Here is a 71,047-nt window from a genome sequence, read left to right as displayed (position 1 = left end):
CCATGGTGCCTTTTAAAAAGTGATAAATCTTTAACAATGTTTCCAAGTTTTTCTGTTGTTACTCTTTTCTTCACATTTTCTTCCTCTCTCTGGGTCATATCTGGCAATATACTCTGTTAGAAAATCATTCCTTTTCTTTGTAGGCTTCCACATTTATTGCCATAAAGTAGCACATAATGTTCTTGTGTTCGTTTCCTAGGGCTGTGCTAACAAATTACCACAAACGGGGTGGCTTAAAACAACAGAAATTCATTCTCTCCTAGTTCTGGAGGCCAGAAGTCTGAAATTAAGGTGTTGACGGGATTGCTTCCTCTGGAGGCTCTGAGGGAGAGTCTGTTCCATGCCTTCTCCTAGCTTCTGGAGGCTCTCAGAAACCCACGGCATTCCTAGGCTTGTAGCTGCTTCCCTCCAATCTCTGCCTTCGTCTTAACATGGCCTCCCCTGTGTGTCTCTGATCTTGTCTGCTTTTCCTTATGAGGACACCAGATATTGAATTTAGGGGTCACCCTAAACCCAGGATAATCTCATCACTATAGCTTTCACTTAATTACATCTGCAAAGACCCTAATTTCACATAAAGTCACATTCACGGGTACTGGGGTTTAAGACTTGGGCATATTTTTTTGGGGCCACTATTCAACCCACTACTCTTCTATTTATAGAATCATGAGAACCGGGTTGAGCGTTTCTGAGAAACAAACACATTTGTTTGTAATTAAAATTTAAAAAACTTTATTTTCCGTTGCCTTCCAGCATCAGTAAGAGAGCCTTGTTTACATGATGCCACCAGGACCATTTTCACAGGAAATAAGTCTCTCTCTTCTCTCTCACCATACACGTGGGGGATTTGGACGGCAATGCTGAGTTCTGTGAAATTCCTCTCTTAGAGGTGACCAAGAGGGAAAGGAATGAACTGTTCACACTTTCTGCGAAAAGTTTGTCTATTTGAGTTTGTGAGCTTCCTAAAGAATGGGGGAATGAGAGGTACAGACCCGTTCCTCCGGGTACCACGCTGTTCCGTTCCCAGACCTGGCACTTGCCGAGGGTCGGGGCTCTCATAACATCATGGGGGGAGGGGACGGGTAAGAGAAGGGCCAGCATCTCTTCCCCCTTGGCTCTGTCAACGTCTCAGTGCAACCTCCCGTTGCCTCAGAGCAGAAAAGTAGTGTAGTTGCTAGGAACAAGAGAGATCATGAAATCTGATAATCTGTGAAGTCGGCTGTCTCGTCAGGTTCTATTTGCTAAGCAACTGTCATGAAAACATTACACATTTTCATCAAGATTAAAAACGAAAACCACGATAGCTTTGAGCACCATCGTACAGGAAAGTACCTATCACAACCCTGTCAGGTGGCACACCGCACAAACCGCTAACCACACCACTGACAAAACACTTCAGCCCCTTGGCAATCCTAACATAGACCCACCGGAGCTCTAGAGAGAGGGGTTCCTGCTGCGGTAGAAGAGGGGAGAATGCCGGCCAGCGTGTCTCAAATTGCCCAATGCAGCAGAATCACCTGGAGGGCCTGATAACCACGGGTTGCTGACCCCACCCCAGAGTCTCTGATTCAGTGGGTCTGGAGCGGGGAGAATTTGCATTTCTTACAAGTTCCCGGGTGATGTGTAGTTGTTGAGAACCACTGGCCCAAGTGGGGCTTTGGAATCTGCCTTGTTAATAAGCTCCAGCTGTGACTGAGGCAGAGCCCCCCCCCCCCGCCCCCCACACAACGTTTTGGTAAGCGCTGGCTGCAGAGTGAACAGGCCAGAGGCCAGGGACTTGGGGTCTCCCAAGGTGGTGGGTGTTTAGACCCAGAGGGGTTCATCTAACAGTTCCTAAGAGGGTCCTCCAGCCTAGACCTGTGTGTTCACTTGCTACACGCCAGACCCGGGGTCCCCAGGGTGTACGTGAAGCTGTATCCAAGCAGGCCTTCTAGAGAGCAGGAAGTCCCAGAAGGCAGGGTGAGAGCTGGGGCAGGCCGTAGAGGGGTCTGACTTTTGATATCCTAGGACTCCTACGGGGAGCTGAGCCGGCGGCCTTCCGGTACAAACCCCGTGAGGCTGGAAAGAGACCCATCCTCTCTGCGATGGTGCCACCTGGTGGACAAGAGGGACACTGGCCCGGCTTCCCTGGCGTTCTCGGAGCAGGCCAGGGGAACCTCAAATGCGGACAGCACATACCCACGTAGTAGCAGTGCTGCTACTACTACGAAAACAATGCTGGTAACGCCAAGAACAGCAGCTAGGAAGTATCGAGAACATTCTCTGTATAGGCCAGACACAGCATTCTAAGCTCTTAGAATGCACTGACTCATTTAATCCTCACGACAATAGAGGTAAACACTCATATGAGCCTGTTTTTCAGATGACGGAACCCGGTCCCAGAGAGCTGGCATAACTTGCCGAGGCCACGTCGTTGGTGAGGCAGCGTCCTCTGATCCCAGTTGGGAGTTCACATGGAGGACACACTTGAGGTCCTGGCTTTGCCACTCAGGCCTGTGAGAACTGGAGGGAGTGGTTTAACATCGCTGAAGCTCAGGTTCCTCTCCAGAGGGGAGTTGCGTGTCCTCCTCCCGGGGATGCAGTGAGGCGTGGTGTGGTGAAAGCGCTCAGCTCTGTGCGGCCCGGGGGTACCATTCACACAAATGCCATGGCGGTGGTGCCTCACACCGGGTAGCCCCGGCCCCGCCCGGCACAGAGCAAGCCTTCAACAAGTGGCCTTTCAGCTCTTTGCCCGACAGAAAGTGGCATCTCTGTCAATAAATCCCATCTCCTTCCCCAAACTTTGATGCTACTTATAGCTACCCCACCTCTCCCCTGCGCCCCAGCGAACATGTGTGTCATTTCTGAAGAACTTCCTTGCAGAGGTGAATGACAAGGGAGAGGGATTAACCCTGTGTCAGCTTCAGACAGAGGAAATCTGGCCCTTATTGGACCCAGGAACCAGCAGTGGCCGGAGAGCCTGGCCGGGTGACACCCCCTCCCTCGCCCGGGGGTAGAGCATCCCTCACCCCCTCACTGCCACCCAGTGCAGGACAAAGGGCCTGTCCTTCCCCTGGCTCCTGCCCAGACTTTCTGTCTAGGTTGGGGGCCACTGGTGACCTTGGCCCAGCCGACTGAATGGGCTGTAGGAGGGGTGTGGTCAGAGAAAACACGGATCTCCTTGGTCCCGGAGGCTCTAGTGAAGGGAGCGTTTGTGGAACGACTGAGGCTAGGAGGCCCTGAAGCTGGGCTGGGAAAGGAGATGGCAGTCAGGCTGAGCATGTCTTGGCTCTGTCCCCTATCCTTAGGAAACCTGTTGTGGCAGAGGTCTTGAACTTAGCACAGGGGCAAGTCCTGAGTGACAGCGGGCACAGGGAGCTTCGGGGCAGCCTCACGCCCTCCCAGCTCACTGCCCTGTAAAGGAAATTCCCTCTGGAACTCTGGGGTCGACAAAAAGATTACCTTTCAGACACAGGCTTTTTGCTGGGACAACTGGCTTAACACAAAGCTGAAACCTATTTTACATGTAACCCCAGAATGCATTTCCAGTGAAGTAAAGTTTAAGTTAAGGATAGCTAACGATGACAGAGCACCTACTATGTGCCCGTTATCGATTCGAGAGCTTTGCGTGAATTCGCTCATTTGATCTTCACTACAATGGTATGAGGTACGGGTGATTCCATTTTATTATTTAATGGATAGGAAGTCATCTGGAAAACAGGTGTAAATATAAAGGTATTAGAAGAAAATAATATTTGGATGAGAAAGGACACTGTTAGTCTCACACCAAAGGCAAAAAACCATAAAGGAGAAAATGATAGTTTTAAACATTTCAAATTAAAAATATCTATAGTGTAAAAACAAATCATAAATAAGATTAAAAGATTAATTAGATGCTAGGAAAATTTCTGCAATAAATATGACATAGAAGTGGTCAATAATATATAAAAACTAATAAATAAGAAAAATGAAATTTCCAATAGAAAATCGAAGAGATGGCATAAATAGGCAATTTATAAGGAATAAAACCTGACAAGCTTTAAAACGTCCAGTCTTACTGGTGGTCAAAGAAATGAAAATAAAAGAGAGACCAGATACCGTTTTCTTCACGTTTCCATTAAGCAAAGATTTCAAAAAAGATGATAACATCCAGGGATGGTGAAAATAAAGGAAATGTACATTTCTTATGCTGGTTCACACATTTTCTCTTTAATAGCTGGGTAATACTCCATTATGTGGGTATAGCATTATTTATTTAATCATTCTCAATTATTGTTCACTTAGATCATTTCCAATTTTTTTGGCGTATGAATGCAAAGATCATCTTTGTTCATCATTCATTGCAACTTTGATGATTTCTTTAGGAAAGGATTCCAGGAGTGGAATTTTTAGGGTAGGGTGTTTTAAACCTCTTGATGCTGGATGCCAAATTGCTTCCCATGAAGGTAGACTATGTTTTGCTTGACAAGGGGAGCTGGGTAAGAGCGGAACTCAGAGTAGCCCTGGACCAGGAGAGGAGAAGATAACAGGCAGTGATTGGAGTCTGGAAGCTGCCCTTCAGGTGGTGAAGAGCTTCGGGGCGGGGGAGGGAGGCAGACTGGGGAGAGGTGGGAGGGCAGGAGCTGAGGCCAGAGGATGGGGTGTAGGACAGAGCCTTCTAGGCTGGCCCTCCAAGGGAGGACGGCTGATTCCCAGCCCTGGACCTGCCCCCCGAGTGAGGCAGTGGGGCCCCATGGGACAGGTTGGCCTGGATCCTAGCACCTCACTTCCTGGGGCTGTCACCCAGCCCCTCCGAGTCTTAAGTGAGGTGACCCAGGCAAAGCACAATGACTGCTAGGTGGTCGATAAATGGTGGCTGTAGTTACTAGTAGGCACTCCAAAGGCATTTACTGATTTGATTCTGGGATCTTGGCTAACATTTAAATAAGAGATTCTACGTGCCAGCCATTATTCTGAAAAGTGTATATATCTAATTCAAACCTAAAAATTTGACAAGTGAGGAAATCGAGGCATAGAGCGGTCAGGCACCTTGCCCAAGTCACCGGCCTGTGGCACAGCCGGGCTAGACCCGGGCAGCCGTGCTCTGGGCACCACCTCACGCAGCTCTGCGCACCAATAATGCCAACCACAGAGAAGGAACAAAAGTCTGAACTGTTGGGGGGCTTGTGGGGGCAGGGGAGGAGCTGTTCTGGTGCCCTGCATCAAGGGCTCCTCCAGGCTGCCTTCCAGTAGGACTGAGGAGGGGTCCCAGGGGGCCCCTGGCTGCAGGCTGCTCCCACGGGCTGGAGGCCAGAGGTCCCAGACTACCCCTTGAGGCCGCTGGGGTTTCACCCACGCTGCTAAGTGCTGGCTGGCTGGCTGGCCTTGCTCAGAAAAACTAGGCTGGAAAAAGGCAGCAGATGGGCTAGGCGGTGCCCCTGGGAGGAGGCCCACTGCAGAAGCTCTGAAAAATGACAGTGCTCTAGGTTCAAAATGCCTCTGCTGAGTCACTCGGGGGAAGCTGATCTGCCTTCAGCTCACTTGGAAGAAGGCGGGGATGTGAGAGTTGCAGTGAAAGATTTGCCTCAAACAGGTTAAAATTTAAAAAGGGTGGGGTGGCTGGTGGGACCCGCTCAGCCTCAGCGAGGCCGGGGTGGTTGTAGACGGAGCACAGTCTTGGGAGCCAGACAGATCTGCGTGCAAGGCCAGGCCCTGTCAGCCCTGGCTGTCCCCGGACCTTGGTTTCCCTTTCTGTGAACAAGTGCCCTACCACCTACCTCACGGGGTGAGATAATATGCACAAGTAACTCAGCACCTGGCTTACCGGAAGCTCCACGAAATGTTCGCTGGTAACTAGCGTGTGAGGTCTAAGTACCTGTGCAGACCAAGGAACATGGATTAGCTGATTCAGGGTTCTCAGCATCGCTTCCCGGGGACTTGGGAGAAGCTCAAATGCTCGGGCCCTAGCCCAGACCTGCTGAATCAGAAAATCCTGTGTCTCACCCAGCCTCCCAGGTGACACTGATGGATGCTAACATTTGAGAACGGCCACCTAATTGATAATTATTAGTATTGCTGTTATAGAACAAGGTGAAAATTTTCATTCTTACTAATAGGGGGAACAAACTGTCGCAGTTTGCCCTGGTCTGTCCTGGGTTTAGTACTGCAAGTCTCACATCCCAGGAAACTCCTCTGTCACAGGCAAACGGGAACCTTGGTCCCCCAGTTGGAACCACATTGTACCCTAGGAAGGGGTTATGGGATTGTGACGAAACAAAGCGAACCAGGCGAAGGGGGAGATAACCTGAGGGGTGGTGTTCAGCTGACCGGGGAGGCCGCTGCTGGGGGAAGCGTGGGTGGGAGGGGGTCTGGCGAGGTATGGGTTGAAGGCCTACTGAGAGTGGGCTTCCTTTGTGGAAACTGAGGCAGAGGCTGAACTTCAGAGTGGAGAGTCTGTGGGACGGAGTCAGAGGCAGAAGCCTCCGTGGGACACTGACCCGCAGGAACTGAGTCTGCAGCTGCCCTGGGGCTGCCATAGGCCGGGGACTGGGGGCGAAGGAGGGAAGTAGGAACCTATCTGACTTAGGTTTGAAGACATGGATATCTGCTGATATCTGTAATAACTCTTAATCCATTTAATAAACATTCAGCATTAACATTGTAGCACCAGGCCCTCCCCTGGACCCGGGTACATACATATCATTGGAGATTGGACCAGACCAGTCAACAAGTTAAGCAGGCTCCCAGAGGCTTGTAGTCAAGTGTTCATTTACAAAGGGCTGGGCTCTCCACGCAGTTGTTTCTTTTATTAACCAGTTTTCACTGAGAAGCCGTAGGATTCAAGGGACCATCATACAGTGTAACCCAGCGGGTTGTCTCAGCCCTGGCCATACAGCCGAATCCCCTGGGGAGCTCTGACCCAAGCCAACGGCACCAGATCCTCTGGGGGTGTGGCCTGGGCAGCGAGATTCCTTCCAAAACTCCCGAAGTGATGCTAACACTGATACACAGCCCTTTGCAAACCACTGGTTACAAACTTGAGATGATGGCATCGGACACCAAGTGCCTTCGCTACACGCCTCACATCCCTCCTCTGCAGCTGGCTCCCAGCCCCCACTCCCGCCTGGGTGGCTGGCTAAGTGCTCCCAGGCCAACACTGCATCCTGAATTTCCTCTCGCCTTTGCCAATTCTGGCCCAGGGTGCTGGGGCCTGAGCGGCAGGTGGTGGTAACCCCGGTGGGAAGAGGTGGGAGAATCGTGTGTGGGTCACACACTGAGTCATGTGGGGGACGGGGAGAAGGGCTGAGGCCCCCCCCTCCCTCAGGATGTTGTGGGAGCAATGCAGGGACGTGTGAAGGATGCTGTCAGAGCTGCTTAGAAGATGGACCTTTGCTCATTTCATTTCCTCTCCCCACTCTCAGTGGCCTTGAAACTACCAGAAGGGCCCGCAGACAGAAAAAGAGGTTCAAGGGGCTGGTTCATTTTCTCACTGGGTAACATGGTGGTATGGTGGGAATCTGATAAAAACCATTGTCATCCCAGAAGAATGCATGTGTACATACAATTTTGCATATGATTTTGAGGAGGGGTCGAGAGGGAGTCAGCTACCCCACCTGTCACCTCACGGAGCCAAGGTTAATAACCTCTGTACTAGTGTCCCTGGGCTCCAGACCTTAAGGGACCCTTGTTAATCAGACACAGGAAGGAGAGGGGAAGGATCTGGGCAACTTTGCCCAGATAGCCGGCTGCTGTCTTGCAGACGAGAACAAAACAAGCTGCCGTTTACCTCCACGTGGTAGGAATTTTCATGTTTACCTACAGGTATTAATTCAGTGGTTCTCAAACTTTAGGGAGCACCAGAATCACGGGTGAGCTTGTTAAAGCGCACAGGGCTGAGCCTCACTTCAGAATTTCTGACTCAGTAGGTCTGAGACGGGCCCGGATCATCTGCATTTATAACAAGTTCCCAGGTGGTGCTGAAGCTGCCGGTCTGGGGACCCAACTTTGAGAGCCACCTGCCCGATTATTTTATCACCCCAGGTGCGGGGCCCGTGACTGAGTAGGAAGCTGGTTTGAGTCAGAGTCTGGTTTCCCACATCATCGCCAGGATGTAAGTTCTACTGAAGGCATCCATCAGTTCTTGGCTGGTAGGAACTCAGTTTTCTTTTCTTAGGTTTAAAACTTCACATTAGCATGATAGTGCACTATTTGGCACGGTGGTGGAGCTCCGCAAAGTGCAAGTCTTGGGGGTTGAGAGTATCCCTAGCTGGCACAGAACGCCCACCTTTAGAGAGAGCGCCAGGGACACAGAGCCTTTATGTGTTCTCAGCTCTGTGCAATGAATGTGGTTGTCCACATTTTCGGAAAAATGCTAGAGAGTTTGAGAAGTAAACTGGGATCCAATGTGCCTTTGTGTAAACACTTCCCTTAATTAAGGAAACCACTTGCTGGCTGTGGGGATACTTCTGAGTTCGCTGCCTGGCCAGGCAGAACCTTGCGGCTGTTCCAGGCAGAGGAGCAAACTCTAATTGCTGAGTTGAAAGCAGATGAGGCTGCCCCTGGGTGAACGTGGTTGAACTGCGTCTTGAGGCACAGTGAGTCTGATCTCGGGCGGCCTCGGCCTGCAGTGGCTTGAAGCGGGATTTCAGTTCCCCGGCCAGAGATTCAAGTCAGGTAGCAGCAGTGAGAGCGCTGAATCCTAGCCACTAGACCACCAGAGACAGAAATGAATTTCCACAAAGAGATGGAAAGTAGTGAAACAAATGAAGTGTTTATTAGGAGTAAAAAGAGTACGTGTGAGGGGCTTCCCTGGTGGCGCAGTGGTTGAGAGTCCGCCTGCCGATGCAGGGGACACAGGTTCGTGCCCCGGTCCGGGAAGATCCCACATGCCGCGGAGCGGCTGGGCCCGTGAACCATGCCGCTGAGCCTGCGCGTCCGGAGCCTGTGCTCCGCAACGGGAAAGGCCACAACAGTGAGAGGCCTGCGTACCGCAAAAAATAAAAAAAAAAAAAGAGTACGTGTGAATAGACTCACATGGGTGGGCTCAGAGGGAGAGTCGTGCCCTCGTGGTAGTTTGAATCACTTGTATGGGGCATTTCTTCCGGGTTTCCTCTGGCCAATCATCTTGCTTTCCCTGGCTCTGAGTCCGTATCTGGTATATCTGGTGTAACTCAGCGTCCTCCCCAGTGTGCGTGCACATCTCTTAGCCAAGATGGCTTCTAGTGAAGAGGCCTATGGGTAGGTTGACATCACCTACTACGGGATGATGCCCCTCCCCTTTTGGTCCCCGAGGAGGCTTTCTGCGCATGTGTAGTCAGGAAGTTCTCCTTGGCCTCAGAATGAGGGACAGGTGGTCTCTTTGTCTCTTACCTGGGCAGAGCTCAGCTCCTCTTCCCTCCTGCTATTGTCTTCATCGTGGAGTGTCTGTCCACAGGGGACCAACTCCAGCGGCTCAGCCTGGGGCCCATCCATCTCCTGCCTCAGGTCCAGGCTAGATTTCATGCCAATGCTGGGGTTGATGTCGTAGGGCAGTGATACCCAGATTTTACTGCACATGTGAATTACCTGGGCATCTTGTTAAAATGCAGGTTTTGATTGAGTAGGTCAGGACGGGACTAAAGGAGATCTATCAGAAGACCCTTTGCTCTGCTCACCACCACCCAGCACCCAGCCCACTGCCTGGCACGTGGTGGTGCCCAGGAAGTCTGCATGGGAGGGATGAATGGGCAGGCGGCCACACCATCCCTCCCTGCTCTAGTCTGCAGTCCGGTCTCCTCTGCCCCCAGCGCAGAGGGTGTGAGAAGCACCCCTAGCCTCCAAGTTTACATGCGTCAGCTGTCATCACCCAAAGAAGTACCAGGAGAGGGCTTTGGCCCTCTATTCCCTGGGAAGAAGACCCAAGGAGGCTCAGCTTGGCCAACTACCCAGCAGTTTCAATCAAAAGAGAAATGTAATCACATTATATGAAAGACTGTGATCTTGCAGATGGGGGCAGGGGGCAGTGTTCATGAAAAGCAACATCAGACAATCCAATCGGTGTCCTTTACAAAGAGCGTCATTTCTGGGATCTGTACCGCGAACGCCCGCATTTAGCTTTAGCCCTCGTCTGCTTAGGAAGCGCACACCATTGTCCCATTCACAGGCGGGGCAGCTGAAGATTAAAGCAGGTAACTCGCTCAAAGGCACATAAAAGTCAGAGGCAGAGCCCACATCCAGGGCTGCTGGACATCAGGAGACCGGCAGGACGGGGACAACCCTCAGAGACACCAGCTGTCTTCGCAAGAGGGCAGTGTTCTGGGTCAGACGCTGACAACGTTTAATGTTCTCAGCAAAACGTCAGGAATATTTGAGTAAGAGGAAATCAGACAGACAAGTGTTCCTCTTCTTTTGTTTATTAATGAGTTGGGATACACAAAGACTTAATAAAAGTTACATAAAAGGCTCAAGCATCATCGAGATCTCCAGGCATCACTCTCATTTCACGACAATGGCCACCTGTGTAGACAATGGCTAACACTGTGTAACAGAAGCTGGGCGCTCACGGGCGCTCAGTAATTCAAGTATCTTTCATTCTAAGTAAACCCGACATGGACTTTCTAATCCAATGGGCTGCGAATGGAGGGAAACTGTCTCTGGCTCCGGATTTTCTGTAACACGTCCGAGGGGCCTTTGGGTTAGAGCTGCCACGTGTTAGTGGGTCACTCTTCCTAGGGACACGAGGCAGGCCGCACCAGGCTGACAGGCATTCTCCACAAGAAGATGGGGGGCAAAGTCCTAACAGAAGCCATCCAAATGTCCCCTGTGAGGGAAAGTCAGTGGCCATCGCCCCAGGCTGGGGGTGGAGAGGATGGCTAGCATTACTTGCTGGGGAGAAAAGAGCCCTCTAAGTGGGGGAGGGGCGGAAGAATGTTAGAAGGAAATCTGAGAGCACACAGTGGCAAAGGCATGGGGTGAAAGGATTTCAGGAAGGGTGTGCTCCAGCGGGCATGAAGGGAGCACTAATTCAGATGGAAAACCAGTGGGAACACCAGAATGCCACCAAAGACACAAGTCCCCTTGGGCTCCACAGTCATGAAGTAGCATGGCCAACTGGTTTTCCAGACTGACCCCGCCAGGTGACCGTGTACCGGGGATGCCCTTGGGTATGCTCCACTCAGGCCTGTGCAGAAGCCCCCACTGCCACGAGTGTCCACAGTTCTCTAAAACGCAAAGAACCGCCTTTTAAAAGTGTTATTTACCCATCTCACCTATGGGGAAAATGAGGTCATGGGAGACAAAGGCCGACCATTAGCTCAACAGGGAGGCTGCAGGAGGCCATCCCTCACCCAGTTTCTCCCTCCGGCACTGTGGGTTGAGTGCAGGAGAGATGGAAGATGGGGCCGGGGGTGGGGCAGATGTGCTGCCCTGTTGGGCGGAGGGCCTAGAAGCAGCTGGAATCTCTTCGTCTGGTTACATTCACAGCTAAGGGCTTCGTTCTCAGTCAACTGATCTGTTTCCAACAAGACTCCCCCATCCGGTGCCGTCAGGGAGCTGCAGGCTCCACCGTGGGCCGGGTGGTGGTGGTCCGTGCCTGGGACCTTTCTGAAGCGGACGCTGCCCCGTGAGCCGGGCTTCCTGTCCTGCTCTTCCAACTCGCTCCATCACCGCACCTCCATCCTTCCTTCTTCCCGCTGTCTTGCCTCTTCCTCATCTCCAGTTTGCAGCTGCCACCCAACTGCACCTGGGCTGCTAGGGTGTGGCTCAGAGGAGCGTATTGGTTGGAAAGAGCCTTGTCCTGTTAGTGTTTAGAAGGCCCATTAACATTACAGGATCTTGGGAAGCTCTGAAGTGCCTGATCTGGAATATTCTTTGTTATCCTTCCTTTTAGGGTCAGAAAAAAAGGGCCATTTAGACAAAGAAGTTTGATTTTCCAACAAACAGAAGTCCCAACTGTTTTTTCCGGCATCAGAATCATTCTTTGGCTGCGCTCCCCTTCCACCACGTTGCTGGTGATCTTGCTGAGTTAGGAACTCAGCTCATTTTCAAAACTAGGGAAGAATCCAGGGGTCTCGATGTCCGGCTGAGTGCTCACTTTACCCGGGTTTCTCTCTCCAAATGGTGACCAGGCCACTCACTAGGGATATTCTAGTTTGCTTGGTGGCCTGATTTGTAACAGATGGAAACTAAAGTCACTAGCCGGCCGCCTCATCTTTTGACTCTCTCTCGAGGGTGTGCTGTCCATCCATCCCGCCCCAGTCTGGCTCACACCAGCAGCACCTGAGAGGCAGGTGGGCGTGGTCAGGAAGCTAGGGGGCTGGCACCCTGTAGAAACAGGTATATGGGAGCCATGTCGGCACCCCAACCTTACTTTCTCCTCCACTTATATAGCATAGTTAAGATCCAAGAGGTTAATAAAAGTTCCTGCCAGAAAGGCAACCTGTAATACTAAGTTTGCAAATGTTTCAAGGGGTTTTGCTCATTTACTGGGCTTAAGAAGTGAGTCAGTTGACTCAAAGGGAAAATGGCTTCAGGTCTTGGTGCTGTTTCAGTAAGAACAGTACTGGATCATTTTTGGTTAAGATTTAGCACGAACCAGAGTTTTCCAGATGGTGTCCATGTTAGCTGACTTCGACGCAGAGACCGTACACTCCTGTTCAGTGTGTTTGTATCAGAGGCACCAGACAGCACAGGTGATGGGAGAAAGCCCTCTCCCACGGCTGCGAAGAACACAGAACTTAACCCACACCACCTGAAAAATACACGAACACTTTTGCGACTCCAATAAACTTACTTAAAATTTATATATTTCCAGGGTAATGAGAAGCCCTTTTAAAACTGACGTGCCCGTCTCTCCCCTCAGCAAAACAAAATTTTGTTCCCTGCTATCTGCATCCTCAACCACAGTAAAACCTTCTGGGTACACACATCTCTCTTCTCTCCAGTTTATAGGAGGCCATGAGTAGGGTCTGTTCCTCCCGAGGCCTCCAGCCACGGTCCCCGTGAACTTCTGGTCTCTCGGTCACTCTGCTTTCACGTTGAGTTGAGTTTTGGCACGGCTGGGAAATTTCAGTTAAAAAACAACCATATTCCAGACATGTTATAGAAGAGGTCTGCTGAAGACTTGAAACTTCACCAGGCAGTGGGCACAGACCCCTTTAATAAAATAATAATCCCTAAAATAATTTAAAAATCTACAAAAGACACCCAAGCTCAGACACTGTGGACCGGGGTTGGGGTGGGGGAAGCGTGATCATGGCTTGTTTTTGTACGTGGAGAAACACTTCCACATCACACCCACACTATGTAGTTCAAAGAAACAACACAGCCACCAGGAGCGGGGAGGGACCAGGTTGCATCAACACAGGGACTTGGATGCTGCTTTGTTCACTGTTGCCTCTTCGCTGCTGCTGAGACACAGGGCAGCCCGTGCCCTTCCAGCAAAGCCAGACTCTATCTCCTCCCTGCCCACCCTCCCTCTCTCCCTTCCTGTGTCAAGTCCTTGGGCCAAGGGTCATGGTTAGAATGGTCTTCAGTGCGGTTAGGCAGTGGAGGGGTCCCAAGGGCTGGCCAGTTCCCGGTCACTGTGCCCAGGGCCTCGGGCCATCACAATATCACGCACTGCAGTTTGTGGGTGCCAGTGGCCCGGTCTCCCCGCCATTTGGTTTTCTTCTTCTTCTTCTGGCTTTTTTCCGGAATCTGTTGCCTTTTGAGACAAGGAAGGGCAGAATAACAACGTTAGAAAGGGCTTTGCTTCTCCCTGCCTTCTCCTCCCTTGCCCCTGGGTCTGCGGCTGGGAGGCCAGTTCTGGCTCTGGAGGGGGAGGGGGCTGGGGGAGGGGGAGGGGAAGGGGGAGAAGGGGCCTCTGTCCTGGATGCTGGAGGAAGAGAGCCTGTCCTGGACGGTGTCTCTAAGGCGAGGAAGTGGGAAGGGAGAGAGGGCAGAGCAAACCTGTCATGCTACTGGTGAGACTTCCTGATACCATGCTGTGGCTATGTTTATTTCAATCACAAGCTATGTTATATGTTATACAAGGTTGGCTTCTATGTGTTTCATATTTTAAATAAAATGACAGGTCAACTGAGCACAAAAGCTTTTTACGTGTTTCCTGTTCATTTTTCCTACATCTAAAACCTGCCCTTGGAACTCGAGGTCCATAACCAAGACATCACCCCCTCCTGGTGTGGTAGCATCTCCTAACTCCAGGCAAAGGCCCAGGAGAAAATCGCTTTCCGAGTGCAGGCCTGCCAGCTAAAGCATAAGGTGAAGGCTGCAAACCACAGTCCACGCTGGGGAATGATGAGAAAAGGGGGTTGTCGGGCGTGTGTGTATGGGTGTGAGTGTGTGCACGCACTGGGGGGGCTGAGAGGCGGCAGGTTGGGAAGTGCACGGCGATTCCATGACTAAGCAACAGCCCTACAGGTCGGCATACGACAACACACCAAACGCATGCTGTCTGAGAACCACTGGTTAGGCCGCTCTGTACGTTGAAGATTTTGGCAACAGCAAAGGTGGGGGGACAGTGAGCCCAGCCAGGACACTGTCTCCGTCGTCTAGGCATGAGATGATTAGGGTTTGGGCCTGACTATGCAAAGGAACCCACAAGAGACTACAGCCTGGGATTTCTGACACTCCCTGGAGACCGACAGTGGGTAGGGGCTGGAGAGGAGACACATGTACAAAGCCCCTGTGATTGCAGCCTGGGGATCAGAATGCTGGTTGTTCAGGTGAAACGTCAAGGGGTGCTCTGACATCAGGGAAGAGGAGAATGGCCTACTTTTTACCGTGTTGGCAGCTTTGGTGTTGGGAGAACAGCGGGGGCAGGATGGAGGCGCTGCCCTCGGGGAGCCTGAGCTGCAGGATGGAGGGGAGGCCAGGGAGGCACCTCGCGCAGGAAAGCACTTTGTTTAGCTTGTGGCTTCACGCATAGGGAGTCGGGGAGAGCAAAGGTAGGTGGGAAGGACAGAGATGGACAGAAGTGTAAGAAATCCAAAACTAGGGACTTCCCCGGCAGTCCAGTGGTTAAGAATCCGCCTTCCAATGCAGGGGACGCAGGTTCGATCCCTGGTCGGGGAACTAAGATCCCACATGCCGCGGGGCAACTAGGCCCGCGTGCCGCAACTGCTGAGCCCACGTGCTCTGGAGCCTGGGTGCCACAACTAAAGAGAAGCCCATGTACTGCAATGAAGAGCCCGCATGCTGCAACAGAGATCCTGCGTGCCGCAACTAAGACCCAATGCAGCCAAAAAATTAATAAATAAAATAAATTAAATTAAAAAAAAAAGAAATCCAAAACCAGGCCCAGAACTGCCCAGCCTGGGCCTCAGACACGGCACCATGCTCCTCCAGCCTTTCCGGTGTCCGTCTGGCCACAGAGGCCCTGCTTCCAGGCAGGCGAGCCTCACTCACCTAATTACTCTAACCAGGTCATGGAAGGCTCTGTCGACGTTAAGAGGTGGGTCCTTGGCACTGGTTTCTATGTACGGAATCTGGAAGGCAAAGCAGCGTTATGGAGTTCCTGTAACAGCGTTACAAAGTCCTGTTCCCTAAAAAGGCAAATTCTCAGAGGTCCCAAGGAACGCTGCGAAGCCCCCATGGAACCCCAGCTCCTACAACCTCAAGCCCTCAGTGGTTTCTCACTCTATAAAGTCAGAAAGTTTTACTGACAGCTTTTCTGATTCTCTCGTGTTCTCTGGTCACAGAGATATTTAAGAGCCCCCTAACAACAGAATAAAAATGATCTTTTTAGACACTTGAAGACTAAAGACTGTTTCATTTATCAAACTGATGTATGTTCTGATTCTATTCAGTTTTCTCTCTGAGGTCTATTTCTCTACCTTAGAGGATTCTGCCCCTCTTCTCAGGTCCTCCAGAGGGGACGCCGGTGGGAAAGGCTGAGGCGAGGCTGGCCCTGGGCAGGACTCTGCACCCTGGCGACCCAGGTGGTCTATGCACCCCACACCGACCTCAACCGTCTGCCTGGCCCAGCTCTTGCTTGGTCTGCATCTACGAGCCCGGTGCTCAGCCATGTTTGCAGAAGGCTTATGTCTGCATGTTGAAGGTTGAGGATCGTCACCCGGCTGGAAGGCAGCAGTAACTGCGAGATGTGGCTGAGGGGACCCTATAGGGCCATGTCTACCCCAAGCCTCGGACTGGCACAGGGAGGAAAACAGGGACCCCACAAAGTCAGGAGGCTCATGCCCACTCCCCCAACAAGAGGCGAGTGTGTGGACTCCGGACAACACGCACAGGCCCCCTAGATGAGATGCAGGTGAGCCAATCATGATTAGACTGAAGAACTTTGGTATTTTTCGCAACCTTCTCCTGATTACAAAATTAAGGCATTTCATTGTAACACACTTGAAAAGGAAAAGCACAGCGAAGAAAATAAAAACAATCAACACTTTAAATGCATGGGGGTCCGGGGTAACAGGGTAAGTCGTTATCTTAGAGGAGCATGTCGTAACTGATTGCCCAGAACACATCATAAAGTATCTTCCCATCATCGCGGGAGATCAGATGTTCACCCACTGCTGTGGCTTCAAGCAGGGGCCTGCTCTAGCCAACACACACACAAAGGGCAGAGTACAAAGGACATGGCTCAGACCTTGGAAATTTTCATTTGACAAATATCTGAGCCTCTGATAACCCCGGGAGGAAACTGCCTTCCACTGTAGGCTGTTGGACTGTAGGCTGCTCACTGAGGTGACCATGGGCTGTTTGGCCTCCCAGGTCTCAACGTCCCTGACCTCACTAATCTTCACGTTAACCCTCTGAGGTAAGCGGTTATCTCCGTTTCACAGCTGGGGAGACTGAGCTCAGAGCGGTGACGTACTTGCCCAAGGCCACACGGTGGCCAGCAGAGAATCAAGATCTGGACCAAGTGCACACTGCACTTCCCACATGGCCTGGCACGGACAGGTAGAGGTGCTGAGGTCTGCTGCGGAGCCTCTTCTAGGCATGGCAGGTGCCCCAATAGCTCTTGGGAGCCAGAGTCCTGTGCAAGCTCGTGAGGGCAGGACAGCGTTCTTCCCTGTGCACACTCACCCAACGGGGAAGCGGGAGGGCAGCTGGGGCTGGGACCTCCCCGGAGGCTCTTCACATCCTATAATCCTGCCAGCTCGTAAGTCCCAGGCTCCTGGGGCCTCAGACCTCCGCTGCCTGCTCACGGGCACACCGCTGTAGCACGCCCAGGTCCCCAGACGCCTCCGCTTTCTTTCTAGGGATCCTGCTTCTGAAGAAACACTGATGTGCATTATCTGGGTTCTTAGAATTCTAGGGCGTCATAGTAACAAGACTTAAACTAAGGGAAACCCTGCAATAAGTGGTAGTACTATATGACTCCACCGAAGGGCCAGGAAATGCCACCTTCCTGCATTGGATGGTCAGCTAAAGAAGAACTTGCCTTATGAGCTCTAAAATTAGGACAGTAGCTCACAGGGTCATTTGGTCGAATGATAAATGAGGCAGCAGCATTTGCTGTAGGAGCAAGGTCAGCTGAGAGACTGGAGACCTGGGTTCTAGTGGGGATGGGTGGGTACTCCTCGCCAGCCGTGAAGCCCCCAGAATTCCCTCAGCCCCCTGTGTCCCATTCCCTTTTACCTGCAGAATGGGGCTGCTGCTACCCCCGTGCAGCGCCCTTCCCCCGTCCCCAGCCAGCCACGTGCCCACCCAGGGGTCTGTGAAGGCTCTTAGCATGAGCTCACCGTGCGGAGCCCGAGGCTGTGGGATGCAATGGCTCCTGGCCTCTCTCTGTGCAGGAGGTTGGCCGGTGGAGGGCACGGGCACGCTACTGTCTGAGGCCTGCGTCTAATGCTAAACCCAGAGGTTAGTTCCAGGTGCTCACCTGGAGACTTCTGAGCACACCTGTCTGGTTGATGACTTCCTCCTCCTCGAGGCATTTCCTTTCCTTGGCTCCCAAGGCCCCACTCTGGTCCTCACACATCACTGACCACTCTGTCCCTTTTGCTGCTTCCTCTCATTTCCCCATACCCACAGCACCGAAGTGTCCCCAGCCTCAAGCCTGGGACCCCTGCCCTAACGACACCCATTCCCCTGGGCTTCATGGCTTTTTTCTTTTTGTGTGTATATATCTCTATCTCTATCTCTATGTGTGTGTATACATAAATACATAATTATACACACACAAAATTGAGGTAGAACTGAAATAACACTAATTTCAGGTGTACAACGTAATGATTCGGTATTTGTATATGTTGCAAACTGATCACCACAATGAGTCTAGTTACATCCATCATATATAGTTACAGAACCGTTTTTTCTTGTGATGAGAACTTTGAAGATTTACTCTGGTTTCATGGCTTTAGATTCTACCCACATGCTGCTGATTTCCAATATTTACCTCCAGATGGTGTATCTGACAGCAGTCTGGACACCTCCACTTGACAATCCCCTCAGCTCCTCAAACTAAGCACCTAAAACAAAGCTCCTGGTGTTCCCCACGTCCTCGGTGCTCTAGTCCCCCTGCCCGGCTAGTGGAACTCCAGTCTTCTGAAAGTTCCTCGTGCCCCAAACCTTAGCATCCTCCTCAAATCCTTTCTCTGTCACCCCACATCCGGTCTGTGGACAAATCCTGTCGGCTTTCAGAAAGACACCAGAATCCACTCGCTCCTTGCCACCTCCACGGGCACCACACGGGTGCACGTCAGCCGGTACCCGGCTTATGGTGCAGCCCCCAAAGACCTTTCTCCACACGGGCGCCAGAGGGAAGCTGTTCAGTCATGAGTCGGGCCATGTCACTCCTCACTCAAAACCCTCCAGTGGGGCTTCCCTGGTGGCGCAGTGGTTGAGAATCTGCCTGCTAATGCAGGGGACACAGGTTCGAGCCCTGGTCTGGGAGGATCCCACATGCTGCGGAGCAACTGGGCCCATGAGCCACAACTACTGAGCCTGCGCATCTGGAGCCTGTGCTCCACAACAAGAGAGGCCACGATAGTGAGAGGCCCACGCACCGCGATGAAGAGTGGCCCCCACTTGCCACAACTAGAGAAAGCCCTTGCACAGAAACGAAGGCCCAACACAGCAAAAATTAATAAATAAATTAATAAACTCCTACCCCCAACATCTTCTTTAAAAAAAAAACAAAAACCCTCCAGTGGTTTCCCCTCCACTCTGAGCAAAAGCCCATAAGGCCTTAACCCCCCCGCTCTGACCTCACTTCCTGCTACTCACCCCTCCTACTCCTGCTCTGGCCGCTCCGGCCTCCTTTCACCTCCTTGCTGTTCCTCAAACTCCCACCTCAGGGCCTTTGCACTGATTATTCCTCTGCTGGAACATGCTTTCCCCAGATATCCAGAGGACTCACTCCCTCACCTCCTGTCAGTCCTCACTGATATGCACCTTTCCAGTAAGGCTTTCCCTGACCACCTATGTGTAAAAACAGCCCCCCACTCCACGTTCCCTACCCCCTTCCCTGATTTACTTTCCCCCAGAGCACATGTCACCTTTGGACACGCTCTAATTTGCTGCCGTCTCTAGAAGCAAGCACCCTGAGGCAAGGAGTTTTGTTTGCCAGGGCCTAGGACTGTTGAATGAATACGTGAATAAACACAGAAGGCAGAGAAAAGCAAAATGAACTCGCAGTGGGCCCCTCCCTCTACTTACGGAGCTGGGCCCACCGGGCAGAGGGAAGGGGCAACCCTGCAGACTTTCCAGGAGGCTGGGTGAACTTCTACATAACTGAGCATTGAGGCTGGGGCATGGTTGTGCTAATGCGGGGGGAGGGTTGGGAAGAAGCCCAGTGACCCCACCATCCAGTGGGCAAAGGGGCATCACAGTGAACTGAAAAAAAAAAGCAACCCAAAGGTGTCTGCTGACATGCACGGTGTGGCCTGGGCAAGCCTCGGTTTCATCACTTGATGAAGACAGTGGTGCCTACCTCAATGTGTGGTTGCGGGGAGTAGATGCTCCCCCAGCACAATGCCTGGCACAGAGCAGGGCTCAGTGAAGGCGGCTGATCTGACGATTCTGAACATAGTCAGGCACTGGCTCAGAGACAGGGACAAAGCCAAGCCTCTGCACAGCCCAGCGAGGAGCCTGCTGCGTCGGGGCCAGGAGGTGAAGGTACCTGCTCTCGACAGCAGGGCCTCTAACGACTGCCAAGAAGGTGCTTTCTCTCTGGCCTGTTGTCTTGTTTCACAAAATATTCCACATCACATGTGCCTCTATGTGGACCTAGTCCACTACCTAGGAGGCCTGTGTTTCATTCCAATAGACTAGGACTGCAGGAGTGAGGGGGCACTGACATCCCCTGAGCCCTCACCCCCACACACACACCCACACATGCACACACACACACCCACACGCGTGCGCACACACATGGGCACACACACACACGCACGCACACACACCCACACGTGCACACACGGGCGCGCACACCACCTACATTGTGTTTGGTGGCCATTTCTTTTCCTTGCTCCCTGGTGATTTTCCTCAAATGCATCAAATCGACCTTGTTGGCCACGAGGATCATCGGGAATGACTCCCTGGGAAAAAAAGGAACAGCAGCTTGTGAGCTTCCCTTGGGGAAGGCGGGGCACCCACGCCTCAGACCTGACACAGCACACAGCACCTCCCTATGGGGCTGGGTTAACTTCAGAGTCTTTCCCTCCACATCTCCTGGAATGGAAGAGGGACCCGGGGGCTGCTGGCTGCCTTGGTTTGAAGCCTCAGGCCTGTTGCAAGGTGAGTGTAGGCCCTCCTGGGAATCCCCTGGCTCTGCACTGACTGGGCCAGCGGCCCGGTTCCCAGACCTGCTTCCTCTCATCTTCCAGTCACCCTGACACACCACCCGTGCAGGCCATCATGCTGTGGCCATCGGCAGTGACTTGTGAAGAGCACCAGGGCCAGGGGCTGGCACACAGCTGCCACTCAATAAATGGCAGCCGCAAAGTCAGGATGGCTCCCAAGAGTGGAAGGCGGGGATCAAGAGGCATGTCTGCCTTAAAGATTCCCGTGGACACATGGGGCCAAACTGCTGACCCAACGTGAATGAAATGCCAGTCTTTGTCAGCGTTGAGTATTTTCATAAAGAAATTATAATTTGATGGGTGAAAAATGGTACTTTATCCTTCTTCCTTGCACTTCTTTGATTAGCAAGAAGGTTGAATATTTTCCCGTATCTGTGTCATGTATGTTTTCTCTTTAGAGATTCCTAGTCAGGGGCTTAACCCACATTTGTCTCTTGGAGCTCTATGTGTATATGTGTATGTGTGTGTGACTGTATATCCCTTCACCTTGAAAAGTTATTAACACTTTGCCTTTGAGATAAGTGTTAACTGGATTTTTCGAATTTTGAAATTTTCGAAAATTTTGAATTTTCGAGATTTGCTCAAAGCTTGCTGTTTTCCTGTTAGTTTGTCCTTTTACTTTTACATTGCCTCTTTAAGAGCCAATTAACTGAAAAGACCAGTTGGGCTTAAAACAGACTCCAAATTATTTAGCTACGCCATATTATGCTAAGGAAAACATGAGCCTTTAATAGGGGCTTAGAAATCTCACAGTCAAATGTGATGTAACCAGTTAACGATGTACGCCGGAGAGAAAATTCACTTTTTCTTTGACTGTAATAAAATTTGGTTACATTGGAGCTGAAAAACAGATGTTATTTATGATTCCTTGACTCATCGGACAGTTTAGGAGAGATGGGGGGGCGGGGCGGACGCCTCGAGGCCTTGGCTGCGTGTAGACTCCTCTGGCTGTGTGGAAAGGTCTGAATTCAGCTCTGCCCCTCGAACCTCAGCTTTCACCTGAAGATCTGAGAAAGACAGACAGACAGACAGAGCCCACCCTGAGCCAGGCATGGGGAGGTCCCAGCCTGGCCGCCCTCACCTGTCCTTGACGCGCAGGATGAGCTGGTGGAAGCGGTCCACGTGCTCGAAGCTGGCCTTGTCCGTGACCGAGAAGACGATGAGGAAGCCGTCCCCCGTGCGCATGTACTGCTCCCGCATGGCGCTGAACTCCTCCTGTCCGGCTGTGTCCAGAACTGGGGTGGGATGAGGCCGCTCAGGGGCTGTCACCACCCACCCTGGAGCCCCTGGGGCCTGTGGACCCCGAGGCTGCTGCTGCGGCCCCTGGGGTGGCTCCATCGAGCTCCCCCCAAGAGGTTCCAGGCTGTGCTTGGTAAGGGTCCAGTGGGGCCTCAGACACCTCAGTGTGCGGCTCTAACTGACTCACGTGTGGACCCACTGACTCCAGCCCACGGCGTTCCCTGGGCCTTAATTCTCTGCCTACAGAAAAGCCTCATAAAGCCAGTGATCGACTCTGCCGCAAAACCCCTCTGGAGTCCCCAGACCTAGGCTTGGAGCCCCGCTGCAGCCCTTACAAGCTGATTCTTGGGAAAGTCACCTGACTGTCTGAGCCTCCATTTTCCCCTTTGTAAAATGGACACAATGGGGTTTCCCTGGTGGCACAGTGGTTAAGAATCCTCCTGCCCGTGCAGGGGACACGGGTTCGAGCCCTGGTCCGGGAAGATCCCACATGCCGCGGAGCAACTAAGCCCGTGTGCCACAACTACTGAGCCTGCACTCTAGAGCCCGCGAGCCACAACTACTGAGACTGTGCTCTAGAGCCTGCAAGACATAACTACTGAGCCCGTGTGCCACAACTACTGAGCCTGCGCTCTAGAGCCCGTGAGCCACAATTACTGAGCCTGCGCTCTAGAGGCCGTGCTCCGCAACAAGAGAAGCCACCGTAATGAGAAAACCGTGCACCACAATCAAGAGTAGCCCCTGCTCGCCGCAACTAGAGAAAGCCCGCGCGCAGCAACGAAGACCCAACGCAGCCAAACATAAAAATAAATAAACTAAAAAAAAAAAAAAAATGGACACAATGCCTCTACCTTGCAGCTCCTTTGGAGGAGAGCCCTGGGACAAACCTGATGGAAGCCCCAAGAGGCCATCCCCGGGTCAGGAAGGGTCCTCAGTCCCTGTGCGGACAGACGCCAGGCAGGGCGAGGAGAAGAAGCAGCCCCCTAAGAGCCGGGGCCCTCGCCACCTAGGATGCGGCTGCTACAGGGTGGTGGGATGTGGGAGCTGAGGCAGCTGGGGAGACGGAGGCTGCAGGGGGAACCTCTCCACAAAGGCTCCTCCCCCCAACCCATCCATCTCTTCCACTACCCGCACCGCTATTCTCCAGAGATAAAATGCTCTCCCTGACTGTTTCAGAGAGAGGTCACAGCCTCAGCGGCGTAGGGGGCGGGGGTGTCTCCCTTTAGACCTGCAAGCCTGGCCGGCTCCAGCCCTGTGGGCATTGTGAAATCTGAACCCCTCAGCGGCCTGCAAGCCCCTGCCCCAGACTCACTTGCCCTCTCCTGCACGCAGCGGAGCGGCTAGTTACCAATTTCGAAGCCGGGTTCTGGGCTGAGTCTGGCTCCTCATATCCCTAGAGTGTGACCCTGGGCAAGCTCACTTCTCTGTGCCTCCTCTTCCTAAAATGGGGCTTGTCGGGGCTGTTTTGAGTGAATGCACTCAGGCCCTCGGAGCAGTGCTGGCACAAAGAAGCCCTATAGGAGCATCTGCTGTGTGCCTGTGTCCTCTCCCACCTCCGGGCCTGGGACTCCTTCCCCCAGCCACCCCTCCTCTCTGCTCCCCTAGCTTGGTGAGCAGGCTCTGACTCACAGAATTCTGCTCCTGAGCCCCCATGACTCTCACCACCCCCATACAGACCCTTCATGACGCTGTTCTCACTGCCCATGAAAAGGCCCCCAGCTGGACTGTCAGTTCCCAGAGGCAGGGACCTGGTTTGTGTGTCACTCATCTACTCAGAGCCTGGCACAAACAGTACTCAAATAGTAGTTGAATGAATAAATGAATGTGAAGTCGATTTGGTTTCATGCATCCATTCATTCATTCAGGAAATACCTGAGAGCCTACTGTGTGTCAGGCAGTGTTCTAGGCACTATGGATACAGGGGGAATGGGGCAAAATCCTTGCTCCCATAGGACTTACATATACTCTGATAGGAAGGCAGATAAATGAATGGATAATATTATATCTAGTAAAGATGAGCACATACTATGAAGAACAATGGCACCAGTTCAAGGAAACTGGAAGAAGTTGGTGTCGTTTTGGATAGGGAAGGATGGCGTCTCTAGGAGAAGCTTTTGAACAGTGACTAAATGATGGGGGAGGGGGAGCCACGTGGCCGAGGGCAAGAGCATTCCTGGCAGAGGGAACACAGTGCGTGGAGGTGTGCAAGGGCAGGCCTGCTGGCCTGGGGAAGCAGAGGGACTGGTGAGTGGAGGATAGGAGGTGGGGGCAGGTGATGGGGGGTGGTGGGCTGCTGCACCGGGGTAAGGCTGACTTCATTCTAAGCAAGAAACGGGCCACCACAGAGACTGGGCCAACGAGCGAAATGATCTATAGGACATTTGAAAAGTTTATCCTGGCTGTTGGGAAAACCCAGACCAAGAGTAGAAGCAGCGGCACTAGGTAGGAGTTTATGCCATAACCAGCAGGACAGGATGGAGGGCTGGGCCAGCGGTGGGACGGGGTGGACGCTGTGAGAAGTGACCAGGCTTAGGCCACTTTCTAAGACAGAGCCAACAGGAGCGGGGCGTTCTGGGTGGAAATGTGCAGACGTGGGAGTGGGAGAGAAGAGTGTTGAGGACAGTGGCTGTCTGGGGCCTGGGCCAAATGAATGGTGGTGTCATATCCCGAGGTGGGGAAGACGGTGAATAAAGGGTTGGGAGGGCTGAGTTGTTTGTTTGTTTGTTTTTTTGCGATACACGGGCCTCTCACTGTTGTGGTGTCTCCCGTTGCGGAGCACAGGCTCCGGACGCGCAGGCTCAGCGGCCATGGCTCACGGGCCCAGCTGCTCCGCGGTATGTGGGATCCTCCCGGACCGGGGCACGAACCCGCGTCCCCTGCATCGGCAGGCGGACTCTCAACCACTGCGCCACCAGGGAAGCCCAGGGCTGAGTTTTTGACACACACTTCAGAACCTCTCAGACTCCTACGTGGATTTCAAATAGGCATTTGCAGACTTCAGTCAGAAACTGAGAAGAAGGGTAAGAGATACAGATGTAGGATATATCCATCTACATGTGTGTGGATGGCAAGGAAAGCCACAGGACGGGCTATCCAGGACCCCCAGGAAGCCACGTCTCCTCAGGAGACATCTTGAGCCCGTGCCTGAGAAAGTGACCTCGTCCCCACAGCCTGTCGCCCCTGCACACCCTCCTGAGTCACTCAGCATGGCCGAGGGGCAAGGCTCGGCGGACACACGGACCCAGGCTGTGCCCCACGCACAAGAGCCTCGGTCTCCTCATGGATGAAAGGCGGGGCAGGGCTCCTGGGTCTTCAGGATTGAGTTCTGATATCCTAGAATTCTTTGGTCTGGATATCAAATGAAGGGGCTAAGAAAATAAGATCTACAGCTGAGGACCAGTGGGGTGACTGAGGCAGTTTCCCCAATTTCCTAGGGAGGGGGTGGGGAAGGAAGACTGCACCTTCACCCAGAGGGAGTGGAGCCTTTGGTCCTAAGTAAGTCCCACTCAGAAATGCAATCAAGAAAACAGATGAAAATGGCATGGATTTGGCTGAAGTGGGGATGGGGAGGCCTGAACTGAATAGCAAAAGACATTCAGGTAATATTGTAGTTAATATGCTCATAGATTTTGAGGGTATATATTATCCAAAACAAAAACTAGAGGTCTAAGATATTTAAAAATCTGATCATTCAGAACTTAAAAAAAACGATTCAACAGGGAGTTGAAAATCAAAATGGACTCTCTAGAACGGAGAAAAAGTCATTTCAGACATTGATGGCCTTAGAAATTACATTACCCACAGTTTCTAAGAGAATTCTTGGAGGACATACACCAGAAAAGTGAAAAACAGATCCACGAAAGGAAGATGAGTGGTATTATAAACAATGGTATCAATGGTATGCAAAGGAAACAGCAAAACCTAAGAGTTAAATTTAAATAAATATAACACAACTTGGAGAAAATGAATGGCAATTTAGAACTAAAAGCTATGCTGATCTGTATGTGAGGGTATGGGCTGGGAAAAAGTAAGTCATTACTACAGTGCTTGCCTTATCTGGGAAGAGTTTAAAGATATTGATTACATCCAGATGTTGATAGAAAAACATAAGTATATACACACATATGTATATAGAATAACCACCTGAAATAAAACTCAAACCTTCCTAATCATTAGAGGAAAGAAAAACAGGACTAAGTAAATGGGACCAATCCAATGAAACTATACAAAAATAAGAAAGTTTAAAAAGTAGACATAAGGGCTTCCCTGGTGGCGCAGTGGTTGAGAGTCCCCTGCTGATGCGGGGGACACGTGTTCGTGCCCCGGTCCGGGAAGAACCCACATGCTGCGGAGCGGCTGGGCCCGTGAGCCATGGCCGCTGAGCCTGCGCATCCGGAGCCTGTGCTCCGCAACGGGAGAGGCCACAGCAGTGAGGGGCCCGCGTACAGGAAAAAAAAAAAAAAAAGTAGACATGAAATAAGATGGCAGAAATAAATCTATGATGAATGACAGTAAATGCAAATGGGTTAAATTCACCCATTAAAAGCAGATACTCAGTACAAAATCCACTTGTCTGCTACTATAAAAGACACGTCTAAAACAAAATGACACAGAAAGAGTGAAAAATGAAAGATAAAAAAGGATATGCTAGCCACATGCATCCACAAAACAGAATTCAAGGCTAAGGAATTAAATAGAACAAATCAGGGTATTTATAATAGGAAAAAGTACAGCATCAAGAAATGCCAAAGCCATGAGTCATAAGCATATAAGAATGTTGCCTAAAATATATATATATATGTATAAAAAACTAATTTTTTAAAACAGTAGGAAATGACAAATCCCACAATCATTGTGGGAGAATTGAACAGTCCTCCCTTAGAGATAGAACAAGTGACTCCCAAAATAATGATTTATCGTTAAATAATACAATTCACAACTGTAATCTGAGGGACTGAAAGAATGAACTTTACATTCAAAACCATAAATAAGTATTTTCAAACACACGTGAAATTGTCATAAAAATTGGCCATATATTAGGCCATAAATTAAAATTTCAACAAATTCCAGAAAGCATAAGTCATATGGGTCATCAGAAATGAACAGAAACATGAGTATAAAAGAAACTATCGGGCTTCCCTGGTGGCACAGTGGTTGAGAGTCCGCCTGCCGATGCAAGGGACGCGGGTTCGTGCCCCAGTCCAGGAAGATCCCACATGCCGCGGAGCGGCTGGGCCCGTGAGCCATAGCCGCTGAGCCTGCGCGTCCGGAGCCTGTGCTCCATAACAGGAGAGGCCACAACAGTGAGAGGCCCACGTACTACACACACACAAAAAAAGACAGAGCCTGGGGAAGGCCCTCGTAGGCAGAGGAACAGCATGGGCAAGGGCCCGGGGGCTGGAAAGGAGAGAGCAGTGAGGAGGCTGGTGTGCTGGGGGAAAAGGTCTGTGTTGGGAAGAGGAGGGAGAAAGAGAAAGAGGAGACAGGGAGATCAGAGGCTGGGACCTTGGATCCTAAACTAAAATGTTAGAACTTGGGGGGCACTGGGGAGCTATTGAAGGTCCAGAAAGGAAAGAGATGTAGTCAGGGGAGAGAGAGTTTGGCATCCAAAGAGGGAGGGGGCTGAAGGAGGGTGCTTGTGAAGAGGTGGAGGAGGACCCCGAGCAGAGGCTACCAGGGTGTAAGCAAAGGCAGTGTGCTTCAGAGGGAGGGGAAAGAATGAACAGGGGTACCCCGAGGACATCGAACACAGGGAATGGGGGCCAAGGGGAGAGAGCAGAGTTGAGGGCGCCTTGGAAATTCCAAACCTTGGGCCCCAGGAAGGCAGGTTCAACCAGGGAGGAGTGGGGGCCGAGCTGGGCCTTGTCTGGTTTGCGGTCCACCCCTTGCCCACCCCTCCCCTCCACATATCCTGCAAAAGCCTGGTCACAGGCCCCTGGTCAGCAGCTCTGCCTCCAAGACTTCTGGGGAGGCTGCAGAAAACGGGCAGCTATGCTTTAAAAAAAAAAATCATGATTCTGCCTGCATCCCCCATGCCTGATGTCAGGAAGGTAGGAGGACTCCTGAGACAGGAAGTATTAGTCACTGTGAGAGGTGTTCTGCCAATGTGTGCATGTGTGAGCGAGACAGACGGGCAGACAGACAGAGACAGACAGAGGCAGCCAGACTGGAGAAAGAGGGAGGAGAGAGACAGAGGGGGCCAGTGCTGTGCATCTCCATCCGCCCTGCCCCAGTCTTCCCACCCGGGGGTGGACGGGCCCTGCAGTGCTGCTGAGGAGGATTTAAGTGGAAACCCTGGAGCCGTTCTTGGATCTGGTGGATTCAGAAGCCGAGCCCACATGCTGGCGGGGATGGGGCCCCAGGCCGGCGGGCAGCCAGCATGGAGGCAGCACCTGCTTGGGGCCCTGCTGAACCCTCCCCCCATCCCCCTCCCTAGGTCTCTCCCTCTCCTTCCTCCTCCTCCTCCAGGGCTCCCAGAGGGAGGCAAAACCTGGCAAGGGGTCTGGTGGCTCTGACACTGGCCCAAGCTCAGGGTACAGTCCAAGCTCTTTGGCTAAGCGCAGTCCCACTCACTGTTCCGACTGGCGGCAAGCACCGCGCTGGGGCTTTACACACACACGTCCTTGCAGTCCTTTTCATGGCCCTGGAAAGAAGGTATTACTGTCCCCCTTGCACAGATGAGAAAACTGAGGCCCAGGGAGTTAAAGGGATCTGCTTAAGGCCACACGCTGGGGAGGAGGGTGCTCTAACTCCCCAAGGCCCAGCTGCCTCAGCTCATCCAGGCTGTTTGCTTCAACCAGAGGGTGTGGATCTGGCCGGGCTGTGTCTCGACTCCAGGCCTTTGCCCAGCCATGACTCCAACCAGAATGCCCTCTTGGGGCTCCCCCCAGCTGCCCTCCAGAAGGGCTACAGCCCTCCTCCTCTCCTGAGGGCCCCACCGGCCTCTGACCTCCGACCTCCGTCTTTGAACCCTTGCTGGTGTGTGTGGCTCTGGTTCCTCCCAGACTGTGCCTCTAGGCCGGGCTCAGCTCCCCACCAGGTGGTGGAGCCCCAGAGCGTGCGAGTCTGGCTTTCATTTCCCTGGGTCCCCCAAAAGCTTCAGCACCCAATGAAGGGCTCAAAAAATATTTACAGAATGACTGGACAAATCGCACGCACGCTACAGGAAATGCAGTTATTGTGTTCAAGCAGCTCACGCCAGCTGTAAGGGAAACCACTAAAAACAGACTTTTGAAGCCCTATAACTCACCCTTCAGGGTGAAGTAAGGGTTCTGGAACATGAAGCAACACAGATGACCATTTCTGGAGATAATATGCCTCCAAGGACCATGCGTGGTGTTTTCTATACCCCTCTCATGCACGGGCCCACTGCAAGGCAGGAGGGATGTGCCCATTTTACAGGGCAGTCAGGCAGCGAAGCCTGTGCTCTTCCTAAGAAAAGACTCCCATTAAGAAATGCCACCTAGTTGAGGGTCAATAGTGATGAAGCCTCCCCTTTCTGGGAGAGGGTGTGTATGGGGTAGGCCGGGTGCCGGGCAGAGGGCTGGATGCATCGACCAGGCACTGTTCCCAGAAAAAGGGCCGCTTTCTCCTTCTCCAAAGTGCTGGCCCAGTGTGGGAGCCAGGCCGCTCGAAGGGGAGGGAGCTAAAATCCCGTGGCAGGCGCCAGCTGGCTCCCTGGCGATGGGGGAAGATTTCCTCTGGCAGTGGCCCCAACCTTGACTAGCTGACCCCAGGGGAAAAGTGCTGGCCACCGGCCCCAGGGGACACTTGTTCTCATGACCATACCGCTGCAGCTGCAGGAGTGGGGTAAAGTGGGGGAGGTCTTGGGAGACGTTTCCATGAGGCCCACAGATTCATGGACTTGGTGGGCACATTGCATGTGTGGGTGCACACCCTTTCAGGGAGGGGATCCATGGCTTTGTGGGATTCTTAGAGGAGCCTGGACCTCCCCGCACCCCACCTCCATGTCGCTCTCAGGGAGGGAAGAGAAGAAAGAGGGGAAAGAGCAGCAGCGGGGCTCACCTGTGTAACCAGGGACCCAGGAGCATCCCAGAGACAGGTGGGGGCCTGGGTCCCGGCCTGGCTCTGCCAGTCCCTGAGTGAGGAGCTGGCAGCAGTGTCCCCAAGGTCTGTGAAGAGGGGCAGGCCTAAAAGGAGGGGTGAGGACGGAACACCTGAGGTTTGTAGGGATGGAAGACAAAGTCCTGGAGGCTATGCCTCCTCCCCCCACCCCCACCTGGTCACCCCAAACCGTTCACCTACTCCACATCTGCCCCTGGGCAGCCACGTGGAGCCAGGAGGAGAGAGCTTGGCTGAGCTGGCCTGGTTCCCTTAGAGCAGCTCGCAGGGCACCCTTGGAACACCCAGTAAATCTAAACACATCCCCATCCAGTCCCTCCATTCCCAGGCCACCATTTCCCACTGCTTCCTCTCTCCTCAAGCCTCCACCCCCAGCTGAGGATCAGAAACAGATTATCAGGAGCTGAACTCCACAAGTGTCCAAACCAACCCGCCTTGGAGACAGCAGAAGCCTCATACACTGCAGGTGAGGAAAGTAAAATGATACAGTCACTTTAGAAAACAGTTTGGCAGTTCCTCAAAATGTTAAACAGAGTTACCACAGGACCCAGCAATTCCGCTCCCAGGGGTGTACCCAAGAGAACTGAAAACACATGTCCACACAAAAACTTGCACACCAATGCCCACAGCAGCATTATTCATCATAGACCCAAAGCGGAAACAACCCAAGCGTCCATCAACTGATGAATGGATAAACGAAATGTCGTCCCTCCATATACAGCTGACCCTTGAACAGCATGGGTTTGAACTGAGCAGGTCTATTTATACCATTTATACGGGGATTCTTTTCAATAAATATACAAAAATGTATGTGTAGAACATCGTGTGCAAGACTTGTATTGAAGTGGATGGCCTATCCTTACATTAGGCATAAGGTGAGTGATATTTAAAATTACTAATCTGTTAGTTTTCTTATTGTTTTATAACTTTGCTTTCAAAGAATTACATAACTGCAGAGTATGTCTCTTCCCCTCCTCAGCTTGTAATTAGAGAAACTGCGTATCACTCTATCATCACGAGTAAGTGGTTTCTAAAAAAAAAGTAACAGTGTTTCCAGTACTGTATTATGAATATGACTGTAATACTGTATGCTATAAAAACTTTATAACGATTCATTCATTAGTGTTAAAGCTAGGCTACTGGGAAACAGCTGTATCGGTTACACTAGGCTACCATAAAGTGCTCATGTCGCTGCTTCTTTGTTATCAATGCATGAATCATTATACCTGTGTATAAATATGAACTTCTTTTTCATAGTATCCTTTCATTTTTGATGTTTAGTGTTAGTAACACATATAATATCTACAGTGCTTTGTATCCTATAAGACAAAAGTGACGTAGGTACTGACAGATATAAACAGATGACATAAACTTATGGTACTAATAAATACAGTACTGTAAATGTATTTTCTCTTCCTTATGATTTGCTTAATAACATTTTCTTTAGCTTACTTTACTGTGAAAATACATTATATAATATATGTAACGTATAAAATACATGCTAATCGACAGTTTATGTTTTTGGTAAAGGCTTTGATCAGTAGCAGGCTATTAGTAGTTAAGTTTTGGGGGAGTCAAAAGTTGTAAGCAGATTTTCAACTGCGAGGGAGGTCGGTACCCCTAACCACCACGTTGTTCGAGGATCAGCTGTACTAGAATATTATTCACACGTAAAAAGGAATGAAATCCTGAGACATGCTACAACACGGATGAACCTTGAAAGCACTGTGCTAGGGGACAGAAACCAGACACAAAGGTCACATGTTATATGGTTCCACACGTGTGAAATGTCCAGAATAGGAAAATCCATAAAGACAGAAAGGAGATGAGTGGCTTGGGGACTGGGGGGAGGGGAGGGTGGAGGGAATGACGGATGATGGGTGTGAGTTTCCTGGAGGGTGATGAAAATGTCGAGGATGAGACAGTGGTGATCCCAGGGCTCGCTGATCTGTGCAATCTGTCAGCAGTTTGTGATTGCACACCTTTGTGTATATACTATCAGCCGCTGGACTGTACACTTTAAAAGGGGGGGATTTTACACGTGAATTATATCTAAATTTTGAGGGAAAAAACCCACCTCCCTTCTCTGAAATGCGTGCTCCGCCTTCCCCTCTCTGCGGTGGACGCCCCGGCCTACTCCTGTCCAAGACCATCATCCCTCCAGCTGCCCACTGGATCCTGTCCCCTGTCACCCATGGAAGCACATTGCTACTATTTTGTCTCCTCCCCCTCCTGCATCATCCGTTTCCCTATTGGTTCATTTCCATCAGTATGTAACCATGGTATAATTTCTTTCACCTTAAAAGAAATGAACAAAGATAAAGAAGAAAAAATTAAAAATAAAAAACCCCTCCCCTTGACCTCACACCTTCCAGCTACTGTGCATTTCTCTCGTCCTCTTTACAGCCACACTCCTTGACTGATCTGTTTTTACTGCCTGCCCTTCCTCTCCTCCACTCTCTCTCTTTTTTTTTTACATCTTTATTGGAGTATAATTGCTTTACAATGGTGTGTTAGTTTCTGCTTTATAACAAAGTGAATCAGTTATACATATACATATGTTCCCATATCTCTCCCTCTTGCGTCTCCCTCCCTCCCCCTCTCCACTCTCTTGAACCCACCGTTATCAGGCCACTCTATCAAAGCTGAGCTTGTCAAGTCACCATGACCTCCGTGTCACTAAATCCAGTGGACACTTCGTGGTCCTCATCCCACTGGATCGCTCACCAGCATCTGATGCACTTGATGGTTCCCTCCTTTTTGAAGAGCCTTCTGCACTTGGCCTTGGTATGTCACTCCATCTTGCTTCTTCTCTGACCCTAATCACTCTCTGAGCATCAGTGGGTCGCTGCGCTCAATCCCGGGACCCCGTCTCTAAACACGTTCACTTTCTCAGAGGTTTCCTGTCTCATGGCTTCATGTGGCAACTCCCAAGTTTCCATCTCCAGCCTGCACACCTCCCCTTACTCCAGACTCAGACCCCAGGTGCTGGTTTGACTTTTATTTGTATGTGTGAAAGACATCTCAGATTTCACACATCCAGAATTAGACTCTTAATTTTTCCCTCAAACTTGCTTTTACCAGTCTTTCTAACCTTTTTTAAAAAATTTATTTTAAAATATTTTTAAAAATTTATTTCATTCAAGTATAGTTGATTTATCAGTCTTCCTAATCTTTTTTTTTTTTTTTTTTTTTTTTTTGTGGTACGCGGGCCTCTCACTGTTGTGGCCTCTCCCGTTGCAGAACACAGGCTCCGGACGCGCAGGCCCAGCGGCCACGGCTCACGGGCCCAGCCGCTCCGCGGCACGTGGGATCCTCCCAGACCGGGGCACGAACCCACGTCCACTACATCGGCAGGCGGATTCTCAACCACTGCGCCACCAGGGAAGCCCAGTCTTCCTAATCTTGATAAACGTAACTCTATTCTACCCGTTGTCCAGGTCAAAGGCTCTTCCCTCCATACTCCTACCCCATCCCACATACTCCATCGACAAATTCTGTTACTTCCTCCTTAAAATACATCCAGACTCTCCTTCTCACCACCTCCTTTATTGATGCCCTAGTCTACCATTAGGAGCCTCTTAACTGGTCTCCCTAGTTCTGCCCTGGCTCCTCTCTGGTCTATTGTCCATACCACGGCCAGAGTGAGCCTTTGAAACATCAGTCAGACCATGCCCGTCCTCTGCTCAAAACCCTCCAGTGGCTTATTTCCCTACAAGGCCCTAGAAGATCACTGCTCCCTAGCTATCTCCCTGATGTCTCCTATTAGCTTCTCTCTCACTTCCTCTGCACTCTAGCCTCCTAGCTATTCCCCAAACACATCCCTGCCTCAGGACCTTTGCACCTGATCCTCTGTCCAAGATTCTCTCCCCCCAGGTACAGGCACAGCTTTTCCCTTCAGGTCTCTGTTCCAACACCACCTCATCGGGAAGGCCTTCCCTAATGGGCACAGATAAGATAGCAACCCCGTCCTCACTGTCTATTCCCTTCTACCTTGCCTCATTCTCCTTCACAGCATTCATCACCACCTGACACAGTACCTATTTGTTATGCCCTGTCTCCCCCATTCTACCAGAAGCTTCATGAGAGCAGGGCCCTGGCTTTGCCAACTGCTGCATGCAAAGCGCCCCAAAGACAGCAACAGGTACCCAGAAGTATTTCTACAATGAACTAGTGAACAGTCCCACATACATAAGTCTCGGGGACCGATCCACACAACACTGGCGGGGAGAGGTGGAAGCTCCACGTCAGGGGATCAAGCCTCACTCTGGACCTCCCCAGATGCAGGCAGATGGGTCAGTGACCCCTCATCTGCACACGTGATAGGACCTATTCTTGAAAGCACCAAGCCACTCTCTGAATATAAATCATATTAGAACAGCCCTAGCAACAAAAGCATTACCGAGGCTTTCTACGTGCTGAGCTTCACAAGGTGCTGCGTTCCCTCCGTCACTCAACAAACAATAACTAAGCACCCAACAGGCGCTGCTGGCACCAGAGATACAATGGTGGGCAAAGGCTCTCTCCTGAAGGAGCTTACAATCTGTGATGTTTCTTTTTTTTTTTGAACTTTTTATTTTATATCGGAGTATAGTTGATTAACACTGTTGTGTTCGTTTCAGGTGTCCAGCAAAGTGATTCAGTTATACATACACATGTATCTCTTCTTTTCCAAATTCTTTTCCCCTTTAGGTTGTTACATGATACTGAGCAGAGTTCCCTGTGCTATACCGTAGGTCCTTGTTGGTTATCCATTTTAAATACAGCAGCGTGTACACGTCAATCCCAAACTCCCTAAGGGATAGTTAGGGAGTCAACAGCTATGAGGCTCTCTCCCATTTGGGCACAGACCCCACCGATGAGGGCAGGTGGTCTTGGCCCAGAGGCTGTCTGTGCCCAAGGGAAAGAGGAGCCCCCAGTCACTCGGACCTGGGGCCTGGTGACAACAGGCTGACAGCGGCTGCGCCGCTGGCCTGGAGCTGGCAGCATCACCCAACACAAGGGCAGACAGGTGAGATCTCAAATCTGCTGACCGGGCTGGTGCGCTTAGCGCAGACCGGTCACGTGACTTCTAACAGGGATCAACTTGAAGTTCTGAAATCAGGGCAAAACCCGAAATTAACTGCAGGAGTCTAGGACCTGATTGTCAGCAAGGTGAGTAAGAGGAAAACCTGGGGTTTGGGGTGCTGACAAGCTTGGAATGACCCCCAGGCTGTGCTGTGACTCTGAAGGGGGAGGGGTGCACGCTGCACTCAGACCTTCACCACTCAGCCCTGCCGAACTGACTCTAGGTCACTGGCTGATGGCCGGTCCCTCAGCTCCCAGGCTGGCTAGTGGGGCTAAGATGAGCATAGAGCAAGATATCCTTGGCTTCAGGGTCAGAGGGAATAGGGTGCTAAGTAGCTGTGTGACCTTGGACTTGTTATTTCACCTCTCTGAGTTTTAGTTCCTTCCCCTGCAGGGCCCTGACCTACCAGTCAGGGCTGCTGGACAGGTGCGGAAGCAGGAGGTCTGGGTTCCCAGCGGGAGGGCTCTTGGGGACACAGGGTGGCAGCGCTGGCAGCAATTTTACGATGGTACCAAAGTATTTCACCATTTTACCCACTGGTACAGTAGTACTGCTGCGTACTGGCCGGACCCTGTGCTGAGTGCTTCACGGGGATTGCTTTATTTCATCCTTGTAGCAATCCTGCTAAATTGAGATTAGTGTCTTCACTGTACAGGTGAGCACAGCTGCTCTTCGGCCAGTACACACCAGTGCTACTGCACCAGTGGGTGAAATGGTAAAATACTTCGGTACCATCGGAAAATTGCTGCCACCGCTGCTACCCTGTGTCCCCAAGAGCCCTCCCCCTGGGAACGCAGACCTTCTGCTCCCGCAGCTGTCCAGCAGTAGCTGCTAACACCGCTGAGGGCGGAAGGAGCGACAGCGACCAGGCTTCAGGGTCAGGAAGGGCTTTCTACCGGCAAGCACCGCCCCAGGCACCTTGGAGATCAGTGAGCTCTGTGTCACTGGAAGCATTCAAGCAGTGATGGCTGATGGAGGTGAGATGAAGGGTCAGGCAGAGAGGCCTGCGGGGCTGAGCTGCATAATCTCAGGCCAGCGGCCATGCTCCCTCAGAAAGGAAAAGAAAGAGGGAAATCCCTCCCACATCACTGTGGGCAGGGAAAGGGGAAGATGGGTGGGAGGACGGTGGAAGGACGGCCAGCTCTGCCCATACCCCCCTCTTAGTGGGGGCCACAAGGAGGGGTCTACTCTGAAGTTGGCCTAAGGGCTGCTGAGCATAGAGGCCACCATGCAAAGCCCCCAGCTCAGAAAAAACTCTCAGTAAGTGTTCCTGTCCTCTTGCTGCCCTACCCACGTCCTCCTCCCCCCACCTCCCCAGAAAGAATGTGGATTCAAGTGTTCGGGGAAAAGCCAGGTCCAGGCCCCTCCGTGAAGACAACAGCACTTGTGTCTGCGGTTTGGGCAGAAGCCAGGGTGGAAACGTCCCAGCTTCTGAGGGTGCAGGAGGGGAGCCAGGGTTTTCACTCTTTGCAGAGACTGAGCCCTTGCCGGGGACAGAGTGGCTGCAGAGCGGGGCCCAAGAGCCCCTAGGTGGGAAGGGGTGTCCGCAAGGCCACTGTCCTCTGTCGATGGAAGAAAGATGCCAGCTTCCAGAGGCTGGCTGGGCAGAGGGCGGGGCTGGCAGCCATGTGGGTGGGAAGGCCCAGATTGTTAAGTGGGCAGAAGATTTGGTCAACATCCTACCCTGCAGGACTGAGGCTTGGGTCAGAGTGGGAGGCAGGCTGACAGGATGGGACGTACTTGGCAGAGTGAGGAGGCCCTAGGCCTGGCTCTGCCTCTAGAGAGGTCTGAGCCCGGTAGTCACTTCTCCATCTGCACTGCAGTTTCCTCAGGTGTAAAGTAAAGGGGGCTGATACCACAGCGCTCAGGAGCCTTCCAGCTCCAAACAGACTGGAAGAACAGGCAGGCAAGCACTCCAAGACAAAAGAAGTGAGAGCAGGGACTGGAGCAGATATCTGTACGCCCACGTGCACAGCGGCTTTGTTCACGATGGCCAAAACGCAAATGTCCATTGCCGGATGAGAGGCTCAACAAAATGTGGTAGATGCATAAAGTGGAATATTATTCAGTCTTAAAAAGGAAGGGAATTCTGGCACATGTTATAACATGGGTGAACCATGTGGTAAGTGAAATAAGACAGTCACAGTCGGATATTGTATGATTCCACCCGTACGGGGTCCCTAGAGTAGTCAAAACCATAGAGACAGAAAGTAGAATGGGGGTTGCCGGGGGCTGGGGCTGATGGGGAAATGGGAGCTCTTGTTTGGCAGGTACAGGGTTTCAGCTGGAGGAAATGCAAATGTTCTGAAGATGGATGGGGGTGATGGTTGCAGAACAATATGAATGTACTGAATGCCACAGAACTGTCCACTTAAACATGCTTAAGATGGTCAGTTTTACATTACGTATATTTTACCACAAAAAAAACAAAAACAAACACAAAACTCCAGGACTCTGGGCCTCCCTGGTGGTGCAGTGGTTGAGAGTCCGCCTGCCGATGCAGGGGACGCGGGTTCGGGCCCCGGTCCGGGAAGATCCCACATGCCGCGGAGCGGCTGGGCCCGTGAGCCATGGCCGCTGAGCCTGCGCGTCCGGAGCCTGTGCTCCGCAACGGGAGAGGCCCCAACAGTGAGAGGCCCGCGTACCGCAAACAACAACAACAACAACAAAAAAACCTCCAGGACTTTGACTAAGGCTCGGGTCTTCCTGATTCATGAAGCCGGAGAACTGGGGTACGGGGAGTCATACAGCTGACAGACAGGGTGATGGGGTCCAAAGCCACAGACCCCCGAAGAGGGAGACGGGGAGCTGATGCAGCCCCACAGCGCAGAGGTGGGGCCCAGATGATGAGGAGGCGATGCCCCCAGAGTTGGGCCCTTAACACTGCAAGGTGAGACAAAGGTCCCAAACCCTTGTGGGAAAGAACACAGAGCAGGCTTGCTCCAATGTTGGGGGGCCCCACAGACACTGGGGAACCTGGCTGCTGGCCCCTGAGGTCGGCCATCTCCTGTCTTTTAGATTCTGCGAGCACCAGGGCAATGAGACTCCTTGAAAGACAACAAGAAATAGGTTTGTAAGTGGGAAGACTGAGACTCTTCAGTATGGAAACCACAGAGAAGGCCCCCTGAGCAAGTTTGAGCATCTCTGCTCTGAGATTCAGATCAGAACTGGAGCCCCTGGTCCTCTGAAGACCTTGGGCAAGGAGCTGGAAGGGCAGGTGTGTGTGTCTGCCGACCCTGATAGTCCAGGCCACGCCCCCTTCTCCCTGGGATTTCAGCTCCATTCCCAGAGGCGCAGGGACCAACTGTGTGAGGTGGGAGAGGTTTTCCCACCCAGCCACACTGACGGAGAGGACAGGAGACAAAGGGAAGTTGAAACCATTGCTGGCTGTGTGACTCCCTCCGTGCTTTATTTTTATAGTGATAACAAAAGCAGCTACCACAATAGCGTTTGTAAGGATGGACAGTACATAGCATGGGCCTTCCACACAGTAACTGCCCAACAGATATCATTATTGTCTCCTCCTGTTCATCATCATTATCACGCTGCCATGTTTTTCTCTTTCTGAATTTGGAAGAAGAGAAACCCCAGAGTTCAGAGTGCTTGGCAGGCATCCCAGGCTTAGCACCTCCCCCAGGATGCTGTGGGCTCCAGGGAAGAAGGATGTCACGGGTAGTCCCGTCCATCCCAGGGCAGCCAACAACCCCAGAAGAGTTCAGCCCCAGTAGGGGTCAGAGTTACACCCAAGCCTAATACAACCAGCCTTTGATTAAAGTTCCCCAAATATGGGACAACCTTTTAAATGCCAGACTAATTAGTATTTAGCTGTAATGCTTTAAGCCTTTCTTTTCTTAAAACAAGACCTAATTGAGTAGAGAAGTGTGCTAATCTGGGAATCCAGTACCTACTCCTGAGGCAGGCCTGGGTGGGCAATGCCCTAAATCAGGCCTGATTCTGGGGGCAGGATCAGAGGCGTAGCACCTAAGGGGAGCCCAGGAGCTTCAGAACACAAGCTCTGCAAATTCACACTTACAAAGTAATGCTGTGGCCATGCTTCCTCCACTGCTATAAATGTCATCCCCAAATCTTCCTAAAACCACCCTTGAGGAAAAAAAAATTTTTTTCTAGAAACAACCTTGGGTAATCTAATATCCAAAGTTACTTTAAAAATTGTTAGAGGGACTTGCCTGGTGGCACAGTGGTTAAGACTCCATGCTCCCAATTCAGGGGGCCTGGGTTCAATCCCTGGTCAGGGAACTAGATCCCACATGCATGCCACAACTAAGAGTTCGCATGCTACAACTAAGGAGCCTGCATGCCACAACTAAGAAGCCCATGCGCCGCAACTAAGGAGCCCGCCTGCAGCAACTCAGGAGCCATGTGCTAAGGAGCCGGTGCAGCCAAATAAATAATAAATAAATAAATAAATAAACATTAAAAAAAAATCTCCATCATTAAAAAAAAAGTTAGAGAAGTTAATATGGCAGTAGATAGAAATAATATTTATTGAACCAGGCATGACGTTACTCTCTTACATATGCATTATGCAATGCTTTTCAGAACGTCTTCTGTGGAACTAGCCCAGAATGATGTGCAAAAAAATGGTCCTTTGGGAAACCCTAAGGATAATATATTCTTCCAATATACTTATAACGTATGTTTGTATATTGAAGGTTCTTTCAAGCCCTGCAGTAAAGAAACTGTTTACATTTATTTAACTCAGTATATCCCAAAGAGTGGTATATATTCAAATGGGTGATGCATGAGATGATTTTAGAAAGTGCATAAATGTTTTTAATTTTAATGGTTATATATATTTATTTTGATGTCAGTTGGCAAATAATATAGCCAGCACATCAAACCTATGATTGCACATATATTGCTCAGGACTCATTCATTCACTCATTCCACGGACATTTACTGAGGACCTACTATGAGCCCGGCAGTATTCTAGATGTTGAGAATGTAGCAGTAAATAAAATAAAGTCCCTGCTCTCATAAATTTACTTTTTAGTGGGGAGTGACAAAAACTCAAACAAACAGAAAAATATACTGAACACATATAAATATATGTTCAACAGTAAAAGGCAGAATAAAGAAAAACAGTTGGGCAAGGGGACAGAAGTGACAGGGGTGGGGTGAGTACTAGTGTAGGGAAGACCTCTCAGACAAAGGGACACTTGAACGGAGAGCTAAATGAAGGAGACTGTCTTTCTGCAGGAAGAACGTGCTGGGCAGAGAGAACACCAGACACAAATCCCTGACGTGAGAATGTGCGTGGCACCTGGTGGAACGGTTCCAAGTTCCAGGGCGGCAGACAAACCCTAAGGGATGCTTTTTAAAATTAATTAAATCAAATTCAAATACCATAATATTTGCCCTTTTAAAGTGTATATACACAAAGTTGTTCTATTTTTTTAGAGTGATGATTTGGTTCTGGTTCTGGCCAAGATGAAGTACGGGGGGTCAGATTTACCTTCTCACCTAAACAACCAAAAAACAGACAAAATATAGGAAACTGGATTTCAAGACACTGGACATCAGGCAACAAAGGATGGTGACCCCTGAGAGATGGGATACAAAAGAGGGGAAGGCATGGGAGTTCCCTGATGCCTAGTGGTTAGGATTCTGGGCTTTCACTGCTGTGGCCTGGGTTCAATCCCTGGTTGGGGAACTGAGATCCTGCAAGCCAAGGCCAAAACGAGCAAACAAAAAACAGGGAAAGGCACCTATGAACGTTCAGCTTCCCAGCTTACCGCCCTGAGAGAGCTTCTAGGCCACAGTGTTGAAACCCAGGGATAAAGAATGTCATTTTATAATAATAAAAAGGTCAGTTCATCAAGAGGATGATCCAGCCTAAACATTTATGCACTTAACAACAGAGTGTCAAAATACATGCGGCAAAAACTGATCGAACTAAAAGGAAAAATATAGGCAAGTCCACAATTAAACTGTGAAATTCAACGCCCCTCTCTCAATAATTGACAGAACAAGTAGACAGAAGATCAGTAAGGATACAGAAGACTTAGAGAACACTACCAGCTTGATCTGGTTGACATTCGTAGAACACCCCACCCAACAGAGTGGAATACACATTCTTTTCATGTGCACGTGGAATATTTGCCAAGATAGACCATATCCTGAGTCATAAAACAAGCCTCAATAAGTTTTAAAGAATTCAAATAATATATTGTATGTTTTCTGACACAATGAAACTAAAATAGCAATCGATGACAGAAAGATCTCTGGAAAATTCCTAAATAGTTGCAACTAAATGATACACTTCTAAATAACCTAAGGGTCAAAGAAGATATAAAAAGGGAACTTGGAAAGTATTTTTAACCTAATGGCAATGAAAACACAACATATTAAAATTTGTGGGATACAGCTAAATGAGTGGTTAGGGGGAATTTATAGCACCAAAATGAATATCTTATTAAAGAAATGTTCAAATCAATGACATCAGCTTCCACTTTAAGATGTTAGAAAAATTAGAGCAAATTAAATCCAAAGTAGGAAGGCAAAAGGAAACACTAAACATAAGAAGGGAAATCAATAGAATTAAATGGGAAAAATCAATTTACTGGTTCTTTGTGAAAATCAATGGCATTGATTTTCAAATCTCTAGCCAGCCTGATTAGGAAAAAAGAGAAGACACAAATTACCAATATCAAGAATGAGAGATGTAACATCACTACAAATCCTACGGAATATAAAAAGATAATAAGAGAATATTATGAACTTTATGCCAATAAATTTGATAACTCTGATGAAACGATCAAGTTCCTGAAAGGCACAAACTACAAAAGCTCACTGGAGAAGAAATAGATAACCTGAATAGCCCTATATCTATTAAAGAAATTGAATTTGCAGTTAAAAACCTTCCCACTAAGAAAACTCCAAGCCCAGATGTCTTCATAGGTGAATTCTACTAAACATTTAAGGAAGAAGTAATACCAATGTCATTGAAATTCTTCCAGAAAATTGAAAAAGAGAGAATACTTCCCAAGTCATTCTATAAAGCCAGAATTACTCAGACATTACAAGAAAACTACAGACCAACATCTCTCAAGAACACAGATGGGGCTTCACTGGCGGTACAGTGGTTGGGAGTGGGCCTGCCAATGCAGGGGACACGGGTTTGAGCATTGGTCCAGGAGGATCCCACATGCCGCAGAGCAGCTAAGCCCGTGAGCCAAAACTGCTGAGTCTGTGCTCTAGAGCCCGTGAGCCGCAGCTACTGAGCCCACGTGCCACAACTGCTGAGGCCTGCATGCCTGGAGCCTGTGCTCCAAGACAAAAAGAGGTCACGGCAGTGAGAGGCCTGTGCACCGCAGCGAAGAGTAGCCCCTGCTTCCCACAACTAGGGAAAGCCTGTGCACAGCAACGAGGACCCAATGCAGCCAAAAATAAAATAAATAAAATAAATTTATTAAAAAAAAAAGAACATAGATGCAACAATTCTAAAAAACTTTTAACAAATCAAAGCCAACAATATATAAAAAGATAATATATCATGACCAAGTGGGGTTTATCCCAGGAATACAATCTTGGTTTAACATTAGAAAAACTAATCAACGTAATTTACCATATTAAAGACTAAAAAAGAAAAACCCATATGATTATCTCAATAGACACAGAAAAAGCATTTGAAAATATCACATTCCTGATAACATTCAATGTCATTCATAACATTCATTCCTGATAAAAAACTCTCAGCAAACTAGGAATAGAAAGCAACTTCCTTGACGTGATAAAGGGCATCTATAAAAACCCTACAGCTAACATTATACTTAATGCTGAAAGACTGAAAGCTTTCTCCTGAAGATCAAGAACAAGACAAGTATGTCTTTAAGTCAATGAAATAAGGCAAGAAAAAGAAACAGAAGTCATCCAGATTGGAAAGGAAGACGTAAAACTATCTTTACTCACAGACATGATCATCTCTGCAGAAAACCTAATAGAACCTATAAAAAAGCCACTAGCACTAATACGTAATTAGCAAGGCTGCAAGTTACAATATATAAAATTCTATTGTATTTCTATATACTGGCAATAAACAATTGAAAACTGAAATTAAAAAAACAGTATCATTTATAATACAGAGGTAAGTATAAATCTGACAAAATATGTAAAAGGCCTATGCACTCAAAACTACAAAACAATTGATAAGCGAATTAAAAAAGACTTAAATAAATGGAGAGAGATACTGTGTTCGTGAGTTGGAAGGCTCAGCGTTGTTAGGATGTCAATTCTCCTCATATTCATCCATACGAATATGAATCAACACAATCTCAATCAAAATCTAGAACCTTAGAATTTAACTGATTCTAAAATTCATACGGAAATGCAAAGGACCTAGGCTAGCCAAAACAACTTTGAAAAAGAATGAAGTTGGAGATTTAACAGTACCTGATTTCAAGACTTATTATAAAGCTACAGGTACCAAGACAGTGTGCTATTGGTGTTAAGACAGACAATAGATCAAACAGAATATATGGACAATCAGTTTTCATCAAAGGTACAAAAAAGGCAATTCAGTAGGGAAAGGACAATCTTTTCAACAAATAGTGCTGGGACAACTGCATATCCATATACCAAAAAGATGAACTTTGTCCCATACCTCATACCATATACAAAAATTAATTCAGGATAGATCATAAACCTAAATATAAAACCTAAAACCATTAAACTTCTAAAAGAAAACATAGGAGAAAACCTTTGCGACCTTGGGTCAGGCAAAGATTTCTCAGACACAACACGAAGCGGGGTGGAGAGTCACCTAAAAGAACAAACGGATAAACTGAACTTCATCAAAATTAAAAACTCTCGTCTTTGAAAGACACTGTTAAGAGAATAAAAAACAAGCCAAAGACTAGGAAAAAACATTTGCAAATCACATGTCTGAGAGAGGACTTGTATCCCCGTGGTTTTCAAATGTCATAGAATGACATTCTATGATTAATGGCTCTTTGTTTCGAGACTCAGATGGTATAAAGTAAGAATCAGTAAGAATCTAGAACAGTGGTTCTCTAACTGCATCACCTGAAGGGCTTGTTAAAACACAGGTTGCTGGGCCCCACCCTCAGAATTTCTGAACTGGTAGGGCTTGAGGGTTTTCATTTCCGATTAAGTTTCCTGCTGGTGCCCCTGCAGCTGGTCTGGCTACCACACTTTGAGAACTGCTACTCCAGACCAACTTAGACTAAACTAGAAACACAATGTCAGATGCAAGATTCCCCACCCCACCCCAGGGACAATTATCAAATAAACTATGTTTATTAAGAGAAAAAATTGATTTCCCCCTTTTTAACTAGCTAGAGACATCTATAAATGTTAATCAGAGCTTCTGATGAGAGAGAAATAAACATGACATCACTGAGTTGGCTTGATTCTAGCCTTGCCTCTTTGTTGAATACCCATTTTGGTTTCCACAGAGTTGTTCAGAATTCACCCTGGAAAACATACACAGCCTTATACCAACCATCCCATAATGGCAACACAGAAGAAACTGGCATGTCCTGCTGAAGCCTATCGACTTTCCCTGACCCCCGCGTAACGCCCCACCCACAGGCAGGGCTGCATCGCGTCTCACCGTCCAAGATGGCCCACTGGTTGTCAATCTCTGTATGCTTCAGGTAGGAGTCTTCGATGGTGGGGTCATAGTCAGGCACAAAGATCTTCTGGAAAAACTGGATGGTGAGGGCGCTCTTGCCCACACCCCCGTCTCCCACCACCACCAGCTTGTAGGTGGGGAGGTTGTCGCTGGGGACGGCACTGGTCGCCATGTTGCTGGTAGGTCAGACCTGGGGAGGCAAGATATGTGGAATGAGACAGGGGGCTTCTTCTTCTCTGACTCAGGGGAAAATATTCACGGGGTTTCCTCCTTTCTTACAGATTAACAAATACTCCCAGTTGTAGAAAGTTTTGAAAATGAAGACATGCAAGAGAAAAGTGCTACCCCAGGTCTCTCACCCAGAGACAATAACTGTTAAAATGATTTATTCAAACATTTACTGAATGTCAACTATGTGCCAGGCCCGGTCTTGGGGATATAATGCCACACGGCCTTTAACCAGCCAAAGGCCATGTCAACGAAGTTTTTCCACCATCAAATTCCACCCTAGTCCTGTACAGTTAAACACGTGGGCGTTAGTCTGAGCAGGGAGGGCAAGGAGGTTCGCCTTTCACATCAACTCTGGTCATTGGACTGTGGTGCTGAGAAGAATGGGAGGCTGTCTGAGCTTAAAGGAAAAGACAGTCACAACAGCTTAGCACAGCTGAGCTCAGCGTCTCTGAGCCCCTTCCAACTCTCAGAATTCTGTGATCCTGGCTCTGTTCTCTGATCTCCTTGGCCTCTATCATGCAGAAAGTCGTGTTAGACTCTCATGACATCTGGTCAACCCCTCTTTTAGTTGGGGAGGAAGAAGAGGAGGATCAGGGATAAGTTTTATTTTGATGACGTTGAGTCCAGTTAAGGCAGTGGTTCTCAACCAGGGGCAATTTTGTCCCCCAGGGATATCTGCAATGTCTGGAAATATTTTTGGTTGCCAAAACCAAGTGGGTGCTCCCAGCGTCTAGTCAGCAGAGGCCAGGGATGCTGTAAAGATCCTATAATGCCCAGGAAAACACCCCCAGAACACATCATTAACCACCCTAAAATGTCCATAGTGCCAAGGCTGAGAGACGTTGAGCTAAGCTGACTAGGCAGGGGCTGGAAATATGCGACCAGGATCCTAAAGAGCAACTGAGCCTGAACAGATAAGGACTGACTGTGTAGAGGTGATGGCAGAGAAGTGAAGAGTGACTTTGGAAACTGCATCACAAAGTACCCAGGAGGAGAGGCGGGCAGAGAGCATGGAAGGAGCATTCAGAAAAATAGGAGGGAAACCAGGATCTGTCACAGTGATGGAAGCCCAGGGTTTCCAGAAGGAGGAGGTTGACAGCACCGAAGGCTAAACACTGGTGTGGGATGAGGGAGGAGAGTCACCTAAAGAACAATTTGAGGGTGTTGCCAGGGACCTAAGATGCTAACTAGGGAAAAGCACAAACCACCTCTGGTAGGGCCATTCCTGGGTAGCTTCAGGACTCATAGAAGGGTAGGGGGGCAGGCAGCATGCCAGGGGACAACGAACCGTGTGTCCTGTGTGCAATCACTGCTGCTCGGGAAGGCCACTGACTGAGCCATAGTTTCCTTACGTAATAGATTAAAGGGCTGGGTTTTCACAGTTGTTCTTAGCTCTAAAAGAGTCCTCCGTTCTAGATTTCAACAGAAAGGACGTTAGACACAAATGTAGGTTATGTGGCCACGCTGATTTGCATGGGGCTATAGGCGAGAGTCGTTGCATAATCTTTTGCAGTTACTGAAGCTTGATGTTGACATTTAGGGTTTCCCTGCAGTGGCAGGGAAAGTAGGCGCTTTCACACGTTGTGGGTGAGAATGTAAATCTGTCCAAACTGGACTGAGAATACACTTGCATAAATACATCAAAATTTAAAACAGACATATCCTCTCTCAAAGCTATACCACATGTGAGAATGTAGTCTAAGGAGGTAATCAGACAAGTGTACAAAGATGTTAAGAACAGGGGTAAAAACGGAAATAACTTAAATACTGGGGGGCAAGTTAAAGAAAAATTTATCCATACAATGCAATACTATATGGCCATTCAGAAGGACGATATTCCCTAGCCTAGAAAAGGTTTATAATATACATGGGAGAAAAAAAAGCCAGTCTGCAAAACAGCAAGTACATATGATTACACTTCCATGAAGCTACCATCTATGAATCTACATGTCTAGGGTGGTTCTAGGCATAGAGAGGATTGGCACGTAGCTGTCTCTACAGGGGACTTAGGGACACTTTCTCAGATTTTCAATTTTCTACAACAAGCATGTGTTCTATTTGTGTATCAGAAAAGCTGAACAGTATTAAAATATTTCCACCAAGCAGCCACATAGCACAGGGATATCAGCTCGGTGCTTTGTGACCTCCTGGAGGGGTGGGATAGGGAGAGTGGGAGGGAGGGAGACGCAAGAGGGAAGAGATATGGGAACATATGTATACGTATAACTGATTCACTTTGTTATAAAGCAGAAACTAACACACCATTGTAAAGCAATTATACCCCAATAAAGATGTTAAAAAAAATATTTCCACCAAATAAAATGTTCGGGCCACCTGAAAATGTGCGATTCCCTCTCCTTCAAGTGGGGATTTATAACTCCTTTGGTGCGGGATAGAAGGACCAGGTGCCAGCTGAGCCCCAGCATCTGGTTCCCCCATCCCCCCTAGGTGGGGATGACAGTGGGGTTAAGCTGAGCCTTCAACACACTGAGCTCTCCCACGTGACAGAGCTGGTGGTCCAAAGGGGCCAGAGGGGAGGTGAGGGAGACAAAAATGAACTGCTGTCCTAGCCTGGGGAGGATGGTGACACTAAGCCAGCGTGAACGTGTCTGCCTATGAAAGAGGCTGTTTTTAAAGCTCCCTTCCAAGAAGATACAAATGCTCGGGCTTCCCTGGTGGCGCAGTGGTTGGGAGTCCGCCTGCCGATGCAGGGGACACGGGTTCGGGCCCCGGTCCGGGAAGATCCCACATGCCGCGGAGTGGCTGGGCCCGTGAGCCATGGCCGCTGAGCCTGCGCGTCCGGAGCCTGTGCTCCGCAACGGGAGAGGCCACAGCAGTGAGAGGCCCGCGTACCGTAAAAAAAAAAAAAAAGTGAAGTCAGAAAGAGAAAGACAAATACCGTATGCTAACACATATATTTGGAATCAAGAAAAAAAAATGTCATGAAGAACCTAGGGGTTAGGATGGGAATAAAGACACAGACCTACTAGAGAATGGACTTGAGGATACGGGGAGGGGGAAGGGTAAGCTGTGACAAAGTGAGAGAGTGGCATGGACATATATACACTACCAAACATAAAATAGATAGCTAGTGGGAAGCAGCCGCATAGCACAGGGAGATCAGCTCGGTGCTTTGTGACCACATGGAGGGGTGGGATAGGGAGGGTGGGAGGGAGGGAGACGCAGGAGGGAGATGTGGGAACATATGTATATGTATAACTGATTCACTTTGTTATAGAGCGGAAACTAACACACCATTGTAAAGCAATTATACTCCAATAAAGATGTAAAAAATAAATAAATAAGCTCCAAGGATATGATGTATAGCACAGGGAATACAGCCAATATTTTATAATAGTTTTAAATGGAGTATAATCGATAAAAAATTTGAATCACTATGTTGTACACATGAAGCTAATATAATATTGTAAATCAACTATACCTCAATAAAAAAAATTAAAATAAATAAAAATGAAAGCTCCCTTCCCTTCTTGCTGGCAGCAACGTGAATAAAAAAATACTAAGTGGGTGGGAAGGTATCGGGAAGGAAAACCGTTTCCCTTGATTTTCTTCTCAAAATAAAACAAGATGAGAAATACACTAGTAAATATGATAGAGGACCAACCTTTGAGGCGGTGCTCAGACCACCCACAGCAGAACCACCTGGGGACTTGAAAAAAATCGCCCTCTGCTTGCGAAGCAAGGCAGCTGGCAGGAAATGGTCAGATGAGGGCTGATTTCCTTTCACAGTGCCCTGCACTCAGGAGTTGGGCCCTGAGAGACCACGGGGGGCCAATCTGGGGTTCCCTCCCACCTCAGACTCAGTGGAACAGGGTTAGAACGCACGGTTAACACAAACCTTGGACTGGGTCCCTCGTGGGGAGAAACCCTTTAGTGCTTCCCGTGGCTGATGGGTCAAGTCCTCGCCCCTTCACTGGACATTCAAGGCAGTCACTGGCTGCCATCGCTGACCTCTCCAGTGGGACCCACGTTGCAGCCTCTGACACTACTCTCTCCCAAGCAACTCTGTGTTCCCCAGTGTGCCCTGTGGTCCTGTGGAGCCCTCTGCCCACCCCACCTCCTACTGGGGCCCTGGGGAGAGCGCACACCTCTTCACAGGTCAGGCCCAGGCCGAGAATCGCCTCTCGGGAGGCACCCCCTTCGACCCCGTGCCCCACAGTTCCTGGTGCAGAGCCCACCACCACACTTGAAGTTTTCTATACTTACTGTACACAACAGGGCAGGGATGCATCTCGTCCCTCCCTGGATCACCAAGGCCCAGCACCACATCGGCAAGGACAGACGTCAGCTAGAGGAACTGGGGGCCCAACAATGGCCTTTCTGAACAACCATCAGACAACCCACCAGCCACAGCACTGGCCTCCCCACACAGAGGGCTCGGGGGCAGCTCTCCCAGCCAGGCCTTGGGACTGTCTCCCTCCTTCTCCCAAGTCAGACGGATCACACAGATAAGACCCTTCCTGGAAGCAAGTGTGAGCCCAGGTTTACAAAGGTGGGACCATGAGTCCAGAAAACCCCTCAATCTATAAGGGCTCTCGGCCAGATCTTCTCTTCATGCACATGTTTTTCCAGTCTTCAACCTCCCCCGAAATAATCCCTGACTAAAATGATGTCTTTGTAAACAGGGAGGGCAGTCAAAATGCCAAGGGGCGTGCACCACACTCCTACAAAATCGGCTGATCTCACGTGGTGTGGAGAAAGAATTTTTAAAGTCACCAGAGGCTATGACGAAAGTCACCACAGGATAAAATGTTGGTCGGTGCTTAAGGAGCAAACTGTTTCCATTTAGGACATCCCTCTCCTCTCCAGTCTATTCAACTAGATGGCACCTTGGAGATCATTCTAGAACGCTGGTTCTTCACCATTTGGGGGTCATAGATGGCCCCTTCGAGGTGGGAGGGTGGAATAAGGTGGGCCCGGGGCTCCCTTTAAAGTCTCGCCACCAATTTTCCGTGCCTGATACTCTCCTGCCCACCAGCTGAGCGACCTTGGGCGAGTTAACCTTTCACAGCCTCAGTTTTTTTACTTGAAAGATAGAGTTGGCTAGAGAATCATCCTTTGCAGGATTGCTCTAAGCGGGAAATTAAAATGTATGAGGCGAGCCCAGCTTAAAGAAGGTGCTCAAATGTTTGTTCTCTCGCCCTGTTTACTTTGTTCCCAGAAGAGGCGGACCCACAGTCTCCCTCCCTCCCTCCACTCTGAGGCTCCGCGGTTCCCAGCCTCCTCCCCCGCCCCCATCAGAAGCCCCGCTGCCACCTCAGCTCCCTTGCAGTCAGATTAAATAGGCTCGTGTGGCAACGTCACCCATCAGTTAGAACACTGTTTCCATGGGAAATGGCTCCGAGGTTCCAGACAGCCCACTCCACTCAGAAACCAACTTTTGGAACCGCAGCCCCTGGGCGGAGGAGGCGCCGAGCGCTGGTTCCCATGGCAACCACCGCTCCCAGAGCCCTTCCCAGTGCCCGAGCAACCCAAACCCCGGCTCATACTGGAAACTTCTCTCTAAAAGGCAGTATCACTGCCTCGACGATTTTAATGACGTGTATACGAAAACTTCAGGCATCTTTCGGCTGAGAAATAAACTTTTTTGGTGACTGTCTTTTGCTCCCTTTCTCTCCCCACGATTAGCACCCTGGGCCTGCTTGGTTTGAAGTTGTTTCCTGAAAGGCAGATTTCGTCTTCCCAGCAACTGGGGAGCTCCAAGAGGACAACAGCCACGTCTCCTCATTCTCTTGACCTCTCACAGGGCCAGGCAGGGCCCAACACGTGGGAACCTCAGGGTGTATTCGCTGACTGACTACTCCATACTGGCCCAATAAGCAGGGCGTGACACCCTCCCTTCGGACAGGGGTAGGCTCGTGTCCCTAGGAAGTGGGGGCTGGGTGGACCCATGACCCCAGAATAACCTTTTCACCCAGCAATTTTCAAAGTGTGCTTGGAGGGAGTTCCTGAGACCTCCTGGGAAGCCTTGTGCAAAGCCCCCTCTGTTCTCAGGGGGGCAGCTTGGGGTGGAGCGTCAGTCATAGCCTTGGACTCTTCAGCCAGGCAGCTTGAGTTCCACTTGTGTCTCTGATACGGACTCCCTGTGTGACGTGAAGCGAGTTTCTTAACTTCAGGGAGCCTCAGTTTCCCCATCTATAAAACAGAACAGGACCCTCAAGAATGTGTAATTACAGTCCCAGTGGTGGGGGGGGAAATGGAGGGCCCCCCACTGAGGGCATATTTGCACTGATGTGCAAAGCAGCTGGGCCCCTGGGCTCCCTGCAATGTGGTAGAGCCTAGTGATCTGGACCCCTGCTTGCCCCATCCATGGCCCTGAGAGCACCTGAACGCATAGGGCTGCTGGAGGACCCAACATAGTAACAAATCCTAGGACAGCAGTGGGCCCCAGCAGCCCCCCAAAACAGCAGTGCCCAGTGGTTATTATCTCTTACCAAATCTGCCACCTTCTCCCCAAGTTCCCAGTTTCTAGGGCTTCTAGAGAGCTTGTTTCCCAGAAGAACAGCCCAGAACACTGCCCATTTTTCTAAGTGGGCACATGGTAAAAGAAATGGCTTTGGCTGCAGACACTGTCAAGGGGCTCACGGGCTTCCTGGCCTCTCCATGCTCCCCATCCCCCAAGTACCACTTCCGAAGTGATGTCATAGTCCTAGCCAGAAGAAGAGGTGCCCAGGAGAGGCTACATGGCAGTAACAACCCCCACTATTTAGTGGGCATCAGCAGTGGGTGGATCAGACACCGAAGGTCAGGCTTGGAACCGTCGTGTTGCACTGCCTAGAATTCTTTCGGTCATTAGTTTTGCAACATCACAGGACTTTTCCTTGACTGTCTTTGTGACTCGTAACCCACAGGGCACTCTTTATCTTCTCTGACTATAGGAGCTGTGGCAGTGGTCATCCCAGAGCCTCTCCCAAAGATGCTACCAACTTAATTGAAGGTTTAGTTTTCACTGCTTTTTGCTTCTCTATTTCCATACTAATTATTTTAAAGACCTCCCCTAACCCCATCTGTCAAACTACAAGTTGTCTGGTAAATAAAGCTGGAAGAGGGGGACACGTTCATTATTAATGCAGCTCTTGGGAGAGTGAATGGACTTTCATTCACATTGAGCTGAATCAGCCCTGGGAAGCTAATCTCATCTCTGTGACGTCTGGGTGTGCCCAGTGCAGGGGGATGAGGATACATTGGGGGGTGACCCAACCCATGTGGAGGAAACGGCTCTGCATTCCAGGAGCTGCCCTTCCCTTCTGCACAATTCCCAGAAATGGGCAGCTTCCCCAGGGCTGCTGATTTGCAGGCTGTGCAAAAGTGGCGTGCGGCCCCGCCAGGGGTCTAGGCCACTTGGCATCCCTAAGGCTCCACTCTCCCCTCCCTAAGACTTTGCTCTGCCCTTTGTCTCCCACCTTTGCTAATCCCAGCCCAGCACTGTCACTGCATCACTCAACCCCTCCGGGAAGCCAGCGCATTCAGCTCACTTGATTATTAAGATTTAACCACCAATCCAACCGTGTGTTATTTTATGCTGTACAGGACCTTAAACATCAGCAGGTCTGGATGGTATGTGGCATGGGTGCCTCCCCCGCTTTCCCAGCGCCAATGGCAGACACCACAGTCCATCGTGGTCCTCTTTCCTGCTCAGTCTTACAACCCTTTTCAACGCAGCACCCTTGGCAGCCACAACCAGGTGACTGGTCCGGAGAGGAAACTTGTTTGCCGTCCCAGATCGAACCCACTACTCTTTAGGTTCCCTCCAAAACATCCCACCTACTGGCTGTCCTGTTCCATGGGAGGGGCTCAGGACCTTCTGGGGGAGCCTGCCTGGCTACCTCTGGAGAACTCTGTTACCCAAGTCTTCTGGGTAATACATCAGCCCCTGCTTTTCTACCCCATCAAATCCAAGCTCCTCTGCCAGGATCACACCTGGACTGCTGACAGCAGGGCAGAAATATCAGACAGGAGTCCTGAGATCCAGACAAAGGCCAATGCCTGAAGTAAGCCAGGCCCTTGACCTTACTCACGAACCCCAAGTACCACGTGCTTCCTTATATCACAACTATTAACACTAGGGTCTTACTTGCTAGTGTGTGAGTACCTCCTGACAGAGCCTGGAGCTTAGCCATCTACAACCCAGCGCTATGAGTCCCAGAAATGACCTGCTATAATAATTACAAGGGTGATCATGTTAAAAATGATAGGAGCACTTAATTAACGTAGGCGATGTGTCTGATGCTGTTGGAAGATTTTACCAAATTAACTCATTTAGTTGTCGTAACAACCCTATGAGGTATAACTTTGTCCCCGTGTTACAATTGAAGAAATTGAGACACAAAGAAGTAAAGTAACTCTTCTAAGGTCAGCCAGCTAGAAAGCAGCAGTGCCAGGATCTAAAACCACAAGAGTGTGGCTCCAGAGCCCACGGCCAGTGCGTCAGGCTAGGCAACTTCTCGTGGGGCAGAGTGGTGGGTGGGTGCAGACGCGGGCCAGGCCAGAGGCAGCAGATCCGAAGTGCTGGGAAGAGGTCAGCAGTGAGCCAGGGAGGTGGTGTCAGAGTCAGGGAGGCCTCCAAGGCCGGACTGCTGCCCCTGTGGGAGAAGCAGCCGAGCAGGTCAGGGCCCAAGGGGCACCCAGGGTAAATACTAGTCACTGGGAACAGACACCCCCCCCATCCCAACTGGGACAAAGTCTGACAAATAGGGCACAGGTCTGGTACCGCCAGGTGCTCCTGCCCTGAGGACCAGGGAGAAAGCTGAGGGATCAGGCAGCTGCCCAGCATTGTGGGAACACCAGGGGCTTCTGAGACCTCCTATTTCAGCACCCCTGTCGGGCCCCTCTCCACTGTGCTGGTCCCTGCCCCAGCCTGTCTCCTTGTGGTCCTACACACCGGCTGCTCCCTGCCAAGCTGGGGGCTGGCGCCTCAACTGGAGCCCTTCACCAAAGAGCCTGAGCTAGGAACTCGCACAGCTGCAACCTTAGGCAAGTTACTTACACTCTGTCCCTCGGTTTTCTCTTCTGTAAAAGTGGGGACAGTGGCAGCATTTGACTTGTGGTGGTCATGATAGGCTACATTTATTTGCTTGGTCCAGTGTCTGGCCCATAGAGAGTGTTCAATAAACATCAGGGAGTTACCAACACCAGAATCCTTCGAAGTCCATCTCACGTCCCTCCTCCTGCAGGAAGCCCTCCTGCCTCTCCAGAGTCTTTCCTGAGCTTATGCCCTGCAAACTGGCTGGTTCCACAGATGACAGCTCAACGGAACTCAGCCCCTCGCCACTCCGTCCTCGGGGCGCTCTCACGCCCATCTGCCAGCTGGTCTCAGCTCCCCCATTCCGCCTTGGGGGGCAGCCTCCTGCAGCCATGCTGTAGGACGACAAGCCCCGCATGCTGCTGACCCAATGATGAAGGAGATTTAAGCTCCTCAAAGACATTTCCCCAAATATTCAGGAGATGCTTGTTCACTGAATAGACTGAGCAGCAGATACCAAATTGCTGGGAACTCGGCATGAAACGGTTTCTCCCTCTGGTCTTTAAACCCAGAAGTGCTCTCCATCCTAAAGCCTAGCCCCTCTCTGGGTTCCTCCTGTTTTGGTGGATTTATCCTTGGAAAGAAAAACCTGTTAAGGACACATGACATGAGAAAGGGCCCATTTTTCCTGAGCCCAGAGGAGAATGATCCAGGAGGAGGAAAGTGGACAGGCCACCGGTGCTGGCCACCCTTCCCCCAGTACACACAGAGGGTCAGATCCGGGAGACTTGCACGTCCAGTCAGTACTCCCAGAGCACCTCCAATGTGCCTGGTCCTCGGAGCTGGGGAGACGGAGATGAATGAGCCCCAGCACCTGGCTTTGGGGCTCATGGGGTGTGGGGGGGGGAGGGGCAGACAGACAGAGGACTACAGTATACAAGGCTAAGTGGGAGCACAGGGGCAGCGGGGGGCATCTCACTCAGCCTGGAGGCATTGCAGAAAGCTTCCCGGTTGAGGCAATGACAAAATGGGGTCTTGAAGGCCAACTAGGTATCAGCTAAGGGAAGTGATAGGGACAAGCATATCCCAGGTGAGGACCAGAAGTTGCAAAGCTGTAAAGCACAGAGGTGTGGAAAACCAAGAAGGTGCCAAGTTCTGCAAGCAACACATGTGACTGGAGCGCAGAATGTGTGACGTGTGCGGTGCGGGGGGAAGGGGAGTGGGGAGGAGCTCCTGTTGGCTGCCTGACATCTGGAGGCGTCTGTCTTTGTTTCCAGAGCACTAAGCACAGTGCCGGGCACGCAGTGGCTGCTCTTCAGCACAGAATGATGAAGGAACAAGCGCAGGGGCTGCAGGGCGAGGCGGTGGGGAGCACAGGGGCCCCACGTGACCCCTAGGCCCCCGGACCCTCCCCTCCCCACAGGCGCGCCATGCAGGCTCACTGGAAGGCTGCACGGTCCAGCAGGCCCACAGCCCTTTCTGATGACCGCAGTGAAGTTCACCAGCCAGAAAAGCCCAGCGGACGCTGCATAACTCGCACAGGACAAACTGAGGGCTCCAGAAGCTCAGAGGAGAGGAGAGGGGAAGCAGACGGGAAAGGGCTGCAGGGCCGGTGGGAGCGGGAAGGTCACGCAGGCGGAGCTGGCATGGCCACAAAGGCCCAAAGGCAGAGCTGTGTGGGGTGGCATTTGGCCTCCCCATTTACCAACGGGGAGCAGAGTCAGAGGCGCTGAGGCATGTGCCCAAGGGCACGGCTTGGGAAAGGGTGAAGCTGGGATTTGGCATCCAGACGACAGCTAAAAACTAGAATTCTGCCCCACTCCCCGCCCAGCTAGCCCAGGCGGCTGGGTGGGTCTGCGGGGGTCTCCGGGCTGAGGGGTTAACGGGGGCTTCGGTGTCTCAGGGTCCGCACGACCCTTCAGAACAACGTGCTCCACTGGCATCCCCGGGCCACGGGGGTGCTGCCACCTGGCCGCTTGGCCCTCACAGGCCCACGTCCTCACGGGCTGAGGTCGCACCCCAATGCCCGGCCCCCTGTGTCCCCGTGTCCCACCACCACAGGGAGGCTGGGGCTGCACTCAGTCCAGGGGTGAGGGGCAGGGCTGCCGCCCGGCCCGCAGCTTCCTCGAGGGGCAGAGAGGAGGAAGCGGCTTTATCTTTGGATTCTTCTTCTCAGTCCTGGGGGCCATTCCGATTTCCCTAGGGCCGGGCAGTCCCCCCCGCAGTTGAGGAGGAGCTTCCCAGCCTCAGGCCGGCATCAGCATGCCCATTGGGAAAGTCACCCTGGCCATCACCCCAATGCGGAGGGTCGTCTTCTGGACACTCTGGGGCTCCCCAAAGTGAGGCTCTCAGACTCCCCAAAGGCTGGCAGCCAGCTCCGCATCCTGATTCAGCTGCTCCCTCGGCCCATGCCTGGAGGAGGGGCTCCTGCAAGCCCCCCACACCCCGGGCTGCTCAGGCTCAACCCCGCACACGGGACCCCCGCCAGCCCGCCCTGCCCCTCTCTCCTCGGCCTCCCCCGCCAGCTCCAACATCCCTTTACCTCAAATCCCAGGCCAAGACCTCGTGACACATCTCCCTCCGTGGCTGGCTCTGCCCTCTGCCTGGGCCCCCCTCACTGGCGCCGCCCTCCCGCCACTCCAGAGCAGCCACCCCTCAACCGAGCCCGGGCGCAGTGCTCCTCCCGGAAACCGCCCCGGAGCCTGAAGCTCTCCCCACGGGCCCTCCCTGAGCTGCCCGGCATCACGTCCCCGGCGCCCAGAGCCTCTCTCCCACTGATTCCTAGTACGGCGTCCTTGGGGGCAGGGGCGGTGCCCAATTCGTAGGGCCTCACGGAGTCTGCCAGGGAATGCTGCCTGCCCGCACTGCCTCTTCACTCTCCCCGGCCTGCGAAAACACTCCCTCTAGGAGGCACGGCCGCCCTGCGCCCCAGGCTCCCGAAGCCACCCCTTCGTTCCCGGCCGCTCCTGCTCCCCAGGCCTCCTTCCACTGAGCCGCCTTGCCTGCGTCTACGAAGTGCCGCCAGGTGGCAGGTGGCAGCCAGAGTGCTTTGCAGCCGCTATTCCGCCGATTCATCACAGCCACCTCGTGGAGAAGGCTCTGTTTAGCCCCTGAGGTCCCCGAGGTTCCAGGGTTGTCCATGCCACGCATCGCCGCCTGCAAGTGACCACGCGCTCCCGGCTCAGCCACATGGCCACGCTGCCTCTTCTCCCTTCAAAGCTAGGAGCTGGGAGTTGTTTTACTGTCACATTTCCCCGCGGGGGTGGGGCTGGGGGCTACAGGCTGGGCTTCATTTTCCTTATCTCGGGGTCACCCTGGAGCCCTGGCATAGCTTTCCGCACAGAAACGCTTCCGGCGTCTGCCGTCTGCATTCCCCAAATGCAGGGGTGACCCTGGGAGTTGGCTGGGATTCTGCTTGGGTGGCGGGTAGGCTGAAGTGCTGTGAGCCACACAGAGAAGTGGGGTGGTGGCCCTCACAAGGGAGATACCATGTGGGCACCAGCCCAGAGGAGGAGTGGGTGACCGTAAGGGGGTCCTTCCCTGTCAGCCACACTCCCAAGCACTGAGCCCCCTGTAGGTCCCAGGGCCCAGCTCCCTGACCATCCCTGCCTTCGGGCTGGGGATGCCACACCCCGTCCCCAGAACCCCCTGATGGCATCAAGGCAGAGGTTCTCATACTGTCTTTCTCCCGAGTGGAGGCAACCGGAGCACAGCGTCACAGGCTGTCCCTCAGCGCTGCCCCAGCCCAGAGCTGCTGCCTCCTGGAACCTATGGCTTCACACCAGCGCAGCAGGTAAGCAGCCCAGGAGAAGGGCAGGGGTGGTGACAGACAGCAAAGGGAAGGCCTGGATGCCGGGGGCAGGCCTCCCTCTGTGTCAGCAACCTCCTGCCTATGAGATGGACGCTTCTTGCCAGGGCTGAACGGTTAAACTCCAGCCCCCCGCATCCTACCTGACCCACTACCTCAACTGCTTCACCCTACAATAGCAGAAAGAGGGACTCAGGAGACAAATGGACACCCCAAACTCATGTGTAGGCAGAGGCCAGGTCGATAAATGAGAGAAGGGGACAGGGACAGGCAATAGGGAGCAGTGGGGCCTGTGGTAAACAGGAGGCCACTGGTACCTTCCACCACCTGACCGCCATGACAGAAGCATATCTGCAACGGGGCTTCCAGACAGTCAAAATTTTTAAAGCGTAGCCAGAAATCTTAATTTTTATGTGAAAATGATTTTTTACATGTTGGCTACCAATTAAAAAGTTTTACACATTATATAAGCCAAATAAATCACCTCCCTGGGGTGGGTGGCAGGCAGCCCATAAGGGCACCTGCTGCTACCCTGCCACCTCGAGCATGCCAGCATTGAGTGGTGTGGCCACTCCGAGGCAGACGACCCTTGGCACTGCCTTGGCCTGGCCTAGCTTCGGCCGCAAAGAGGTGTGAGGTTAAAGGAAGTGGCAGTGACACTGCGGAGCAGCTGCAGGGCTTACTCAGCCTGGAAACTTTCCGGTCTAGCCGTCTTTAGCTGGGGGAGAGCACACAGCCACCCCAGGAGCACGGCAGAGCCCTTGGAGGAAGAGGGCAGAAAGGCACATTCAAAAATGACCACTGCTTTGATTTGTTTCCATCGTTTGTATTCAAAAGGTTAAACATCATAAATGAAAAATGTGAAAAATTTTATGTTCGACCCAAAATGAGAAAGAAACAGGATCTAGGCCCTTCCCTGAGGTGAGGAGAGGTGACCCAATCCCCATTCGAAACGAGTAAGCAGACTGCAGAGAGAAGGGCTGGGGCAAAACAAAAGGGAAACTTCCTGAACACGAGGCGCAATGAGCGGCCGGGGAGGTGTGGGGTTTTCCTCAGCAAAGGGAAAGTCCAGGGAAGCAGGACCAGGGTGGGAGGGTCCAGCCGCCTTGTTGTGGAGGCTTGAACCAGGCTGGAGGTGGGGAGGGATGTCTTCTCAGGGACCCTGCCAAACTCCAGAAGGGGAGGAGGCCACTATTCACATCTCTCTCCCCAAACCCTATAGAGTGGCTGCATCTTTCCTGCCCTCCTACCCAGCCTGGCCAGGCCAGACAGCAAGTCCTGGATGCAGAGGGGGCAAAGGGCAGAGTGGGCAGACCTACTCCGTTCCCAAGGGGCAGGAGACATCTAGAAGCCGCCATTGGCCAGGGGACCGGCCGCCCACCTCTCTTTTTTCTATATACAGCACTTTTATAAGAAGTCATGAATCAAAGCATTTGCCCCTCTGCTGGGAATGTGACGTCAGGCAAATCACTCAACCCGGGTGTGCACCTCCGTTTCCTCATCTGTTATCTACGTCCTCACCTCACAGCGTTTTTCTGTGGACAGAATAAGCCAATACACGCAAGTGCTTAGAACAGTGCCTGGCACAGAAAGTGTTACTATTACTGTCATCATCATCGTCATCCTCATAAGTATGTTGTGGGAACTCTCTCCAACATCCCCTCCACCAAATTGCACAGAAGGGTTCCTGGGGCCACACAAGGCTACTTTCCAGGCTGCCCCAGAGCACTCAGGACCGGGGGCAGGAGGGGAAGGAAGCAGCTGCTTTTGAATCACCACCTTCAGCCCGCGAGGCGCACAGCGCAGCCTCCTCTACAGGGAGACCTCAGCCACCCAGCGGGATGAAGGATCACTGCTCCTGCCGAAGGATCACTGCTCCTGCCGCTGGGCCACCCCAGGGTTCAGCAAGGAAGCACATTCTATTCCGGGACGATCTGAGGAATGATCGCCACCCACAGTCCGTGCTGGCTTGTTTCAGGGGTGCAGAGAAAGGAGAAACTGTGGAGGTACATCCTATCGGGCGGGGGTGGGGGTGGGGGGACGAGCCCAAGTAGGGTAAAGCTGGAGGCAGAGCAGATGTCAGGAGCGTGGAAATGAATCCAACGGACCCAGTTTTGAATCCTGGGTGTGCCACTTACTAGCTGTGTGACCTCGGACAAATTACGTATAAACCTCTCCGTGCAAAACTATCCTTGGTGAACGGGTAGCAGCAATCAGCTGGAGGTGGAATCAGGCCCAGTGCTGTGGCCAGGGCCGATCATTAGAATGCCTGTTTATCATGTCCTGACCACATGCCACACTTCCCTGACCAGCACCTCAGACTAGGTGAGGTCACTGCTCTAGTTCCCTAGACACCCAGCTGTCTGTCTTGACAGCACTTTGCATGCTGCACTCAGTTGCCTAATTGTTTATGATGTAATGTGTCTTCCCCACCAGACTGTCAGCTCCAGGAGGCCAGGGCCCATCCTCCGTTTTATTCTCCACTGTATCTCTGGAGCCCAGCGCATGCCTGACACCAAGAAGATGCTCAATAAATATCTTGATCTGCATCAGCTCTAATCCTCACAGCTACTCTGAACACTGTCCTAACACAAAGGAAAAAAGATTAACACTTGAGTTTGCTCTGGTCATTGGGAAAGCCCGACTTAAGACTCTGACCTGGCTTGGAACAGTGACAGTAACCACCCCACAGCTCCTGCTGTGGTTCCTGCAGAAGGTCACGGTGTAGGTCTGGGGTGCATATGCCTCTTGCTCAGACAAGCTCTTTATTGGCTCTTTTCAGGAGTAAAAGGGTAGGCTCCCAGCCTTGTCTCCATGTCTTTACTCCTCTATAGTCAAAAGTAATGGAAATTGGGAGTTTTCAGAAGTTCTGGGGGAAAGTGCCCAGAAAAATTGGTCCCTGGAAAATGGCAGTCAACTAGGCTTGAGGAGACAGAGAGCCGGGGAGAAAGTCTCCAAGGGTGTGAGCAGGCAAGGGAAGGGTGTCTGACGCTCAGTTTTAACTTCTGCCCCGTTCTAAGCTACGGGCAGCCCCCTTTCTCAGAGGCCCTTGGTGACAGCCTGTTACGTACAATAGCCGTGGCTCAGCGGGGCTTAGGGAATGAGGAAGCCACGCCTATGGTACCCACGCAAAGTGTGGCAGCTGACCCCAGAGCTCAGATGGCCTGCTGGCATGGTCCCCACCCTGCAATCCCCAGAAACACTGCAGATGGGGACGGTTTCCATCAACGACTGCGTAATCTTCAAAGAAAAATAAATGATACACTCAGAAAACTTGCACAGGGAGAAACTCTTTGGGGAAGAATGAAGATCTATTGGGGCGAGCACCTCTCCATGTCCACATATGTGGGATGAGGGCCTGGCCCCGCATGACCGGGCTAGAGGAGAAAGGGGGGTGGGGATGCCTGAGACATGTGTCACAGCAGCACTGTCCCTATTACAGACACCGCTAAGGAGGCCCACGGCAGATGGGGACTTGCCCAAGGTCACACAGAGGACAGGTAGGGGGCAGAGACTCAGCAGGGAGGCCCTCTGGCCTGCAGCCCGGGCCCCTTCCCACTCTCCTGTGGGTCTTCTGAGGAAGGGAGGGAGGGCTGAGGTTCCGAGGCCCCTCTGGCTGCCAATCGCTGGTGGTGCCAGACCCTGCCTGGGGCCCTCTCCTTCCTCCTTCCACGCAGAGGCTCTCCCGGCCTCCACCCAGCTTTCCTATCCACACACACCAGCCCTAAGGAGAAAACAGCCCCTGTTGAGTGCTTTATTAGAATGGTTATTTGGTGCAAGTGCTAAGTGACCTGCTCCCACTCCCCTTTTCCATCCCTCCAGCCATCCCCAGTTTGAGCCCAGAAGTAAAACAAAGGCTTTGTTTCTTTATTTTGATTTCCTGCTTAAAATCTCAAACATGCAGGAAACACCCACCCAGCCCCAGATAAGTGGACTGGGGCCACTGCGGGCAGGCAGGGCCGGGGGTCACTGAGTGGGGTGGCCCGGAAGGCTCTGATGCCAGCTGACCTTCGCTCCCGGGAGCGCCAGCAGGCCACCGGGGCCTGACTTCCTTTGCGGGAAGAGAATGGGTGTGCGGAGCATATGGGGAGTGCTAGGCCTTTTTGACTCTGTCGCCTGGGGAATCTCAACCTGAGGAATGTGGGTGTGGAGGGACCACTGAGAAGACACATCTCCTACAAGTTAGTATTTAATATATGCCCCCGAGGCTTTGGGACCGTGGCTCCACCCTTTCCCATCATCTCCAGTTACAATAAAGCAGGCATTGAAAGAAGAACATGATAGATGCTATTTTGGGGCTGCTGAGCCTCCTTGTGAGAGAATGGTACTCGTCAAGAAAGATGCATTTGCCTCCGCCTCTTCCTGGGGACCTCCATTCCCAGCGGATTTAAAATATAAAGGGGTGAATTGGGCGGTCATCTAAAAGGGGGAATTTTCAAGAAGGTGTGTTAAAGTTCTAAAGGCTAAAAAGAAGAAGAAGAAAAAAAAACTGGAACTGAGTTAAAATGAATTTTGCTCTTGAAGTGAATATATAATATGCTTTGGGGAGGCAAGAACCTGTCCCCAGGCCCCCCTAAAAATAGTCAGCCCTAAGCGGAGAGTGGGCCTCCTCAACTCCAGCGCATCTTCAGCGATCTCCACACAGCACCACATGCCTACAAATATTTGTACTTTGAATCTGGGTAGTTAGGATACTAGGGACGGCCTAACACACAGTACGTATAGCAGATTCTTTTTAAACCAAAGCTTTTCTTTAAAAAGTAGGCCGTCAACATAACATGTATGTGTATTTTTGCATAAACCAATAGGAATGGACTTTAGAATATGCTTAGTTGCCTTCATTGGTACAGTCTCTGACCGCTTCTACTGCAAGACAAACCCCAACAAAGCAGGTCCTTCTGAGGTCTTTGGGGTCCCAGCCTTTGCTGGCTTTTGCAGCATCTCCATGGAGTCAGGGGAAAGGACGCAGGCAGTGTTATCCTTTGTCGGCAACTCGGGAATGGAAAACATCTCAACTCATTCTCACCACTTAGTAAAGAAAACTCGGGGACGCCTCAGATCTCCGTGTTCTATTACGAAACTCGTTCACATCTCTGTCCCCGGTTTGAACTCCTTGACTCCTTGAAAATGGAATCTGCCTGGGTAGGCAAGGCTTTTCCAGAAGGTTTTTCATCTTTTCTGCGCAGCTTTAGAAGTGGTGCTTTGCTAACTGCCCTAAGTCAAGCCCAAGCTACCTGCAAATGGGCCACGTCAGGCTCCAGCTCGGGAGTGGGGTCAGGCGGGGGCGGGGCGGGTAGCAGGAGGCTGCAAACAGTTGGGGGAGAAACGTTCTCCTGTCTCCTGTAGTCAAGGAGAGCTTCCCCCTCTGCAGCTGGAGAGCTTGGCAGAGGGGAGGACCTGGGACCACACACCTGGGACACCATCTTTCTGTGAGAGCCGAGGAAAGGGAGAGCTGGCAAGGCCACGTTAGGGATTACAAAGGTACTACGTTGCACTCTGGTCTTCCTTCCTGTAAAGCGGTCCTGCACTTTAGACCAGAAATGTATTTTGCTCAAGATTGTTGACGATGAGCGGCTTCACAAGTCGGTGTCATCTAATGATAAAAAGAAAATCATGGGGTTTTCTTCTCTCTTTTCCAAATATATACATTTACCATTTAAATTACAGTTCGCTTTGGGCAGCTCTGACTAAATGATGCTCCACAGCCTGGCCTGAAGCCACAGTGGTCAAGGCAAGTATGTATTCGGATAGAGGAACTTTTTGAAAAAGGTTCAATCCCGAGATGCACACTCATTCCTCCCCGGGGTGAGTTCAGGCAGCAAAAGGATCTATCGACAACCTTGATGGAGACCCAGGTGGCATTTTCAGTGAATTCGCTGGGGACGTGGAGGTAAAAGAGCCAAGACACGGAAACTTCGGAGCAAGGCTCTAAAAGCCAGCCGGAGGCTGAGGGCAGGCCCAGCCAGCCAGGCCTCCTGACCGAGGATGCGCTGAAGCCCTGCCAAAGGGATCAGGTGCCGGCAAAACGGTCGCATCTGCTCATTTGGGGTAACGGGTACACGGTGCTTGTTATATGTTATCCTTCATCTTTTATATTTTTGAAATTTAAAAAATATACCAAGTGCACAAATGATGGAGGGGTTCCTGGTTGACAGTGAGATTAACGAGAGTCGGGGAAAACCACTTCCATCTAGGCTCCCTCTGCCTTTCTTGCCAACCAGCCACGCCTGCACCTCCGTGGCTTCTGCTGCTTCACAGCGTCGCTGTGCATGAACTGCTCTGTCCCCTCTCCTCACGAGGCCTTCACTCCACTGCAGCACTGATTATATATGGCCAGAACCCTGTGGGCCATGTCCCATGAGCACCAGGAGAGAAGGGGCGTGTCATCAAATGACCAAAGTCATCAGTCCTGGGAGCAGCACCGAGTAACAGACGGAGCATGTGCTCCAGGACCAGAGAGACCTTGGTGAGACTCCTTCCAGGCTCTGCTCCTCTCAGGCCATGGCCGTGGGGATGCCTACTTAACCACCCTGAGCCCCCATTTCCACATCTGTAAGAGGCTAACAGCAAAACTGTTGTGAGGCTTAGAGATGGTCAATGCGGAACATCTACCGCAGCCCAGCCCACAAGTCTTCACTGAAGGAAGGGAAGGAAGAGACGGGAAGGAGGGAGCGGAGAGAGGGTAGACCTCCAGAGAGGAAGTCTTTAAGCCATGCCACCTGAGGAGCAGTTGGAGAAAGCACAGGCTGCTTGTGCCGGAGAAAAGCACGATTGTCAAGGTTCACGTGGCACAGATCCAGCGGGACAGGTTAAAGGGAGAAAGAAAAGAACTTTGCCAGGATAAGTGAATCCCCAAATGGGGTAAACTGATTTAAGGGGCGTCAAGCACCCTGCCTCTGAAAGCGTCCAGCTAAGACCCGCCCCTCACAGGCTGCACCAGAGGGACCCCCTGTTGAAAGTTTCCCAGCCTCTACTCGAGGGCTCACTTTCCCATTTGGGCTGTATTTGTCTACTACTGAACTATTACTGGTTTAATCTTTACCTTAAAATCACCATACTTTTTAACTTAAAATTCTTACTCAGCCTTAATCTGAGTAAAACAGCCAGTAAAAAAAAAAGGGTTTGATGTCATACCTGTATTTTTATAGTACACAGAAGTATGTGTATATATACATATATATATAACTATTAAAATGTGTCCCACCTGAAACCATCTCCCTCATCACTATGAGAAATGTGCTCTCCTGGGTCTGAATTGAGACTGAATATGCTCCAGGGGCCCCTTCTGGGTCCGTGATTCTGTTATCTGAAGGCTGCTTGAATACTGATAATGCTCTCAATTCTTACGGCCCTTTCTGGTCTCCCAAGCATGTTCTCATCTGTGTGTTTCATCTAATCCCCATGACAACCCTGAGGGCGGGGCAGAGAAGTCGCAGACAGAGCCTGGGCCCCTGCAGCACAGGACTCTCCCAAGGCCCTGTCAACGGTCACAGAGGACCTGAATCACAGCGCTGAACTCTCCATGCCCCCTCCCTCCTTCTACTGCCACACACTGCACAGCCAAATCCCTTCCTGGTACCGTCCAAACTCTCATTAGCAACACAACCCAGATCCAAATCACGATGTTTTATCCATTTAGGTGGCCAGATGCCAGGCTCTGTAGGTGAAAATATGCCTCTCTGAGACCCAGAAGGTCATTTCACAACCAATGATGACCCACACTATCATTTGGCCATCTGGCCATCAACAGGTTCCACCGAGTAAAGCTATCAAAAATACTAAAGGAGGGCTTCCCTGGTGGCGCAGTGGTTAAGAATCCACCTGCCAATGCAGGGGACACGGGTTCGAGCCCTGGTCCGGGAAGATCCCACATGCCGCGGAGCAACTAAGCCCGTGTGCCACAACTACTGAGCCTGCGCTCTGGAGCCCATGAGCCACAAGTACTGAAGCCCACACGCCTAGAGCCCGTGCTCTGCAACAAGAGAAGCCACCAGAATGAGAAGTCCGCGCACCGCAACAAAGTGTAGCCCCCGCTCGCCACAACTAGAGAAAGCCCGCGCACAGCAATGAAGACCCAACGCAGCCAAAAATAAATACATATAATTAATTTTAAAAATACTAAAGGACAATGATAGCGACATTAAAAAGCTAAATACACACTGCTACTTCATGACCCCTACAAGGGGGATGGCTGCAGAAAGCTGCCATGGATCATACCAATGGGCTACAGGCCCTTGGCTCAGTGGTGGGGCTCAGTGGAAGGCCAGGGGAATCTCAGAACAGGCGGGACCAGCCTCATTATGTGCAGCAGGAACACTACCTAGAAGACTGGAGATGGGCACCAAGGGGATGCATGGCAGACACCAGGGAGTGCAGTATGGCTGTCACCTCGGCCTCGACAACATCCTCTGCTGCCTGAAGCAGGAGGTGGCGGCACTGCCCTCTCAGTCAGAGTTCCACAAGACAGACCCACTAGCTGATTGCATGGATTTCCACCCACAAGCTAAGAACTGACATCCGTCCCGCTCTACTTCCACTCTTAACACCGGCTCTACCACGACAGCCTGCTGGCCTGGCTGGGAGGGCAGAGCCCCAGGGTAGGTAGGTCCTCAGTGAACAGCAGTGAAGCAAGGGATCTACCCTGGGATCCAGGGCTCATTTTCAGAGATCCACACATCTCCCAAACTGAATGCCCAACTTCATACAACCAAGGAACTTTTCTTTGGGCTTCTCACTGGCATGTTAAAGAGGCAGTGGCCCAAGAAGGTAAAAATCATTGCTCTGAACACTCAGCCCTCTTGGCTGCCTGTCCCGTGCAAGAACTTGCTGGAAGTGGCTCTAATATCCCATCCCTGTGTCCAGAGACTTCACAAAAGCTGAGAACATCTTTGGGAGATCTAAGCTCTCCTTAATCCACTATGACTTGGGTTACGTTATTTGCAGCCAAAAGCAGCCGCACTGATCCGGTACCACGGGGCCCAGTGGCATCACCCAAGACTGTGAGGGGCGGCAAGGCCTCAGAGTCCACCAACAAAATTCCTCTCAAAGCTCGACCTCTCGGCTCAGCCTCTAGACCATGCATAGCTGCCAGATGCCCCGGGCACAGGGAGCTCACCCAGTTCCTTCCTTTTTCCCATCCCCAGACAAAGGTAACTTTACCTCCTAGCCAGCCAGATACCTGCCCCCGGCCAGGTAAGTACAGAGCCTCTGGAACTCAATGCACACTCTTTGGACACTTGAGAACATCCCAGCTTTGCACAAGAACGTGTTCCCAATTCGTTCACATGTGTATGGTTTGTGCAAACTACGTGATGCTCATGAGCAGGTATGTTTTCAATCACTTGCAGGGAGGCACGCTCCCTATGGGGGACTTCATTGGTAGACAATGATGACACCAGATGTGAAATATAAAATGGAGGCCACATTTCCCCAAGAAGTCACTGATGCAGCAGGCTGGTCACCATGTGAATCAGGCTGATGTTAGGACCAGGCACCCCAGGAGCTAGTTCAGTCCATCAGAGCCCAGAAGTCCTCCCTGGTGCCAGGTGATCACTCAAGCTCAGGAACCAACCCCAGGGATAATGGACTTGCCTCTCTATAAGCAGCTCAGATCAACTGAAAGTGTGAAATACCTGTGGTTACAGCTAATAAAAGTTATACCTGTCACAAAGATGTCTTAGGTAGGTGAAAACATAAGTAGTGGCAAATACAAACAGAGCTGGCAGCCCTGGAAGACTGTCACTGCCCCACCAGGGTTCAGCAGAGGGCCACACTGCCCCCCCATAAGGAAATGTTGAGGCGGGGGGCAGCTTCTATCAGAGCACCCGGCTTACGCAACCTCCACCCGCACCCCCAAAGAGGCTGGCAGACTCTGTGCCTCGAAAACCCCAGAGCATTAAAGCTCCAACCTTCCTGACCTAGCAGAGAAAGGACAAACTACACCTTAAACCACAGACAGAAAAGCTAATTGGCTGGGAGTGAGAACAGACTGGGGGTCAAAACCATGAATGTTTTCATGGAACATTTTCAGCCCCAGTCAGCAGGGACATGCGATTTACAGGAAATTAGGAGACTTACAAAAATGTTAGCCAGCTCAAGTTTCTTTCCTGGGAAGAAAAGTAGGAGAAACTCTAAGAACTGTCTTGGTGAAAGTGCTTTGTTCACTGCAAAGCCCCTGACACGTGTCAGTTATTAATACCAGCAGCTCGCCACCCCACACTTCACCCAACCAGTGAAAGGCAATAGAGCCAAAGCCTAACACAAGCTGCACCTGGAGCCTTCAGGCCAGGTCAGCCAGACCCTCACAAGAGGGGCCTGAGGGGCTGCGGGGTCTACATCATGGACCCTAGATATGATCTTGCGCAAGTTACTCTTTCTAGCCCCTGTTTCCCATTGCACATGGGGGTCATGATAAAGCCCTTCTGCAGGAGTCTTGTCAAATGATGAACAAGCACATCCACATCAAGTGCCTGGTCTGTGTCAGCCCTGCTGGCAGCTGTTATTACAGCGGAGCTTCAGGGCTTTTAGTCAGATTTCCTTATCATTCCTGCTGCCGGGGAGGTCACTCTTTTGAGGCCACAATTTTGAGCCTTGTCAGTCACCCTCTCTGGTCAGGTCCAGGATAGAGTGTGAGTCCTAAGGGGCAAGAACCATTCAAGCCCAAGGAGGGTTGCTCGGAGTAGGCGCTGGTGGGAGGAGGAGGGGCAGTCCCAGAGCTCCGGGGATCAGGGCCGGGATGAAGTGGCCCTTCTCCACCTCTCCAGCCTCGGCTCTAGCCCTGGCCAGCACAGACCTCAGTGCCAGCCACAAAGTCTAATTGGTGTCCAGTGCCCACGCTCCCGCCAGGCATCACCTCACCTCCCCTAGGAGGCCTTCCCTGCCCTTCCACGCTGTCTGCTCCCACAGCCCTCGTGCTTCCCTCATCCCAGTACCGACCACGCTGGGCTGTCGCTCAGTTTGCACCCCTACCTTCCTCGCGGCGCGGTAACTGGCACTGTGCCCTACACTCGGTGGGCGCCCCTGCAGCTCCCGTCAATGAATGAGCCGGGCCCTGGTTGTGACCAGAGACCCAGGCCCCCGGCGCAGCAAAGGTTTATGAAGCAGCCCGCTTTTCATCTTTCAGATGAATCTGACAACTCCCTCGGCCGATCCCTGCCCTCGTTAACGCCATTTTAAAAGGGGAAAGATCCCCCAACTCCGCCTCCATCCACCCGAGTCCCGCCGCCCACCTCCCCGCGCGTTCTCGCCAGGGCAGACAAGGAACCCAAGGGCGGTTACCATGAAAGGGGCTTTCTGTGCGGTGGGCAGGCCCTTCTCACTGGGGTCTCGATCGTCTCCGAATTCTCTATCGCACACCGTCACGCTGGAGCCTGCCGTGGGGGCAAAAGGCCACTCTCCGCCAGCCCCTGAGCGTAGTCCGCCTGTGGCGAGCGCGGCCGGGCCCGGGGCGGCCACACCTCCCCCCCGGAACAAAGCGCCCGGCCGGGTGCCCTCCCTTCCCAGCCTGCCCGACCGCTCACCGCGCGCTCCAGCCCGGCTCGGCTCCGGCCTCAGGCCGCCTCCTCCATGCCCGCACCGGCGAGAAGGGAGCGCCGCGCCCGCCGGGCCCCGCGGCAGCCGGACTGACGGCTCCCGGCCCGCGGCCTGACGGCCGCTCTGGCCTGTCCCCGCCCCGGCGCCTCCTTAAAGCGACCGCGCAGCCCGCGCGCGCCCTGGTCGCCCGGCGCGCCGCGCATTCCTTATAATGCAACAGCGGCTGCTAAAAATAGAGCGCCGCCGCCGTGGGCGCAGTGGGGGCCGGGCCCGGCGCCGCGACCCTGACACCCCGCGGGCCCCAGATTCCCAGGACGCGCGGCCCGATGCTCAGGCCATCCGCGCCGAGCGCCCCGGACCCGGCAGGGCGAGCGGACCCGGCCACGGAACCCCGCCGCCGCCTCCCCCGTGGCCCCGCGCACTTACCCAGGTCCTACCCTCTGCGCGGCGGAGCTGGCTTTAAAGTGGACGCCGAATGGGAATTCGCCCGGGCCTCTTTAAGAGCCTCTGCACTCCAGCCTTTAAATCTCTGCTCCCGCCCGGCCAACTTCTGAGCCTGCAGACGCCTCCCCCGACCTAGGCGATCCCAGCCCGCCACCTTAACCGCGTTCCCTTCGAATCCCGGGCCGTGTTTCTTCCTCGATCCAGTCCCCAGCGTTGCTTCCCCCAGGCCCTCTCGGTGCCAGGTTCCTGGGCCTAAAGTTCGTTCAGATGGAGGCGACGGACGGGGACGGGCGACACTCGCGATCCATTTCATTGTTTCAGTTCCTCTAACTCCTCTCCATCGGCGTCATTTTTTCCTTATTTTAAAAATTGAGATGTAATTCACATACCATAAAATTCCAGCTTTTAAAGTGGACAATTCAGTGGTTTTTAGTATAGTCACAAAGTGGCAGCCACCACTATTACCTAATTCCAGATCATTTTCATAACACCCCCCCTCTTCAAACAAACAAACAAAAACCTCCGAACCCATTTGCAGTCACTCCCCATTCCCTGCTCCTTCCCCAGACCCTGGAAACCACTAATCCACTTTCTGTCTCTGTGGATTTGCCTAGTCAGGACATTTCATGAAAGTGGAATCATACATGTGGTCTTTTGTGACCCAGCTTCCTTCACTTCGCAGGATGTTTTCAAGGTTCATCCACGTTGCAGCATGTAGAAATACATCACTCCTTGTCGTGACTGAATAGCATTCCATCGTGTGGATACACCACATTTTGTTTATCTTTCATCAGCTGATGGACAGATTGTACTTTTGGGCTATTATGAATAAAGCTGCTATGAACATTAGTGTACAAGTCTTTGTATGAACATTTCATTCCTTTTGGGTATATATCAATACCTAGGAGTAGACTTGTGGGTCATATGCTAGCTATGCTTAACATTTTGAGGAACCCCCGAACTGTTTTCCAAAGCAGCTGTGCTATTTTATATTCTAACCAACAATGTATGAGAATTCCATGTGTCCACATCCTCACCAACACTTGTTATCATCTCTCTTTTTTTTTTTTTCCGGTACGCGGGCCACTCACTGTTGTGGCCTCTCCCGTTGCGGAGCACAAGCTCCGGACGCGCAGGCTCAGCGGCCATGGCTCACGGGCCCAGCCGCTCCGCGGCATGTGGGATCTTCCCGGACCGGGGCACGAACCCGTGTCCCCTGCATCGGCAGGCGGACTCTCAACCACTGCGCCACCAGGGAAGCCCTATCATCTCTTTTTGATTACAGCCATTGTTGGGGGGGGGGGCGTATCTCACTGTAGTTTAGATTATCAGTGTCATTTTT

The 71,047-nt window shown here is 51.4% G+C and overlaps 1 protein-coding gene across 6 annotated transcripts; it reads right to left on the bottom strand.

Moving 5' to 3' along the window:
* Positions 1–12,713: 12,713 nt before the first annotated feature.
* MRAS (muscle RAS oncogene homolog) lies at positions 12,714–69,794 on the bottom strand. Of its 6 annotated transcripts, none has more exons than XM_060011317.1 (6): positions 69,688–69,794; positions 44,687–44,897; positions 21,784–21,937; positions 20,339–20,438; positions 15,343–15,422; positions 12,714–13,639 (listed from the first exon to the last, which is right to left on the bottom strand). In XM_060011317.1, exons 2-6 carry the CDS (start codon positions 44,877–44,879, stop codon positions 13,540–13,542), a joined length of 627 nt encoding a protein of 208 aa, XP_059867300.1. In that variant the 5' UTR covers positions 44,880–44,897; positions 69,688–69,794; the 3' UTR covers positions 12,714–13,539. The 6 variants fall into 6 exon arrangements, with proteins under 6 accessions (XP_059867300.1, XP_059867297.1, XP_059867299.1 ...); XM_060011314.1 differs by lacking the exon at positions 69,688–69,794 and adding an exon at positions 69,249–69,605; XM_060011316.1 differs by lacking the exon at positions 69,688–69,794 and adding an exon at positions 69,007–69,239.
* Positions 69,795–71,047: the final 1,253 nt, after the last annotated feature.

The sequence above is a fragment of the Delphinus delphis genome, chromosome 4 (assembly GCF_949987515.2).
Source record: "Delphinus delphis chromosome 4, mDelDel1.2, whole genome shotgun sequence".
Lineage (NCBI taxonomy): Eukaryota > Metazoa > Chordata > Mammalia > Artiodactyla > Delphinidae > Delphinus > Delphinus delphis.
Note: the sequence above shows the minus strand (reverse complement) of the source record. Positions and strands in the feature narration are given on the sequence as shown.

Bases quoted from the DNA above. Each gene is read 5' to 3' on its own strand.
- MRAS (XM_060011317.1), bottom strand. From the start codon at position 44,879: ATGGCGACCAGTGCCGTCCCCAGCGACAACCTCCCCACCTACAAGCTG. The intron at 20,439-21,783 runs GTGAGGGCGGCC...TTTTTTTCCCAG, and splicing joins ATCCTGCGCGTCAAGGACAG to GGAGTCATTCCCGATGATCC. The intron at 13,640-15,342 runs GTGAGTGAGGCT...TTGTCTCAAAAG, and splicing joins GACCTGGTTAGAGTAATTAG to GCAACAGATTCCGGAAAAAA.